The 60000-nt window shown below is 38.4% G+C and overlaps 3 protein-coding genes and 1 long non-coding RNA gene across 4 annotated transcripts in view; 3 read left to right on the top strand and 1 right to left on the bottom strand.

The window, feature by feature from the left end:
- Window positions 1-8404, top strand: part of LOC140945669 (uncharacterized) — a 19125-nt gene extending 10721 nt beyond the window's left edge. Inside the window, exons 13-19 of the mRNA XM_073394692.1 lie at window positions 500-622; window positions 1040-1162; window positions 1678-1800; window positions 2316-2438; window positions 2954-3076; window positions 4185-4319; window positions 7417-8404. Coding sequence (XP_073250793.1) covers window positions 500-622; window positions 1040-1162; window positions 1678-1800; window positions 2316-2438; window positions 2954-3076; window positions 4185-4319; window positions 7417-7775 — 1109 coding nt within the window. The 3' untranslated portion in view covers window positions 7776-8404. The remainder of the gene's footprint in view (window positions 1-499; window positions 623-1039; window positions 1163-1677; window positions 1801-2315; window positions 2439-2953; window positions 3077-4184; window positions 4320-7416) is intronic.
- A 15598-nt stretch (window positions 8405-24002) lies between these two features.
- On the top strand, window positions 24003-24377 carry LOC140945059 (uncharacterized). The gene is made up of 2 exons (XR_012166721.1): window positions 24003-24065; window positions 24151-24377. It is a non-coding gene; the product is annotated as an uncharacterized lncRNA (long non-coding RNA).
- Window positions 24378-25636: 1259 nt separating this feature from the next.
- Window positions 25637-34355, top strand: LOC140945343 (uncharacterized). The gene is made up of 4 exons (XM_073394378.1): window positions 25637-26241; window positions 27006-27165; window positions 27729-27919; window positions 28876-34355. Exons 1-4 carry the CDS (start codon window positions 25675-25677, stop codon window positions 30832-30834), a joined length of 2877 nt encoding a protein of 958 aa, XP_073250479.1. The 5' UTR covers window positions 25637-25674; the 3' UTR covers window positions 30835-34355.
- Window positions 34356-40510: 6155 nt separating this feature from the next.
- On the bottom strand, window positions 40511-58851 carry LOC140946038 (uncharacterized). The gene is made up of 13 exons (XM_073395108.1): window positions 58647-58851; window positions 58419-58475; window positions 55441-56211; window positions 53018-53279; window positions 52043-52138; window positions 50893-50946; window positions 49573-49627; window positions 48180-48222; window positions 47121-47222; window positions 45726-45804; window positions 44265-44450; window positions 43751-43799; window positions 40511-42743 (listed from the first exon to the last, which is right to left on the bottom strand). The coding sequence occupies exons 1-13, from the start codon at window positions 58716-58718 to the stop codon at window positions 42710-42712; spliced, it is 1860 nt and encodes a 619-aa protein (XP_073251209.1). The 5' UTR covers window positions 58719-58851; the 3' UTR covers window positions 40511-42709.
- Between the last annotated feature and the right edge of the window lie 1149 nt (window positions 58852-60000).

Raw genomic sequence — 60000 nt, 5'->3', positions numbered from 1 at the left:
CTACATTCAAAAAGGTCGATACACAATTACAGCATGTTAGGCAGATGGTTAAACAGATTGCATGAAAAGAAAGAGAGGGTAACACAAATCAGTTTCATTATTAGAAACATAGGAAAACAAGTCGTATACATTTGCATTAAAAAATGTCCATTGACCTAAAAATGGCCGCAAAAGTCTGAAATCGGCGTAATCAACAGAAGAACGAGAAAGCGTTCATACGTTGGAACCACGGGAAAAGTCGCGCTAACCTCCGCCTACTTTTGAACCCGGTTATCTAAACACCTCTTTGCAAATTATTAACGAACATAAGTAGGTACGTTAACTCAGGGCACGCTTACGAGCCTTTTTGCAAGTTCCTTTTTTCAAATTTTTTTTTTTTGCCTTGCCAGTGTACGTCAGTTATCCAACTACACCACAGTATATTCTTTTTAAACAAGCTACATTAACTTTAAAAAAGTCATGTTGTTTGACAAGAAGCCTCTGTGTGCTTACTTTTTAGACTTGGATGAATGTACCACTGGTTCTCATTCCTGTGACGTCAATTCCGTTTGCCAGAATACCGTGGGTTCATACAAATGCTCGTGTAATGCTGGGTACACAGGAGATGGAAAACCTTGCAATGGTATTTGAGATACAGTTTATCCTCCATGTGCGATCACCTCTCCTAAGCGACCCATAAGTCGAAATGGAGCTACACATATCGTAACTTTGAAATTGCACACGATAAATTGTTTTTCAAAAAGTTGACCTGTTAATGTTCGATTTTTGTAAACGACACTATCCCGTAAGCGACTTTAATCTGAAGGTTCTTAAACAAGACGACGAAACCTTTGAAGGTGCAATGTTTGTGTGCAAAAGCTCAACATTGTCGTGTCATTTTGGAAAAAAAGCCGAAAATCATATTTGTTAAAACATCAAAACAACAAACAAACAAGAACAAAAAAAAAATGAATACATCACCTTAGCAACCAGATGTAAATCATCAGGTAGATTAAATATTAGTTATTCTAACCCTTCGTAACTTACAATTCTCATGCAGATATCGACGAGTGTTATACCAACTCTCACAGCTGTGACGTTAATGCGGTTTGCAGCAATACTGTTGGATCGTACGCATGCGCATGTAAAGCAGGATTCACAGGCGATGGAAAAACATGCTCTGGTAAGCTGTGGTGTTGTAAAAAACGCTTCCAAAACGATGTGTGTGCCTCTATTTTCTATATTCGATCTTTACATTTAAACAATGTAGAAAATGATGGACATGTAACCTCAATGGTTTGAAATAATACAGCTGCAATTAAAGTAAAACTAGAAATAAGTATCTCGCAAAATTTCACTAAACTCGGTCTTGCAAAATTGTCAAGCCCAGCCGGTTACAAACTGATTGGAAGACTATAGGCTCTAATCTGTCGTTAGACCTGTGAATCCTTTCTCTCGTGTCTTCTTCTTTGTTTCATTGTCATATTTGATTTTTAAATGCCTTGAATCAACCCCTTATGAGTTTCTGATGTAATTTAATGTCTTTTTCCCTTCGTTTATATGTGAAAAAGGCAAAAATATCGATTACCTATTGTACTTAAGCAGGATTAACGCATAGAGACTTGAGAGTAAATGACCTTATTGATCCAGGGTTTGCTGCATTACTAAACAAGAAGCCTTCCTCACTTTTTTCGCCAGATATCGACGAGTGTTATACCAACTCTCACAGCTGTGACGTTAATGCGGTGTGTAGTAATACTGTTGGATCGTACGCATGCGCATGTAAAGCAGGATTCACAGGCGATGGAAAAACATGCTCTGGTAAGCTGTGGTGTTGTAAAAAACGCTTCCAAAACGATGTGTGTGCCTCTATTTTCTATATTCGATCCTTACATTTAAACAATGTAGAAAATGATGGACATGTAACCTCAATGGTTTGAAATAATACAGCTGCAATTAAAGTAAAACTAGAAATAAGTATCTCGCAAAATTTCACTAAACTCGGTCTTGCAAAATTGTCAAGCCCAGCCGGTTACAAACTGATTGGAAGACTATAGGCTCTAATCTGTCGTTAGACCTGTGAATCCTTTCTCTCGTGTCTTCTTCTTTGTTTCATTGTCATATTTGATTTTTAAATGCCTTGAATCAACCCCTTATGAGTTTCTGATGTAATTTAATGTCTTTTTCCCTTCGTTTATATGTGAAAAAGGCAAAAATATCGATTACCTATTGTACTTAAGCAGGATTAACGCATAGAGACTTGAGAGTAAATGACCTTATTGATCCAGGGTTTGCTGCATTACTAAACAAGAAGCCTTCCTCACTTTTTTCGCCAGATATCGACGAGTGTTATACCAACTCTCACAGCTGTGACGTTAATGCGGTGTGTAGTAATACTGTTGGATCGTACGCATGCGCATGTAAAGCAGGATTCACAGGCGATGGAAAAACATGCTCTGGTAAGCTGTGGTGTTGTAAAAAACGCTTCCAAAACGATGTGTGTGCCTCTATTTTCTATATTCGATCCTTACATTTAAACAATGTAGAAAATGATGGACATGTAACCTCAATGGTTTGAAATAATACAGCTGCAATTAAAGTAAAACTAGAAATAAGTATCTCGCAAAATTTCACTAAACTCGGTCTTGCAAAATTGTCAAGCCCAGCCGGTTACAAACTGATTGGAAGACTATAGGCTCTAATCTGTCGTTAGACCTGTGAATCCTTTCTCTCGTGTCTTCTTCTTTGTTTCATTGTCATATTTGATTTTTAAATGCCTTGAATCAACCCCTTATGAGTTTCTGATGTAATTTAATGTCTTTTTCCCTTCGTTTATATGTAAAAAAGGCAAAAATATCGATTACCTATTGTACTTAAGCAGGATTAACGCATAGAGACTTGAGAGTAAATGACCTTATTGATCCAGGGTTTGCTGCATTACTAAACAAGAAGCCTTCCTCACTTTTTTCGCCAGATATCGACGAGTGTTATACCAACTCTCACAGCTGTGACGTTAATGCGGTGTGTAGTAATACTGTTGGATCGTACGCATGCGCATGTAAAGCAGGATTCACAGGCGATGGAAAAACATGCTCTGGTAAGCTGTGGTGTTGTAAAAAACGCTTCCAAAACGATGTGTGTGCCTCTATTTTCTATATTCGATCCTTACATTTAAACAATGTAGAAAATGATGGACATGTAACCTCAATGGTTTGAAATAATACAGCTGCAATTAAAGTAAAACTAGAAATAAGTATCTCGCAAAATTTCACTAAACTCGGTCTTGCAAAATTGTCAAGCCCAGCCGGTTACAAACTGATTGGAAGACTATAGGCTCTAATCTGTCGTTAGACCTGTGAATCCTTTCTCTCGTGTCTTCTTCTTTGTTTCATTGTCATATTTGATTTTTAAATGCCTTGAATCAACCCCTTATGAGTTTCTGATGTAATTTAATGTCTTTTTCCCTTCGTTTATATGTAAAAAAGGCAAAAATATCGATTACCTATTGTACTTAAGCAGGATTAACGCATAGAGACTTGAGAGTAAATGACCTTATTGATCCAGGGTTTGCTGCATTACTAAACAAGAAGCCTTCCTCACTTTTTTCGCCAGATATCGACGAGTGTTATACCAACTCTCATGGCTGTGACGTTAATGCGGTGTGTAGTAATACTGTTGGATTTTACGCATGCGCATGTAAAGCAGGATTCACAGGAGATGGATTCACATGCACTGGTGAGCCGTTTGAGTACAATTTTGTTTGTTGGATATGTTTGTTTTTTGAGTGAACAGCAGCGACAGCAATACAAAAGTATTTGTGCTCTTCTCGCCTTTTACAGTTAATAAGTTTTGGTTAGGCTGGAATTTATATTAATTTTAGTATTGACTGAATGTAGTAAACAAAAAGAAAAGCGGATCCAAGCAGCAAGTTTATATGATAAGTGCAACGATGGTGATTGTTCAAACCTGCGATCATATTTTTAGGCCTAAAAGTCGATTGGTTCGATACCCTAACCGTAAAACAATGGAAAATAATGATGATAAACAATGATGTGTTATAATTGTTTTTGCGACCAATGAGGAAACACCTTACGAGCAGCTCTTACATTACTGTTTTTTTTTTCTCATTCCGTTTTTCTCGTTCTGTTTTCTCTTAGCAATAAGAAACGTTTTGATAATACATTTTGGCATTCTTCGTGTTGTAGATATTGACGAGTGCGCCAGCGGTACTCACAACTGCCACAGCTCACTTGCTTCATGCACAAACACAGCAGGGTCCTTCAGTTGTTCATGTAACAATCCTTATACTGGAAATGGAAGAACTTGCAATCTAGCATCAGGTAATCAACTCGCCGAATATTACGAAGATGTCCATTTACTAGACTTCTAGTACGCCGGAGTAGGGATCGTCGTTACTTCCGGTAGGATTGTCCTAATACTCATTTCGAACCTACGTGACTAAACCTTCAACTAAACGGATGTTTACCGGTTTCTGGGTAATCGGGTCCGAGTTTTTTTTAATCCGACCCGAATATCAACTCGAACCCGATTTCGTTTAATCGAACACGATAACAAATCGGGTCCGAATTGTAGTCGGGTCCGATATTTCGGATCGGATCCCAAAACTAATCGGGCTCGAATTGTTGTTAAATCGGGCCCGACAAAGTAATCGGACTCGATTTAAACTCATCGGGTTCGACTTGTTTTAAATCGGACCCAATTTCTGAATGTCTTGTCCTGTCAGAGGGAAACTCAATCGGGTCCGATTTCTCGGTAAATCGGACTCGATCGTTGGATAGTCAAAATGGCGCCAGAGGGTAGGTGGAGAACATCTTCAAAGGGCAAAATGGTATATTTTTCAACGGAAAAAGAAACCGAAATGTTTCTTCATAAAAAGAAAGGCGGTAGTTATTATCTCGTCGCTTCTCGTCCCTAGGGAAAAAAACAAAACAAAACAAACGAAAAAAGACAGGTGGTAAGGTAACATAGCCACAGATAATTCTCATGACGGAGAGGCTTCCTATGGGGGTCTTGGGCAACGAAAATGTTTAATGTCCAGTTCCGCCAACCCGAAGACTTTGTGTATGCCTCAGTTACATGGGTTTCCCTACATCCCGGAAAAAACTGCCGCATGAATCTGAAGTTTAGTTATTAGGCTGAGGAATACATGAGTGTATCAGGTTTCACTTACGCTCAGCAAGCTTACCTGAAACTTGATTCACTTAGTTTCCAAACTCATATCAGTAAACGTCAGAATTCGGGGTGAGTTTTTTGGATTCCGCGATTTACGCAAACCCCTTTCATGGCCATCTAGGCCATTCTCCCTAAAACTTCGCGAGTTTCTGCGATACAATAAAAGCATGGGATACTAATAGCTTCGCTAAATTTATGACTGACCTCAATCAATGAAAAAGAAAAAGGGAAAAAGGATTTTGAAACTTAGTTTGGTTTTTAATCAAAGGACAAATTTTGAATTTTATTTATTTACTTTTTGAAGGGGTTGGTGGGGGGCAGGATTTGTGTAATTGTATCCTGGCTCAACTCTGCTTAACGTATATATCGATTTACTTCCCACTAAAGAAGGTGTCTTCTTCATTGATTGTTTGTTCCTTTTGTCAAAAGGGAAAAAATATTCCTTTATTTTTCTCCCATTTCAACAGACGCTTTATCTGATCTAACCGTGAGGAGAAATAGGAAGGGGAAGGGGACTAATGTTCTAGTCCCCAGATTCTCTCGTCCCTCCCCCGCCGCCATAACTTGTGACAACCAAGTGGCAACCTTCAACCAGCTGGTGTGAAATTTTATTTCTAAAATCTGTACTCGCACTCTCTATCTATGCATTAATCCATTTGTCAAGCGGTTGAAACGCCCGGTTTGATATATTAATGGTGGCTTCCTTCAACAAACCTTCACTTTGTTATAGTCCCACGCCTCTTTGGGGTCTGAGTCGAAATTCTGCTGTTGCCGGCATTTTTTCGCGAAAATCTCTCGGCTACCTATAGTACGCATTAGTGCCTTGCGTCAACCAGAGTTTCATAAAAATCGCAAAGACCCAATGCGAGAAATTCATTGGTTTCCAAATTAAGGTCATAATTTATGTGAAAATGATAAGCAAACTTTACACCATTATATCTAATAAAATATGAGATTTATCCCTTTATTTTGGGGATCTTTATAACAGATGAGTCCTTGCAAGTCAGGAAAAAGTTTTAGGGCGTTATAAATGCACACGATTTCGAGCAATGCAAACATATAGAAATTAAAAATTAAGCTATTTGTTGACATTTGTAAGAGTCCTTCTCGCGAAAAAAGCATTTTCTTAAAAACTCGTAGTTTTTTTTCCTTTAACTTTTTTCAGGACCACAATTTAACTACCCGGATTCTGAATTTCATGGTCATTGAAAAACTGTGACATTATCTTCTATAAGCCCAAAGTTGAGTAAAATAGTAGTATGAGAGATTTCTTTGGGTTTAAGTAGCAGAATCGCGTGATATCAGGTTTGATTTTAAGTCAGTCTTTCTTTCCTTGTTTGACCCTTGTACTATATAAAGCCATTTAATATTTCTTTCTCCCTCCCACTACACAAGTTTCACTTCGTTTGGCTTTTCGCCGCAGTCATTGTTCCTACCCTTCTTCCACTTTGTTGGCCTTAGTCTTTATATCAATACAACATGTGTCTTGGGACGTTTTTTCGGAGAGCCCGGTTAATACGGCCATCCGGATATCGATTATAAGGACATCATGGCATGTCCCCTAAATGTCCGTATTCACCTGGTTCTACAGGAGTTTCGTTTTGAAAAGTAAAATGTGTTTTACCCATTCTTTTTTCCAAGCTTTTGTTAAAGTAAAAATCAAATTGACGCCAGGTCATAACATTGTCAAATTTTCTAGTAGATTCACTCGCCTGGGGTTCGTGCTCGTGGATCCACAACACTTAAACAATGCTATGATGCGATTTTATGATCAATAAGAGGACAGGCGATAAAGAAACTAGCGTCAATATGATGAATTGAACCAGTTTTAGCACATAAAATTATTATTCAACGTACTATTTCCCTACTTCATGGTATGTAGCAGAGATCACTCTTCCATTTGCAGGTGCAGATCGAGGCAGCTTAAGAATGCCTACAGATACATTTGTCTCCCTTTCCTATGTTATTGCTTAACCTCGGTCTGTATGTCTACCAGTGTGTGAAAGTCAGTAACCAATCGTCAATTACTCGTATGCAGACAGAGATCGCGACAGTGGGGCAGGTGCTAGGGGATCTTAGAGGACGTGAAAATTACCGTTATTGAACCTGTTTATGTACAGTAGATAAAACTTTAAGGAACCAGTTAAACTACAAAAAATATTAAAATATCTAATAATTTTCCAGCTTTTTAAAAGTTAAATTAATTCTTATAATTACTATTATTTTATTTTTTTTCTATACCAGAATGTCAGAATTACGGAAGTCTTAACAGCGGTGACAGAAAGATTACGTACACTTCAAGCAGCTATTATTGTGACAATAGAATCGGACGTGGTTGGTTTCGTTTTGAGGGTTCCGCCGGTACAAGAATGCCAACTTCATGTCCACCGTATTACAGATGTAACACTGCTGCAACCGGCTGGTTGAATGGTGGACACCCCACAGCAGCAGACGGTCAGGTCAGCAGGACGGTGTGTTTTCACTGGACATCAAGCTGCTGTGAATGGTCAATAAACATCAAAGTGAGAAATTGTGGTTCATATTATGTGTACTATCTTAGTGGTACACCTTATTGTGATCTCCGTTACTGTGGCACTAACTAAAAACAAGGTGTAAGTAAAGTAATACATATTCTATCATTTCAATTAAATAGGCTTCATTGTTGTAAAGAATTGAAAGAAAAAAAAAAAGAAGAAAAAAGGTATACTACACTTAACTTCCATATCTGAATTTCTAAAACTTAAGCAAAGGGAGAAAAAAAAACTATATAGCACTATATATATAACACAATATAGCACTATACAGAACAACGTACTACTCGCGTTAGCAAGCAAGAACAGTTTTCTTTAAACTTAAAATGAACATAAATTTTCTGTTAAGTTGTTTTGAAGATCAAGTAAAAAATACAATAACAGTAATAGAACTTACCAGGAAGTCAAACTAGGTAAAATAATACATTCAATTAGCAATGCAGGTTTCTGTGTTACTTGTCACGGTGATCAGAAATATACACTGAGTCCAAGAAAGCCATGCATTTGCTAAATAAACTACGATGGACAGATGTTTTAACTTAGAAGATGTGCCTGGAAGAACGGGGGTATGAATCTACTTACTTGTTTTAATGTAGGCATAGGCATACATTCTGTAAAATCGGAAACGAAATACAAAAAGACTATAGGAACAGTCAACTCTTGTCTTGCGCACACGCTGGCAATACGAACAGCAGCTTAATCCCCTTCTACTACAGACTGCTAACCAGGACACTGGCAGGGGACCGCTCTATGTTGAGGTAATTTTTGGATTAGGGTTAAATTTTCTTTGAGAAATAAACGTACAGTTTATAGTGAAACACCTGTCAAAGGCGTTTGTTTTTATTGAGTAAGACAATAGGCTATTTGCACATTAGCGTCATTTTGCTCACTACCAGAATCTTCTAAACCCCGGTGGAGTTTTACTGTGTGAGTCAAGTGTGCAAGTTGCGTCAAATGTCAATCGTATACTTGCGCGTGAAAAACGCAACGACGACTCGACGACTCTAGAAAGAAAATTGACATTAACTAGGAACCGAAGACAAATTTTTTTTACCCTGGCGAGATTTAAACAGGCTGTCATGTAGCCTGCCTTGCCGGCCGTATTGTCTCGGTGAGCGATTAAAGTCTTGCCGGCGGAGCCGTGATCCAAAAAAGGGCAGTGGGGACGAGGCACAAAAAAATACCGCCAGATACGCGGGTTAGCTGTCATGCTAAGAAGAGGGTCCCCAGAAGGTTTCAAGGGATACGGGATTTCCCTTATTTGAAGCTCAGGATTCGGGATTTTAAAGCAAAATTAGAGCGAGATTCGGGATTAATGGTATACGCGGGACGGAGTTGGGGCTGGGTTGCCAAAAAACCCTCGGGATTACGGGATTGAAGAACCCTTTTGGGGACCCTTTAAGAATGACAGCCTGCTTCAGTCTCTGGATCTCCATTACAGATCCCTCGTCGTTATGCGTTTTGGGAAGCTTCATCTTGACTCAAATTTTATTTGGCCACTTTCTAATACTCCTGCCGTATAAAGGCACCGAGCTTGTTCACACGTACAGCTGTTATACAGTTGGATTTTAGTCGACTCGCTGTGTTATTACTAAATACCCTTTAGACCTTTCCCGGCCTTACCTTATTATTGTCTCTCCGAGAACCATCGTCATTGCTAATAACGCTGCCCAAATAAATAAAGTCATCAATGAATTCCAGTTTCGCCGAGCATCTTTGGTGAGAGCATCACCTTATCGCCCCATATAAGGGAATTCAAGGCAGTCCCGGATTCTGGATTCCACGCCGTGGATTCCGGATTCCAAAGCCCAGGATCCCGAATTCCTCCATCAAAATTTCCAAGATTCCAGATTCAACAGGCAAAACAATTTCCGGGATTCCGGATTTGGATTCCCTTGCATGGCGCGAGCCTTGGGCTTCAGGCAAATCCATTTACTGTCTCTTTCCTCTTAAAGATCGAGGACGATTACTCGAGAGTATAGCCAAATCATCAGCACTTCAAGATGGGTAAAGAAGGTCGAACTGTATACCTCTATATATGTTGACCTGTATCTCTCAGGATGGCAATAACCTATTAACACTAGAGACAGAGGATTCAACCATTCAACCTGCCTTACTTGCCTTACTTCTACTCCGGAGTTAACAGCAAATGACTCTAAGAGCGTATTGTGAAGAAAGATTTCGGATTACAGTTAGCCTGGGACCAGGCTCCGCATTGGGGAAAAAGGCAAAAAACGGGGTCAAATAAGAAAAATATTGGCGAGCGGAGCAAGCCGAGCGCGATTTTTTTTTTCGCCAACGCCGATTTTTTCCCCTTTTCCCCACAATGCGGAGCCTGGTCCCACGCTAGATTACAGTCAAACCGAGAAAACCATGAACACCAGAAATATTTCTGGAATGTTACTGTGTTGCGAGAAAAAAACCAATCAGGCCCGGGTTGCTCGAAGCATGGTTAGTGCTAACCAGCGTTAAATACCATGGAAACCTATACATTTTGATACCTCTTAACCAACGGTTAGCGCTAACCAGGCTTCGAGCAGCCGGCCCCAGGAGTGAGAAAACTAAACGGCAAGCAAGAACGTTAATTACAGTTTGCGGTTTTGTGGCTAGTTCGCGTGTCCTGATCTTTGCTGTAATTAGTCATAACACAATAAACATTCCTGAAATTATTTCAAGTGTTCACAATGATCCCGGTCCCTCTGTAAAAGTGATCATAGAAAAGGCCTATGTCACATGCACAAATTGAATATGTGATCGGCGCAGCCTCTTCCTCCGTGGAAACCTGCCTTTTCTTCTCTTCGTCTGCTCTAAATCGCTTTTTTAATTTTTGATTCGCCCCAGTAAGACCCTACAGACACTTACAGATTATCTTACATTGGATCAAAAATGTGTTCCCTCTCACAGTTGGGTGGGAATTCTAGTCATATGAAATGTGTAGATCCGAGCTGATACAACAACAACAATACGAAATGAAAATCCGCAGGATGCAATGCTGAATTCATTGCATTTGCTATTATTCTGGGAAGTGCATGAATCAAGGCATTTGGAAAAGGAAACAACAGTCGAACAAAATAACACGGGTTAATTAGAGGCAGGATGTGGATTGCCAAGTGAAGCCCGACACTCAAAAAATACTTCAGGGTTGAACCCCTGCTTCCCAAATAAATGAGGCCAAATAAGAGAGAGGGGGAGAAAGAGACCATTCAAAAGCAGACTTAATGAAGTGTGTTCATGTCAGTTTAAACGTTTTACATTTTTAGGCCGCTATAATGTGATTTGAAAAAAGGGTTTAAAGGTTTGAAAAAGGTTAAGGCTTGTTTATGGTGAAAAGTGCACTTAACGCATCCAGCTAGTTTACAGGCACTCACTCAAATACTTAGAAACAAATAATTCAAATACTATATGCTTTACTTCTGATGCGGATTACTTCTCTGTGCTTTACTTATCCCTTTAAGAGAACACAAAGGAAATATTTTTATCAAGAAAGGAAACATTACTTTTTAGTTAAAGCAAGATGTCGAGAGAGCAACACGTTCTGCTTGTCCAGGTGCGCTATTTCTATGGACGCTACAGTGTATATGCTTCTTGCTCAAGGAAGTCTAGGTATACCTACCTTTTAAGATTAATATGTGCTTACGCACTGCTCTTAACCAACACATTTTTCTACGCTGAATTGCAAGTGTCGTTGTAAGGAAAAAAGAAGGATATCGGGTGGGGTGCATGTGGAAGAACCTACTTTAAAAGGACATTACGCTCCCCGGTTTAACAGTATGCATATTGAATCCACCAAAGATCAGATATGGTTCAGAGGTAACGCTTCCCAAATATATAAAAGGTCCTCAGTGGAATCCAGTTCCGTTTCGTCTAGGGTGAAAGCATCGCCTTAGTCTTTATCTTGTTGCTGGGGATCAAACATAAGAGGAATTCCTTTGTGGGCAAGGGCAAACGGAGAGGTGGAGCGACAAAACAAGTCTACACGCATGAGAACCGATCGAGCCAAGCTGCAGGCTTGTTAAGAATATGTTAAGAGACTAGTTGATTTTGATATAAGGACTTTTCTAAGTTTTTGACCAAGAGAAATTTTGTTGAGAAGAAACTATTCGTTGAAATCTTCAAACAGTTTTATTAACTCTCCTTACGGGATTGTTACAGTTCTAGCTCAGAGTTTTATTTGTTTCATCCTCTATTGCTTCATTTCAAAAAAGGGGGAGATGTAGTGATCGTATATTGGGTTTCCTGTACCTGTGCTTATAAGGCATTGTGGAAAGTGTGTGAATATATGGCGGACCGAAAATGTGCGTTATTTTTTCTGAGGCGTAATCCGTAATCATCGAGGACCAGTCTGGCGTGCAGTCACTACGCCCCTTTATTTAACAACGCTGACAGAAAGGTTACGTACACTTCTTACCACGGTTATTGTGATAGTGGAATTGGACCTGGATGGTTTCGTTTTGAGGGCTCAGCAGGCAGAAGAATACCACCTTTATGTCAACCAACTAACAGATGTGGGACTCACTTCAAAAACTGGATAAATGGTGGACACCCCTCAGTAGCAGATGGTCAGGTCAGCAGGACGGTATGTTTCCACTGAACTGCAGGTCACTTTTTGAATTTTCAACAAACATCAAAGTGAGAAATTGTGGTTCTTATTATGTGTACTATCTTAATGGCATACCTACTTGTTATGGCCGTTATTTTGGAACAAGGCGCAAAGAGAGTATTACATGTTCACTTTAGTTTCACTCAAAGTGGCTTTTTTCTCTTCTTGTATTAAAAATAAAAGAATGGAGAACAAAATTAAGATAAGATAACTTATAGTCCTGTTTAAAAGTTTTATAAGGTGTGTTGCAAATCAATATGAGGATAAATATTCCTACTCTTAGGCTGCTTTAAAATAATCGAAATTAAGCAAACAGTAGTAATGGAACTTACTAGGAAGTCAACAATGCCTTTGATTTACAGATCAATTAGGATGGACAACAATGACATACCGTTAAGAAATGGACAGGGAGAAAAATGTTCATTTGTTAACTTAAAATTTCATGTTGATCGCTATAAGGGCATTGACACAGCTCACACTCTTATTGTGAATAAATTAAATCAGGACATAAATTAAGACATTTTGGCCAACGATAATTTTCTTAGTGAAATGACTGTACTACAACCTAGTTTACGCTTTACAGCTGCTAGGTAATTAACTAACAAAACCTCAAAATATTGAAATACTGATCAGCAACAGGCAAACGGTCACTTATATTGTATGACGCACTGTTAAACAAATTAGGTGTTAAACGGTTACTGTAGTACAGCTGGCATGCTCCAAACGACAAAATCGAGCGAACAACAACAGAAGAGTTACCAAGAACAGCATAATGGAGGGCAGTATTGCCATCTTTGTCTTGAACATCCAAGCTAGCTCCCTGTTCAACAAGAAAGTTTACTATTTCTATGTGACCATATTCGCTTGCTATCATTAGGGGGGTGCAGCCACACCTGTCTTGAAAATCTTTTGTAGCTCCATGTTCAATAAGATAGGCTACTATATCAGCATGACCAGTCTTGCATACTTTCATAAGTGGAGTGTGGCCATCTTTGTCCTGAAGGTCTATGTTTGCCCCATGCTCAACAAGAAAGGCAACCATTTCAACATGATTATTTTCACTTGCTCTCATCAGAGGGGTGCAACTTGAAAATCAAGGTTGGCACCATGTTCAACAAGAGAAGTTGCTACTTTAACATGTCCGTTTTCGCTTGCTGACATCAAGGCGCATGCGTTAACTGCAGCTCCATTTTCAAGCAAACAACTCACAACATCAGCATGTCCGAGTGCTGCAGAAATACCCAGGGGAGTGAATCCTTCGAAAATTAAGCCATCTTTGCATCTGCTTTCCACGTTTGGTTTGTGCTTTAGAAGAACTTTCACAAAATCAAGATCTCCATTTATAACAGCAACTATTAATGGTATGGATTTGATTGAGTCACCTTTAAAACGACTGGGTTTTAAAACATGAACTGTTTCTGTTTCTAACGCGGAATTTATTTCGCTCGCGTTCATTTGTTGAAGGATCTCGCCAAGGAAAACAGCATCTCCAGACTCAAAAGCGTCATGCACTCTTTCTACTGGATCATCGTTCAATAACCGAGCAGACAGCCCCTCTGCGGCCATGTTAATGTTGATCAGCTGTGTTGATCCTGGATGATCGACGGACAAATTTCAAGCACTTCAGCTACCCCAAATTTTGTAACTTCATCCCTGTCATCCCCGAAAGAAAAGACGGATAAACAATGAATTGTTTTCTTTAGGAATCTATCAACCGTTTAACAGGTAGATTAAAAAACCCTGCTTGTGCGTTCAGGAACCACTACAAGGGAAACTGCAGTAAAAAAGCGGAAACACGCAAATACATGCGCGGAAGCGGACGTTACGCTGACGTATTTCCGGTTAAAGAACACAGACCACGCAGACTGCAGACTGCAGACCGTGAACAGACCGTGCAGAGTGTGCAGACTAAGTGTTATTTTCATTTACTTGTACCTTAATTTTTCTCGTTGGACATTGATTGAAGTAATAAATACTAGTTTCCCGCTTCTTCTCGTTACACCTCCGTGCATCATATATGTAACTCAGGGAAGAGGGGTTTGGCCTGGGTTGTCAATCGTTCCTGTTTCTTGGTTTGCAACCACATGACAAGGCCACCATGTTGGGGGGTCAATTCTCGAAGAATTTACATGAATCCCAGAGGAGAGAAATGATTTTGTTCTTCTTAAAGTCTTAAAGTCTTTATTGAATATACAAGTAAAAATACATACCTATATTTACATGTTTAAAATTATTAGTTAGAAATTTAAAAAGTAAAAGTATATTTACAGTCTATTAATAAAACTAGCTTTAAAACGTTCCGGGTTCAAGGAAGCAGGCTTGTTTGAGTTCTCAGACGTTTTAAAGATTCTTTAACTTTGGGCAACAAATTATAAAGCGGATGAGTAGGTAGGCAACTAATCCTCTTGGAGATTGACCTGTCTGTTTTTTCAAGCAAATCATATATATCTATAGCATAGGATATAAAACGGCGTTTATGACATCTACGAAGGAACTGCTGCACAGTATTAAGTTCAGGCACGGAGGCTGCATACACCGGTAAACCATACGAAATTTACGTAAAAGTAAAGACTGAAACAAATGATCAATTTCCACTTGGTTATATCCTTCCTTCCTTAACCTCCTTAACCTCCTTAACACATAGAGGCACTTATTCGCTTCGAAGGGTTTTCGTTTAATGTGTTCTGTAAATCTGCCATTGGCCTGGAAAGTCACTCCGAGTAGCACTAGAAATTCGGCCTGCTCTATATTACCGGCAATAGGACTAGGATTTGCTTGTCCTTTCTTCTTCAAAACTAGTTCTTTACACTTGGATAGATTGCAAGGCATATAGTTAGTACTTGACCAGCTAAGGTATTGCGAAATTACATCACTAGCACAATCAGTGACCTCTCTTTAACCGGAAATACGTCAGCGTAACGTCCGCTTCCGCGCATGTATTTGCATGTTTCCGCTTATCTTGACCACCAACATGGCCACCGTGACGTCACCTGCAAACCAGCCGAAGAATTTACATAGCTTGGTTACCAGAGGAGAAAAATGCTTTTGTTCTTGACCACTAACATGGCCGCTGTGACGTCACGTGCAGAGCTTGGCCATCGTGACGTCACGAGCAATTCTTGCGTGAAGTTTAGGTTTTCGTCGGGGAAAATTGTTTTGATGCTGTTGACAGAGAAAATCCGTATCAAAACAATAAAAAAGCTCAAGGAAGATGGCTATCAATGTATATTGCCTCTGAAATTGGCATTATTCTCTAGAAAATAACATTTCCACTTTCATGAAACAAGCATTTCTTGTGATGGATCGTTGCAAACGTGATGAGATAGTGACAGCCTGCGCATCTCCCGTGACGGATATCAAAAGAATGCAAAACAGTTGAAAAACGATAGAAACACATGAAATCTAAATGGCTTGGGTCTTTAAGCATAAGAAATGAAACGTTTCGTAAAGTAACACAAATGATCCTCACTCTTAAGTTAGTGTAAGTTACCACCCACTTAGTCCAAATAATACAAACACCCCATACTAAGAGCAGTTTCTCCTTTTTGCCACGCGCGTGACTGAAGGCGCGAGGCGGGAGAGGCCACTGGACAGATCAGAAGAGAAAGAGAAACTGCTCGCAGTCTGTAAGAACTCTGGAGATCTCATTTAAAGCACAAAGTATTTATGTGGTATTCACAGAAGAAAATTGAAAGTAGCTCCATTCTCGGTTGCTGCTGTATGATTGTAAGCCATAGTGTGTAATGCTGTATTTATTTTATGGGCTTGCATTTGCTTTAAAATGTTCCGAAGTTTGTCTACATCTCCAGTCTGAGAAGCTTCGAAGACTTGTGTAACGCCAGGGTTTAGGGAATATGAACAGAGACGTACCGCGTTACGCTGCAATTTCCAATTTTCTTGGCTTAGTCTTCGAATCACACGCTCGTGAAATAAACTACTGCTCCAATAACTTGATGTAAACGCTTTCTCATGACCGTTTTGTTCCCCACGAAACCTAATATTCTGGCTGTGGTCGAATTAGCCGGTTTTACGTCACATTTTCGTGTTCTGAGCCTTATTAGAATATTAATGGGCATAACTGATGATACGATGATACGATTTATATAAGTAACAGCTGCGCAGTTTCACGCCTTACAGCAATAGACCTATTTAGCTTGTATGTTTCTTTTCCTCTTTCAAACCACGTGATAGTATTCCAGAAAACTGTTTCTTTCAAATTTCGTCTTATCCACGTGCATACATAATTGATGAATTTTCTAGAGAACATTACATGGTCTGAATTGGGAAAACAAAACATACAAACTAAAAAAGTCTACCTTATTAGAGGAAATTAACGCGAATCGTTAAAATTCGCGTTAATTTAAGTCGCGTTAATTAAGTGCAGCGTTAATTTCCGCGCTCTTAATTTCCAATATTTTAACCCCCAATTTTGGAACCTGTCCAGACATTCTTTACACCTAAAAAACATTAACTACAAGCTTTCCTTCTTTCCATTTACCCTTTATTTTTCATCTCTCACAAAAGCTAAGGCAAAGGTTTACAATATTTCGAATTCATCTTCATCGTTGTCGCTGTCAGAAGTGATGTCAGCTCAGTTTTGTTCAGTTTTGAATTTTTTTACATCCAGTGTTGAAATAAATTTGTTCCAGTTGTCACCACCAACTGTGTCTTAATCGCGTTATTTTCCTTTATTATGAAATTCTACCTACTCTTTCGCGTTAATTTTCTTTATTCGAGAGTCGTTTTCCATTAAATTCGGGTTAATTTCCAATACCTTAATTTTATGGAGCGTTCATTTCCTATAATAAGGTATTCCAAAAGGCTTTTTGTTGCTGTCAATAAAATAGCTTACGAAAATGGGCGCAAAATTCGGCTATTCGGAGGAAGGGTAGGATAGGAACCTGGGAACGAGGTTGCTGTATTCGCAGGCCATCGATAACAATCGATAACGAACGAAAGGGAAGGGGAGGTAATTTGGTCGCGAGACTGCGCGCAAAGAATAGTAAAAGGGGATTCTTAATGGCAAATACAAAATACGATCGACCTTAAGGAGGTTTTGTGAGCCCGCGAGACAGCAACCCCCCACACACCTTTGTTTTCACTAAAACCGCTGGACACAAAACGTCCCTTGGGTCGATGATGCATTGCAGGGCTGTCAACCCCCCACTTCTTCAAATATTGAGAATTGATAGGGAAGGGGTGACAGATGACGTCATAACGCATGGTACATGACGTCATTTGTGCAAAACATACTCGTTGGCTCCGATCGTCACAAATTTGTGATGACACAAAATAGTCAGGTGGCTAAAGGCTCAGATCTATACAGAGTGGACAAAAGCACCAAACTTTGCATGGTTGTAGCTTAGGGCATGTTAGTCAATATTAGGATCGGTGCTCACAACTACCTCTTCAGGATTTGCAGCAACAGCTCGCTGAAGTTCTTCAACAACCTTCCATGATGGGTGCCCTGTGCTAAAAATTGCAATCACTTGTTTTTTGCCATTTTTTGATGAAAATCACATGAAAAGGGAAGTAGATGGAAAACGAAAGTGTATTAATGCTATTGTTATTGAAACCAATGACTAAAACAAGTCAACTTAACGATACAGCAATTATGATGTACCATGGTGGGTATCCTGTGCTAAAAATATGAATTCCTTGATTTTTGCAATTTTTTTGATGAAAATCACATGAAAGACAAGAAAATAAAAGAAGAAATTGTATTATTATTGAAACCAATGATAAAAACAAGTCAACTAAATGGAAAATCCAAGGAAGATGTTTTCAGACGCGTACTTAGTCCCAAATAGCCTTTCAAGATGGCGGCTTGAAGGTGTCTTTTCATGGACTGTAAGTATCTGCTAGAAGAAATTGCCGTTTTTTAGGGGAAATTGTGCACAATTTGAATCACGACAGGTTTAAGTGAAGTTTTCAGCTCTTCTTGGTGATAAATTTGTTATCGAAAGCCACATTTTCGCTTCATGTTTTGTGCCGATTATGAATGACTATACTGAGTTTATTAACTTACTGGTTAGTTGAAGGTTTCTGAAGCTGAGATGTTTTCTACACACCAGGGTGGATATTAACTGGGATCGTTGTTATATTTGCCAAGAATCAACAAAAGAAGATTTGAGAAGCCCACTGGTTTAACGGTACAAGCATTAATTTATAGAACGCTCCTTGAAAATGTACTAAAAAGGCTGACGTGCGAAATAGGCATACATGTCAGAGAAACGCAAGAAGAAAAGTGGAGCAGCTTGGAAGGCCGAGGAAGACGAGAAATTAAATAAATCAAGAGCATTTGTTGAACTCACTGAGTACACAGCGAATGCAGTGGACAATGATACACATTTCTTTATACTTGCCGAACTTCATATTAAGCTGTATTCGTTACAAACAAAGGCACACACTTTGCAGTCCCACTATAGTGTCAGCCTTACAGGCTCGTTTGGTGCCACAATCTCCAACTTGCTGTTTCTGATATGCTTCAACACGCTTTTTTCTCTGTTCTAGTTTGCTTTTTCTAACTTGGACGTAAGGTGACAGGTTTGATGCCATTTTGCACTTCAGTAACCTGTTTACTACTGTAGTGATTTCAATATGAAACATAATTGCAACAAGACGGCACAGTCCTCTTTCTTGAATTCTAGTAAATTGTCAAGGAACGTTCTATAAATAATTGTTCCGTTAAATTAATGGGTTTCTCAGATCCTCTCTTTTCGATTCTCTCCCTAGGTAAATATGACAACGATCCCAACTGATTTCCATCTTAGTGTGTAGAAACGAGTTTAAACTCAATCATAAGACTGAAATCATGCTTATCTTGTCGATGTACCGTCCACCCTTTAGCGACGTCATTATGGGTAATGCAAGGCTAAGAACCACCACCAACAAAGCCTGGGAGTAGTATTTGATGACAACGTGCTGTTTGACCCACGTCTCAGCATTCTTTTGCAGATTATCGTTTCACCAACTCAGGAACTTATCAAAGATAAGATTGTGCCTCACACAGGAGTCTAGCGAAATTGCAGTGCATGCTTTTATTACATCTAAAACGGACTATTAATTGCAATTCCTTGCTCTATGGTTGTAAAAAAATGCACTTGAAGGAACTTTTAATAATATGTTCAGAACACTGCCCCCAGGATCGTTACTCGGACTCGTAAATTTTGCGAACACATCATTTATTTGACCTTCACTGGCTTCCTGTTAGTTATCATGTTGTTTTTAAACTTATTTTGTCAGTTTTCAAATCACTAAATAACCTTCCACCTAGCTATCTAGCGGACAGTTATTGAAGGCCTTCCAGGAACTTGTGGTCCGCATCTCAGCAGCTCTTAGAACAACCTCGAAAACTCACGGGGAAAAGACTTTTTCAGTGTGCCCCCCTAAACTGTGGAACTCACTACCTTTAGCTAGATTTTCACAAGTCACCATCTTTAGCCAGTTGAAAGAAAGGACTGAGAACATATCTGGGTAAGTCAATACTTTTATAAGAGTAAGTCAATACTTTTGTAAAACGTCTTTAATATCTGCAGATCATATACCTATACTAATGTAATGTATATTTAGTTTTTTTGTATGACTTATTATCATTATATATAAACTTTAAAGGCAAAATAATTTTAAAACAGATGAATTCTTGTTTCCTTCTCTTGTTCTTTGTGAATTGCTAATAGATTTTAATATATGTTATTTCATGCTCGAGATATAATTTTTTGTGCTCTTTAACATTGTAAAGCACCAGTGCTCAGGATATGAGCGCTATAGAAAGAAGCTATTTTTACTATTATTAACTTTAACCAGTACGAAAGTAAACTCAGTATACAGTCAACTCTCTCCAAGACGGACACCTTTGCAGGGGCGGATCCAGGATTTTTTTTAGGAGGGGGTGCACTCGTCTCTTGCTCTACTTCAACTCCAATACACCACATAGTTTTTTTTTTTGGCAGAATACCAGTTGTATTAGAAAACAGCAGGTCATCTCAAGGGGGGGGGGGTGCGCACCCACTGCATCCTCCCCCTAGATCCGCCTCTGCTTTGGGACCGGCGCTAAGTGTCCGTCTTAGAGAGATGTCCGTCTTATGAAGAGTCAAATAAAGGGAATAAGCAAAGACAGGGACCAACTCAAGGTGTCCGTTTTACAGAGGTGTCCGTCTTATAGAGGTGACCGTTAAGAGAGAGTCGACTGTAGTCATTCATAATCGGCACAAAATGTGAAGAGAAAATGTGGCTTTCGATGCCAAATTTATCACCAAGAAGAACTTAAAATTCACTTTAACCTGTCGTGATTCAAATTGTACACAATTTCCCCTTAAAAACGGCAATTTATTCTAGTAGATGCTTACAGTCCATGAAAAGACACAGCCGCCACCTTGACAGGCTATTTGGGACTGAGTACGCGTCTGAAAACATCTTCCTTAGATTTTCCATTTAGCTGGCATGTTTTTTTCATTGGTTTCAATAATAATACAACTCCTTTTTTTTTTTCATGTCCTTCATGTGATTTTCATCAAAATAATGGCAAAAAAAAAGGAATCGATATTTTTTTAGCACAGGGCACCCACCATGGTACATCATAATTGCTATATCATTAAGTTGACTTGTTTTAGTTATTGGTTTCAATAACAATAGCATTAATACAGTTTCTTTTTCCATATACTTCCCTTTTTATGTGATTTTCATCAAAAAATGACAAAAAACAAGTGATTGCAATTTTCAGCACAGGGCACCCATCATGGAAGGTTGTTGAAGAACTTCAGCGAGCTGTTGCTGCAAATCCTGAAGAGGCAGCTGTGGGCACCGATCCTAATATTGACTAACATACCCTAAGGTACAACCATGCAAAGTTTGGTGCTTTTGTCCGCTCTGTATAGATCTCGCCAAAATTTTGCACTAAGCCACCGGACTAAAACGTGCAAAAAGGATGTTGAAGGCAATGTATATTTGAGATGACTGGTTCATGATTATTACAATGGCATGCCAGAGGTTATGAGGAAACGCTCAATGTTAACTTCAAAATAGTTCAAACAATGCAATATATTCTAAATTTAGCCTGTGAACAGGCTCCCTGTTCACAGGGTACCAGTATTTGAAATTTTAAAGTCAGAAAGTCGAGTCTACTGAAGAAATAGAAAACTACTTCGATTGCGGTTATCCGGGAGATCTCATACTTTAATCTGGAGCCTGGAAGATATGGTCTAAAATCTGGAGTCTTAAACAGCCTGTACTCTTAAGTCGACCATCTGCTGACCAAAGAAACTGGATAGCAGACTGCCAACCTCGTTCCCAGGAAAAACCCTTTTTTCCCCTTAAATCCCAATGCACATGTGAGGATGGTGCCCATCCACTGGTGTAAAGTGAAACGTGGTCTCTGGGATTAAGATCTGCATACTTTGCGGCCATGTTTATCAGCTGTCTTGATCCTGGATGATGGACGGACAAATTTCAAGCGGCAGGTACAAAACGCAGGGCACAGGGCACAGGTCACAGGTCACAGGGCACAGGTTACAGGGCACAGGGCACAGGGCACAGGTTACAGGGCACAGGGCACAGGGCACAGGTCATAGGGCACAGAAAACGCAGTAAAAACAGTTAAGACACTCCATTAGGCTTTTTTGTTTTATTTCCGGTTACGCCACAATCAGGCATATGCTTGCCATCGACCATGCAAAGCCGTTTATTTTCGATAGCAAGCTTAAAAAGCTAAATGAAAACCTACCAAAGTATATCCCAGCAAAGATGAGGGAAATCTCCAAGAAGATCCTTGTGAGGCGAGCTCGGCTTCTTTGTAATCTGTTTCCTGTAGAATTAAAAAAAAGTAATGAAAACAGAAATGATCAAAGCCACATTGCATATCCTATACATCTTCTTTCATTCGCGTAATAAAATGGAACAAAGCTCGGTCCTGATGCATGGACTGCTAACAGCGATACCGAACAAGTACGTTAGGTTTTGAAGATTATAGTTATATAAAAAACTTTCAAATTATGCAAACGGTCTTGGTCTAAAAGGTGTCACTATTCGTAACTACGGCTAGAATCATACCATGTTTCCATTGCTCAACTTAATGACAACTTAAGTCCTAAACATCAATGTAAAGCAGCAACAAACCGAAATCGGCAATTCACGATTGCAGCACAGTCGATAGTTAGCGAAGTAGACGTGTGTTGATAATTCACTAAGTTATTTTTCAGTTCTTCAGTGGAACTGAGGCCAAAATAACTTGTCAGCAAGTGCTGTTTTCTTACCTCGAAACTCTGGTCTTCCGCCATGTTGCTTTCTGCACAGACGAGGCTATTTTCTGTTCCATTCTCCTCTCAGAGCCTCGTTCCAAGTCCGCTCGCGTGGAGCGAAGAAAAAGCCTCGTTTCGAGATCTCCAGAGAAGGAACTCCTCAAGTTCCAATACAATGTGTAACTTTAGGCATTTACTTGTTCAACCCTCAGTACAAAACCGGAAAGCATGGTCGATGGCAAGCATATGCCTGATTGTGGCGTAACCGGAAATAAAACAAAAAAGCCTAATGGAGTGTCTTAACTGTTTTTACTGCGTTTTCTGTGCCCTATGACCTGTGCCCTGTGCCCTGTGCCCTGTAACCTGTGCCCTGTAACCTGTGCCCTGTGCCCTGTGCCCTGTGACCTGTGACCTGTGACCTGTGCCCTGACCTGTGACCTGTGACCTGCGTTTTGTACCTGCCGAATTTCAAGCACTTCAGCTACCCCAAATTTTGTAACTTCATCCCTGTAATCCCCGAAAGAAAAGACGGATAAACAATGAATGCATTTCTTTAGGAATCTATCAACCGTTTAACAGGTAGATTAAAAAACCCTGCTTGTGCGTTCAGGAACCACTACAAGGGAAAAAGCAGTAAAAAAGCGGAAACACGCAAATACATGCGCGGAAGCGGACGTTACGCTGACGTATTTCCGGTTAAAGAACACAGACCACGCAGACTGCAAGACTGCAGACCGTGAACAGACTGTGCAGAGTGTGCAGACTAAGTGTTATTTTCATTTACTTGTACCTTAATTTTTCTCGTTGGACATTGATTGAAGTAGTAAATACAAGTTTCCCGCTTCTTCTTGTTACACCTCCGTGCATCATATATGTAACTCAGGACAGAGGGGTTTGGCCTGGGTCGTCAATCGTTCCTCTTTCTTGGTTTGCAACTACGTGACAAGGCCACCATGTTGGGGGGTCAATTCTCGAAGAATTTACATGAATCCCAGAGGAGAGAAATGATTTTGTTCTTCTTAAAGTCTTAAAGTCTTTATTGAATATACAAGTAAAAATACATACCTTTATTTACATGTTTAAAATTATTAGTTAGAAATTTAAAAAGTAAAAGTATATTTACAGTCTATTAATAAAACTAGCTTTAAAACGTTCCGAGTAAACACAAGGAAGTAGGCTTGTTTGAGTTCTCAGACGTTTTAAAGATTCTTTAACTTTGGGCAACAAATTATAAAGCGGATGAGTAGGTAGGCAACTAATCCTCTTGGAGATTGACCTGTCTGTTTTTTCAAGCAAATCATATATATCTATAGCAGGGGGGGGGGGGGGGTAAGCTACTTCCCATACATTCTCTTAAATGAAATCCAAACGATGTTCTCACAACTTGCAAAGCGATCAGCAAAGGTCTTGCCAGCGGATTTGTGTAGTGATCATGCGCATTACGTCAAAATCTATAGATCAACGGTCTTGAGAAGAAACAAAAACATGGCGATCGAAGGCGGGACTGTTTCTCACGATTATATTTTGGTAATTCGCAAATTTATTGATTATATGTCGCTTTTCAGACATAGTGTGTAGTTTTCTTTTTCTGTTAAACAATTTCCCTCTGCAGAGTTTGGAATATGCAACATATAGCTCGATCCGTACAGCTGATAAGAACCGCCGAAGAGCTAGAGTTGAGCTATCAAGCAGTGTTTTGCTGCAAACCTTAGGAAAGTTAAAGTCGCTTCAAGGTACAGAGCTTTCAGTAGTAGTTGTGATTTGTTTATTAGGATCGTTTTGAATTTTAACTTTGGATTCAAGGTGTTGACTGATCGTAATAAACGAAGTGAAATGTTATGAAGTGTGAATGTTTATTCAGTTATGATTGTAGAGCTGTAAGCTCATATTTATAAAGCTCTCTGAATTACTTGCTTCCGATAAATTTGACACTTTCTCCAGTAATTTTTATCAGCATCAAGTTATCCTTACCCGGCAAAAACGATGTAACCTATAAATCGATCGAGCGCATTGTTGTTGGTTAAGATCTAACACGGTTTCCCCCACAATTTCAGTACCGAAAGACAAATACGATATGAAAGAAAAACAAAGATGCATGATATAATTTTTTTCAATTTTTATTTTTTCAGTAAGCATTTCTGATTTCCTCTGCCGGTCGCTTCTTGCTTCTAAAAAGTCTAAAAATATTTACTGTGGGAAAAGTACTGCAATTTTCCGCTGACCATCACGCGGGGTGACCGCTTTGCAAGTTGTGAGAACATCGTTTCTCGGTCCCAGACCTCGTCTCTTCCCCCCCCCCCCGATCTATAGCATAGGATATAAAACGGCGTTTATGACATCTACGAAGGAACTGCTGCACAGTATTAAGTTCAGGCACGGAGGCTGCATACACCGGTAAACCATACGAAATTTACGTAAAAGTAAAGACTGAAACAAATGATCAATTTCCACTTGGTTATATCCTTCCTTCCTTAACCTCCTTAACCTCCTTAACACATAGAGGCACTTATTCGCTTCGAAGGGTTAATGTGTTCTTGTAAATCTGCCATCGGCCTGGAAAGTCACTCCGAGTAGCACTAGAAATTCGGCCTGCTCTATATTACCGGCAATAGGACTAGGATTTGCTTGTCCTTTCTTCTTCAAAACTAGTTCTTTACACTTGGATAGATTGCAAGGCATATAGTTAGTACTTGACCAGCTAAGGTATTGCGAAATTACATCACTAGCACAATCAGTGACCTCTCTTTAACCGGAAATACGTCAGCGTAACGTCCGCTTCCGCGCATGTATTTGCGTGTTTCCGCTTATCTTGACCACCAACATGGCCACCGTGACGTCACCTGCAAACCAGCCGAAGAATTTACATAGCTTGGTTCCCTGAGGAGAGAAATGCTTTTGTTCTTGACCACTAACATGGTCGCTGTGACGTCACGTGCAGAGCTTGGCCATTGTGACGTCACGAGCAATTCCTCCGTGAAGTTTAGGTTTGTGTCGGTGAAAATTGTTTTGATGCTGTTGACAGAGAAAATCCCAGCCTCGTTCCCAGTCGTCCTCGGCGATTTCGGATGTGACGTCACCTGTCAAGCTTGTCGGGAAAATTCGCCCAGGACGCCTGGCAAATAATGGCAAATCCAAAATGGCGCCGCCGAGTCACGGTTTTAGCCAAATTCTTGAAGAAATGCAAAAAGCAACGGAAACAGGTTGGGATAGTTTAGTTAACGTTTGCTATGAAATCCGTAAAGTTGTTGGGGAATTTTCGTTCAAGGAATCTATGGTTGATGAAATAAACGTGGATTTTTATGCTCAACAAATCGTCCCATCTCAGGAGCTCGAGGAGTACGTTCCGTTGAATTCAACTGGTGATGGAAGCTGCCTTTATAGATCCTTTTCTTTGTTGGTTGCTGGGAATGAGTTAAAGCACGTTGAGCTCCGTGCAAGATGTGTAATCGAGCTAGCCCTTCACTCAACATATTATTTAGCTGACGAAGAACTCGTTGAGCGAATCGCAGCACAAGAGAGACTTCTAGGTGTCGAAGGAAATGATAGTGGACTCGTAGATGCTGATTTTGTCCACGAAATTTACAAGACGGAGGTAATGAAGACCTGTCAGCTTTTTGAGTACGCGTCAATGTTCCAGATCCAAGCTTTAGGGGCTGTTTTAAGGAGGAAGATCAGGAGCGTTTATCCTGAAACGACACCAAAGGTAAATTTAATTTTAAATTTTTTGATCATGTTTTTATAGAACGAACACGAGTAAAATTGAAATCCATATCAAACTTGCCTTCCACCAATGTATATGTATATGTCCAGCCAAGCTATCTTTGTAATTCTATCTTTGTCTGACAACAAGTAAGTCAGATTGGCTATCCCAAGGTACAAAGGCAAAGGTTGGAATTATCTACAGTCCTCTGTGTCTTAAATGGATTTCTTGCTACTAGTACTACTATCTTATTTAACCATGGGATCACTTGCATAGCAGTGGCCTTTCAGAAACAACAAGTTTAACAAGAATATTACATGAGTGTTTGGTACTATTCTTACAAAAGATGATTAGAATGTTTTGCATGATCTTTAAAAGCAAACAGTTACAATAAACTTATTACATACTTAAATACTAAGTTCTAAATTTAACACACTAAAAACTCTATGACTTTGCAACTAAAGAGCATGTTTGTCTATGAGGAATGATTTGAAATGGTCTTTTCTTTTGCCTCTCTTGGGATGTTCTTCCAGAGGACAGATCCTCTGTGGTGAAGGCTATGTTTTCCTATCTCTTACTTAGGTTTAAGAATAATATTATATAAGTTAACAGCTGAGTTTCTTAGGTTATAAGACAGAACGTCAGAGACATACTTATTGTTTCTCGCTAGTGGTTTGATAGCTTTACATTGGTATGTAAATATGTGATTCTTCCAAATGTACTTTTTTCATTCTGAATGTTATGTTAAGGTTATTTAAATCTTACAGGTACGACAGTATTTTCATATTACAATAACACCACGTGTCTTTGAGGAGAAACCCCCCCTGGCTGTACTGTGGAGCAGAGTGGGACCCGTGGAAAATTTGAGGGATTTTGTTCCTAATCATTTTGTTCCACTACTCTCTAGAAATATGATATACTTATCAGGTACTGTTAACATTAAGATAAATTTTAAAGATAAAATCTTCTTTTCCTTACACATGACAGGCTCAAATTGTCTGTTATGTATAAAAGAAAATCTGTACCTTGTAATGCTTAAGGAATTTAAGATTTCTAGATGGTTTGAAATTTAGAAAATTTACAAGGCTTTGCATGGAGAACCACATGTGACTCGATGACAAGAGTTCATTTTTCCATACTAATCCTTCAACTTTTTGGAAGCCATTGCAATAATTGCTACTTTTGAGATACAGGGCTGAAAATTTGCAGGTTAACAAATATGCTCTTTCAGTTCCTGCAAACATTTTTTTCTGAAAGCGAACTAGTTTTTGGTTTAAAGAAAGTTGATCATGTGACCAACAATTTCAAAAGGCCTATTGTTATCAGATACCCCAAAATTTTGTAAGAATTTTAAACACAGGAAGGTCTGATGGGTTATGATGATGGTTCATCTCAATCTCAAATTTCTGTTATCCACTATGCCTCTTCGTTTTAGCCCGAATCATTTTACACATTAGTAACTTTTAATATTTGATTTAAATTTTTTGCAGCACTACAAGAAAACAAATTCCCCTGTCCTCACCCAACATGCCAACATACAAAAGAATGGTTCGTGGACATTGGTACCCATTACAGTAGAACCCATAGATGTGAGGTCAATATGGATGAAGTAAGAGAGGAGAGGAGGATAAGGAATGAGAATGCTGCCTTTCTCAAAGTGCTCCTCAACTCAAGTAAAGTGGTAAGATGAAATTAATTTTATATCTCGCTGTTATAAGCCAGTTATGTTGCACCTCAGTCCAGTGTGATCATCTTGCAGTAAGGAATTGCTAGAAACAGTCTTATGGACACAGAAGATAGCTGTACACGTTATATTAGACACTGAAAGAACAACATGCATATTATTTATGTTTAATGAACTGGATTCCAATTGTTATGGTGGCATATATAAGCAGATGTTCTAAAGCTGATAAGAGACTAGACGGTACAACTCCAGATTGCATTAATTCTATATTAAAGACAACTTCTCAGGTTCATAACATATCCATTTGTTTTTCAAATCTTAATCTCATTGTCCTTTTTAAAGAAAAATACAGTAGGATGCCACACTTTTAGCGTGAGGAGGATTTTACATTGGAACAAACTATCTGCTGATGTTAAGAAAGTTAAAAATGTTAAATTTTTTAAAAAGAAATTAATTGTTTATGACTTAAATTACTAAGCAAAGAGCAACAGGTAATTCTGAACATCGCTATGAAAAATGGTTAAGTAGCCTTTTATATTAAGTCCGTAAAATAGTACACTAAGTATATTTTTATTTTACTTTTACTTGTTTTAAATAATTAATATTGATTTTAAATAGTTACAATTTTTAAATTGAGACTGTAGATAGTTTTTAAATTCTTTTTTGGCTTGTTTTTAATTGTGTCTATTACAGATTTTGTGTATGAAAATTTTGATCTTTTTATAATGACATTGTAGAATGATTTTATGATTTTATTGATTTTATGTTTATAGAGGGCCAAAAGTTTATCATTAATTTTTAGATAATAACTATCAAGTGTTTATCCTCTTTAAATAAAGACGTCACTTCACATTTTTGCATAAGCTTCACTCCCCATGTATGTTATCCCTTGCAATGACTGTTGTACATGTAGTTGTCTTAAATTGTTTTGAATTTGTTCTTTATCTATTTAGATTGGTGGGCAGTTGTTTGCAGTAAAATACTCATTGGGAAATGTGACATTTAGAGACATTTCTTTCTTCAATGCTGCCCTGAAGGTGGCATTTGTGTTGCTGGCTGGGGAAAAATTAACAAACTTCTCAAGTGAACGGTACCAGAATATTACTGTGTCATCCAGTAATACAACCAAAGTGTATCAAGCTTGGAAAGTGAAGTCACCTTCTGGTCGTGACTTACCAGAAATTGAATGTCTAAGATCCACTGTTGAACCTGTGGAGGAAGTTACATCAAGTTCTCTAAATAATGTATCCACATATACAACTTCAGTCTTACCTGATTTAGAAGGACTACATTTGTCAAACACACTGACATCACAGCATGATACATGTGATATTGACTCCATCATTGAACAGCTTGAGGTAATTTTAGAGAAGGAATGGGGTTACACTGAACTCCGAACTGAGCAAAGAGAAGCAATAACTTATCTACTTCAAGGTAGAGACTGCTTTGTCACCCTTCCAACAGGGGGAGGGAAATCACTTATTTACATGCTTCCTGCTCATAAATTTCATGGTATGACAATAGTTGTGTCACCCTTGAAATCACTTATAGATGATCAGTTGAAGGTGTGTATGACTCACAACATTGGTGCGTCAGCCTTACATGGCGATTTGTCTGAATCGGAAAGGCAAGGAATTTACATGTGCCTTAAACAACAAGTTTGTCCATTTAAAATTCTCTATGTACTTCCAGAGATAATTGAGAAGGACAAAACATTCTTCAATATTCTGACCACCCTTTACTCAAGGAACAAACTTAGTCTCTTTGTTGTTGATGAGGCGCATTGTGTAAGCCTGTGGGGACATGAGTTCAGAGATTCGTACGTGAAATTGTCAGAGCTGAGAAAGAGCTTTCCAAACGTTTCCCTTCTGATGTTGACTGCTACAGCTAGCAAGATCACTAGGGATGATATTATTTCTATGTTAGGAGCTAGGAACACACAGTTAGTTTTGTCACCAATGGACAGGGAGAACATCTTTTATGAAGTGAGACAAAAGAATGCCAACTCGGTGGATGATTTGGCAGCCCTAGTAAAAGCTGAAGGTAGCTCTTTAGTCTTCTGTTCGACAAGAAAAGAATGTGAAGATCTTTCCCCAAAGCTTGAGGCCAAAGGAATAAAGAGCAAGTGTTACCATGGGGGCATGGAAGATGGCATTCGAAAACACAGACAAACCTTATGGATGAAAAATGATTTACAATGTCTCGTATGTACTTGTGCATTTGGCATGGGCATTGACAAGAAAGATGTGCGCCTTGTAGTTCATTATGATATACCACAGTCTATGGAGGACTTCTACCAGGAATCTGGTAGAGCAGGGAGAGATCGGCAACCTTCCAAATCTGTTGTTTATTTTGTTCCGCATAATCAAGTTTTCCACGTAAGAAATATATTTGGAAAGATGAATGTTAATCGAGCTTATGCCACTCAGAGACTTGCCAGTTTTCAGAAGGTCATGTACTACTGCTTTCAAAGAGGCGATTGTCGGAGGAAAGTAATGCTGGAATACTTCAAGGAGCAATGTGATTGCCAGAGTAAGTGTGACGTATGCTCATCAGAAAAAAGGTACCTTACAAAAAATGTTGGGGAGTTTGCAAGAAATGCAATAACATGTGTACAGAGAGTTTCAGATTGCCCAGGAAGAGCTAAATATCCACTAACTTACTTTGCCCGGATATTGACAGGGAAGAAAGTGAAGGAGGAGCACCAGAGGCTACAAGAGTATGGCTGTTTGAAGACAACAACTGATGAAGGGGAGTATTTACTTCGTGTTTTAGTTGCTTCTGATGTTCTCCGAGAAATTCCCCCAGAAGAAACAGCACGGAACAAAAACGCGGTTTACCTAACACTGGGAACAAAGTTTGCAGATTGCTTGAATGGTTCCTGTATTCTTACATATAGAAAAAGCATCTAACTTTTATACAGAGACCTGGGTGAATTAAAAACTACATCAGTGTAAGTAAGTTGTTGACTTTTCCACGAACCTTGTTCCATTACCCATCTGCACTTTCTTCCAACCATCTTACACGTTTTTGCAAACTTACTTCATACACAGCAAAAGAAAAGAAAGGCAAGCAAAGTACGGCTGAGGGATGGCGAGGGAAAAAGTTGAGGGGCAATGTCACTCTTAACCCTAAAAAGATTTGTTATAGGTTTAAGCCTGGTCGTCTGACAGTGCTGCCTCTTTGTATCCTATCATTTACCAGAAAACCGCCCAAATACACAGTAGCCTTAAACGGGGTGTTTATTTAGAACCATTTTCAATGAAAAATAGGTTATACTGAAACAAAAACATCGAAGGCAGCGGTGTTCTATGCATTGATGAAGGGGCATTTTACTTTTTAGTGAAAATTCCCTGGAATGACGTTTCATGTATCACATAGCTCACTTGAATTTGTGCCTGTTAATTACTAAGTTAACCCTTTTTGTTTAAACTGTATGTAGACATGCTTATAACCCAACTTATTTTAACATGTTAAATGAACGTAGATTTGATAGTAGCCTTTGATCAATGGCAGAAATTTGTACGAGAATAACATGCTTGCAAAAATCTATGCAAGATGCGAAGCAAGCATATTTCTTCCGCTTTTTTATCCACAGACCTACCAAAAATTAGACATCCTACAGTCCGTGATATTTACAAAGATATGTAGTCTGAGTTAGGAAAAAGACGACATCTCATTTCAGTAAAACTTTTCACGATCATTTCCTTTCCCCTCTTAATTGGGTCCAAAAGTTTCTTTGGAATTGGTTCTTTGTGCTTTGGCAGAACTTTGTTTCCATAAGGGTAGCTGTAAATGTTGTCTCTTCCTTTATCTTCAAACCATTTCTGTGTAGTTGCAAACCAGGCGACCTTTACTATGTCAGGAGTGGAGTCTTGCTTTGTATGTTTGCTTGTGGGGTGAATATCAAATGATTTCTTGAACACTCTCTGTACATGTTGTAGTAACTCTAAGTTCATGTTAATCTTTTGTAACATTGATACCGTTGTTTGTTTTCTGGCATACACTTTAAGGGGTCTTACTAGCATTGTCTCCACAAACTCATCAAGAGCCAAATTATGATGTGATCTTTTAAGCTTGATTGAACAATTTCTTCTTAGAAGTTTCCTAAGAGCAATTGGCCAGTTGCAAGTGAAATTGAGTACATGAACAAAGGCCTCGTCTCTGTAATTCTTCTTATTTAGTACCGTGAAAAGGGGTAACAATTTCATCCAACAAGCCTCTCGCACAATTCCCTGCCCATTACGTATGGCACTTTGATAAATAAGCAAAAGGGGACCAAATTCTAGGACAAATTCAGAAAAAAACTGAAATGTCTTATCATTTTTACTATTTTCAGAGGCCCAGTCTTTAAATCTGTTCAGCAATCGTGTACTGAAATCTTCCCTTTCTTTACCGATCCTTTGCCTTGCTATGTCGCTATTAGGAAAATACACAGAATCCTCAAATGACTGTACCATGGCCAATGCAAGACCCCAGAAAAAATCGTTTAGTGATTCAAAGCATCGTTCATAGTGTTCCTCTTTGAAGATTTTATCAAACGCCTCTGTTGTTATCTTGCTCCTGTTCAAGATATGTCTAATAACATAAAAGAAACCACCTGATCCATATAGACGTGAGATAATTTCCATGCAATAACCGATAGTGTGGAAGTCTCCGGGTGTCTCACTGAAACTTCCAAACTCATCAGGACATCTATTTCTAAGGCCACGCGTTGTTGTTGTGGTTTTCACATCTCCCACAGCAATAACTCTGTCTCTTGCACCCACCAAATTGCGGACACTGTGATTAGTTTCTTGATTGGGGTTGCCAATTACAGAGTTGTGATTTAATGTATTATTTGTATCAGCATTCATGCCTTCAGTTCCTGTAAGGATTTCATGGGCAAGAAGTGCAGTTTGCGACTTAATTTCGGTTGACTTGTCTTGTAGAAGCTTGACAATTTCCCAAGGCGTGTCTTGTTGTAGGGCAGCTTGTAAAGGTGATGGTATATTTCCAGGAAATGTTCCTGAAGGTTTTGCATCATATCGAAGTAAAGTCCTCACTACTTCAATATGCCCGTGAAAAACTGCCAAATGTAAGGGTGTAACTCCACACCCTTCTCTACTATTCACCTCTGCACCACATGCCAGTAGACATTCAACCAATGTTCCCAGGTTTCTTTCAACAGCAACATGCAACACAGTTGAGAGACAGTCATCCTTGAAGCCATACCATATTCCACTTTTTGATTTAATGAAATCAATAGCTTCCTTTAAGGGCATGCCTTCAATCCCTGTTACTAATTCTTTGATGATCTCAGCCATTTTGTGTGATTTTTGTTTCATAACTGTCTTGAAATTACTTGCAGTTAAATGGTCTGGGGTAATAATTACCGGTTCAGTTTCACTATATTGTACTTCATGGTCTGCAAAAGCCTTTCTCATTGATTCTAAATGTTCAAAGTGAATGTCTAGTTCTCTATAGACCTTGTATCGTTCTCTGGCAGAGGCAACATCGTACTTCTTATTTGAAAGATGAAAGGGTATGTAGTCATCACTTTTCTTAATGCCTAGGCCTAGCTCACTTGCATACTCACGGTAAATCACTGCTTCACCACAGGTGAATGCTTCATCTGCCAATGAGAAAGGCAAAATCATAACATTTGACGCAGTTGGGGTGTCCTCTTCTGCCTTTGCTACAGGAACATTGATTAAGTATTTTCCCTTTGATTTTGAGAGGAATGTATCACTTTTCAGAGTATCCATTAAGTCTGTCTCAGCCATTTTAAGCAGTTCCTTTCTCTTTACTGAAACGGTGTTTAGACCAAAGTCCAATACTTTCAGCAGTAAGGTATCTACCTCATTTGAGTATCCCTTTTCAACTTCTGGTGATGACTCTACAATGAAAAAAAATTGATCACACTAAAAATGCAGCAATAACTTTAAGGTTCATCATTATAATTCTAAAACTTGATATGCAACTACTATTCTACTTAATCCTTTACTTTCTTAAAAAATAAAAACCGATTATCATTTTCAGCTTGTTTCTACTTTTAAGCAGATGCTTACAATTACCATATTTGGAAAGTACGGTATAATGGCTCATATACCATGATGGCTAAGCCAACCAAAGCTCTAGAACTGCATTATCCAATGATTCAGTTTTTAATAATATTTATTATCATTCATTCAAAATATTTTCCCGATTCTGATTGGCTAAAAGCACTTGTTCAATTCACCATAACCAGTTACTGATGACCAAATTTGGAAGAATTTTGTGTTTAATGAGGAAATGACGTCAAAAATGCAACGTTTTCGCAGGTTAAGGCACCGTTAACCGAGAAGACCTGGGGACGAGGTTGAGTTGTTTTGATTGTGAACTTGAAAAATGGTGGACATTAAACTTGTTTCAAGAGTAAGAACTAGGCGAAAGCATAGCTAAAAACATGGCAAGAACAGCAAAAAGACAACATCTGCTATTTGGAGAATATTTGCAGAGCAGGACAAACCTAAACGTGCACTATCGAAGATGAACTTACCATCGATGGATCGATGGAGGTTACCATGTTTTAGCCATGTTTTTAAAGTAGGACTTATTTCGAATGAATAATAAAACAATTATTGAATTCGGCTTTTGTATCATATGAAGAATTATGGAGATCTCGTAGGGTGTTATCCATCCCGGCCTACAGCATCGACGGATAACACCCTCTGTGATCTCCATAATAATTCTTCATAAGATACTCAGCCCCATTCATTAATTGTTAATTATACTAACCAATAAACAGCTGTTCGCTCTTAACTTCTTTCAGCTTTCCTTGGGGTTTGGTTGCTGTGTCAGGGTCTCTCCAAAGGTATTCCATTCCACATATATTTGGTTTCAAAACTGCTCTTACTGTGAAGTTCCACATGGATGGTGCTGTACTCTTCTTTAATCTAATGTGACGTGAATGTCCCTTGTAGATGTTAATGTTGTCAAAGATCAACATAACTGGCCACTCTAAAGGAATTTTCTTTCTAAGTAGTTCAGCATAATTGTTGAGGCGAGCATCAAGCAATCCACGACTGCAATAAAAAAAGAAGCCTTAATAAATGAAACAGGCAGTAATAGGCCATTTTCAAGTTACTCCAACCCTCTGTCCTAAAGCAAGGCTATGTACTACAAAGCTATTGAAATGAAATATTTTTTTTATTCTCATGTAAATATAATTTATAATTTTTCTTACAAGAAAGGTTTTGCACCTAGCCTTGTTTTGAAAGTGAGAGTTTTTGGAAATGGCCTATTTAATTTATTATTAAGTAACAATTTCTTTTTTCTCCAGTAAGTTTTAAAATTTAAAGCCTGTTTGGGTTAATCTTGGGTTCATGTAAGGGTAAAAAATGCAAGAAGAATCTATAGATCAAGCTAGGAGACAAGACATGTTCTTTCAGTTTTTTTATTAAATTACTTGTTTACTTATAAAGTAAAAAGTCTGGTCCAGGGACACTAGTTTGTCAGTCTAGCTGTAAAATGTTTAATCACTAGATATAAAATTACAGTTAATGAGTTTAGACAATGATGGCATGCATGTTATTATATATGTCCCTGAATTCAAGAAAAATCGTTTATTTTTGAAAATACATGATAAAGTAAAGTAGTACTTACAAGAAGTTGTAGGACTTGCACAATCCAAATGGTTCAAGTGCATCCAGCATCGTTTTTCCAGCACCATGGGACATCAAGAGTAAGCCAAACAAAGTAGAAAAGTCACTTTTTGTTTTCTGTGATCTTATGTCATCAAGAGCAAGAAGCACCTGCACTGCTGACTTGAATTTAAACTCTGGTGCCTTTTTTCCAGTGTTTCTCTCATCTCGCTTACCAGTAACAAGAAGTTTTACAATTTCTGTTATCATTGGACATTGCCTTTCAACATCTGTTGCCAAATTATCAAAGTACATTTCTCCAATCATTAGTTCCAGGTCATCCTCATCTTTTAAATTACATATTCCAATTTTTTGAAGCTGCTGTAAAGTAGTTAGCTCTTTTTGGAGTTGGAGTCTTTGTTCTTCCTTTAAGCTGACTCTACCCCTTACAGAATCCAGATCATTTAAGGCACCACATATGACACGAGATCTCTCTGCTTCATTGCTATTGTCCTTCAAAGCCTTTTCCAGCAACTCTATTTTCTTCTCCGCAGATATAAGTTTCTTTTTTAGGACTTCATTTTCGGATGTAAGTATCCCAAAACACTCTGCAATGCAATTTTTCACATTTGAAACCACGTTGCTTTTTCCATCAGAACAAATGCTCTTGTCAAGTTGGTCACATAATTTGTTCAACAGGGTATCCAATGTATCTTCTTTCTTTTGTTCCATATGGACATAAAATATCCTAATAAAAATTAATTCGTCAAGGAAAACAATTTTATTGAAATAAATTGATTTGAAATAAAAATATAGAGTGTTTTGGGATACTTACATCCGAAAATGAAGTCCTAAAAAAGAAACTTATATCTTCGGAGAAGAAAATAGAGTTGCTGGAAAAGGCTTTGAAAGACAATAGCAATGAAGCAGAGAGATCTCGTGTCATATGTGGTGCCTTAAATGATCTGGCTTCTGTAAAGGGTAGCGTAAAGGAAGAACAAAGACTCAAACTCCAAAAAGAGCTAACTACTTTACAGCAGCTTCAAAACATTGGAATATGTAATTTAAAAGATGAGGATGACCTGGAGCTAATGATTGGAGAAATGTACTTTGATGATTTGGCAACAGATGTTGAAAGGCAATGTCCAATGATAACAGAAATTGTAAAACTTCTTGTGACTGGAAAGCGGCGAGATGAGAGAAACATGAGTCTTCAAGTTAATATCAATAACATGTGTAAAGCAGCCTATTACTACATTATAAATGTAAGACGAATAAGAAAGTATTTAAGTAATCAAGCAACCCAGACACTTGTTCATGCCCTAATAATTGAGCACATTGACTATTGTAATAGTATTCTGTATGGGTTACCAGCTAAACAAATAGCAAAGTTACAATGGCTCCAGAATTCCGCAGCAAGACTAATTTTTAAGATTCCTAGGTTTTATCACATCTCACCAATTCTGTGTACGCTTCATTGGCTTCCAGTAGAATTTAGGATTCATTTTAAGATTATTATAATTACTTTTAAAGCGACCCATGGACAAGCTCCGGTATATCTACAAGAAGTCATTAACAAAAGGGAGGAAAAGAGTTGCAATTTAAGATCGTGTGCAATGGGAATCATGCTTCAAATGCCAAAAACTTTAACTAAAAAGACAATGGGTGACCATGCTTTTTTAGCTGCTGCGCCTAAACTGCGGAATGGGTTACCATCACAAATACGAAATGAGCCCAATTTTCATAGGTTGAAAGGTTTACTTAAGACCCATTTTTGTAGATTAGCTTTTTATTAGGATTTTTTAGGATTATGTATATATTATATTTTTATAGATCCATTGTTGTTTTTTTTTAATATAATATTTTTAGTTATTTTGGTTAACTTATTAATGTCGATAATTTACTTTCATGTAATGCGCATTATTATTATTATTATAAATAAAAATGTTTATCTTTGCCACAGCTATTGGTTCACTACTGTTGAGTCACAAGGGTATACACAATAATACTATATTGTCTATATTGAAAATTGGCCTAATTTTAGCCTTAATTTACTTGTTAATATATTTCCTTGAAGGAGCACAATGTGCTGTGACAGTAGTAAAAGGTCTTGGAGCTGTAATGCTAGCGAAAGGATACCGCTTCTGTCTTTGATCTTTTTGTCCTCCATCTTTGTTCGGTTCATTTTTAGCAATTTTCATTGGTTTCTTCACCACACCAGGGAACAGTAACTTGATAACATGATCAATTTCTCTCCTGGAGTAAACACGACCAGATTTGTCTTTTATGATGTTAAAAACATCAGCCTGTTTCATTGCAGACCCTTCCTTAAATGTGAATGATAAGTCAACAACTTTGCTAAGAGATTCTGTTAAAAGGAAAAAAAAGTCCTTAGTCTTCAGTAAGAGGTTGATAATAAAGCATGGAACGGCTGTTAAGTATCTTTTACTTCAAATGCATTTAGATGAAATTTTCAACTGTGCATTGTAGTGCAGCTGTCCTAATGGACACTACCTCATATCTATTTAATAACGTAAAACAAATTGAAAAGAGGGTTCTCTCCCCACCACTATCGACTGACACTGGGATGTCTTTACACCCGGTTTGTTATAGATCTCATTTAATTACACAAATCAAGACCTTGAGTGATTTACTATACCTAATGTTCCTTTTTTTTCAAACTTTGTCCTCTTGCATGTCTTTTTCAGTGGACTTGGAGAAAATTTCATCTGCCTTTTTGCAGCACTTGATATAACCTTTCTGGGAGAGGTTTGCACTAAAATAATTTAATTTAAAATAATAGATATTATTCACAGTGTAATATGACAAAATATTATCTATCTGCTAGTTTTTTAGTAATGCAAAAGCTGGGCATGTGTGAATACACGTTCACTTTGTGTTACCTTACATATTTAAGATCTCTGTAAGTATATAGTCAAACAAGACAATAATATAATTCAAATTTTGGAGAGGATAAAATTTATCCACTAAATGTACCAATGCTTGGAGAAGTATGTAATAGTTTACATGGCTTTCATTTCACTTGGGATGGGCTTAAAAGTAAATAAAAGGTAAATCATCTGGAAAAATTTCTAGTGATCAGACCTGCTAATGGCTTCTGCAAACGTACATATTTAATGTGCTGTGTTAGGGTTTTTATGAATGCAAGTGACTGTCAAAGAGAACGACACAACTATACTTGTAGAATTAATGATATTTAAAACTGAGTTATACCTTGTTTAAATGGGGAACCCGAATACTTCTGTTTCTTTATGGAGCGAAAAACATCCTGTGACTTCCTCAAAGCTTCACCTAAATTGACAGCAAATGACACGTTTGAATGCTTACTTTGCAACTAAGGGAAATATACCAAATAATGCATATTGATACCTTGTAGACTAACGGAACCTGGACCACTACACAATGGATCTGTTAGCAATTCATACTCAGAATCTAAAAGTCAAGAGCAGCAAATTAATATAATATAATTATCTTAACTAAGCAATGAAAAAAAAAAGGTTAACATCAAGGTAAAGCATATTTTTCTCTACCTGAATTTGGACCAGGATTAGGGTGAATATCTCCTGCTAACACCAAGCATATTAACAGGATGATGCAATTACAAGCCAAGCTATAACAAATATAGATTAAGTGTAGGTTATTGAAAGGCGAACGAGAGGTGTAATTTACTCGAAGTCTGACAGAAAACAAAATTAGCCTTAAATCTGAAATAAACTATTTCATACAAACTTACATGCATCTAGGGATTTTTCTGGTTTTCCCGGGAAACCGTTCACTAGATTGTGATTTTATCCTCGTCGAGTAACAAAGGCAAAATAAGCCCACTCTAACTCTATACACTAAAAGATCCACGCCCATTTTGTTTTTATCTTCAATGAAAATGAAGCCTTGGAACTACTGTAGATACAGTGTATAGTGATAATAAACTCGTCCCATGCCCAGCTCCAAAGGAACTCTTTTCTAACTTCGTGTAGCAAGATCTGGACTGGGCCGATATAGACTGTAAATAATGAAATAATCTGCTTACTTACCAGGGTTTATGGGGAAAAAACGCCCGCCCCACTTCGTTGCTATCCGATAAAACGGTCCACAGATGCTCGGAAGAGATGTATTAATCTCATACGTCCAAAATATTCCATGACTGTCGCAGAAAACAGAGGATTTTCGTCGAGAAATTATCTGGGACTTTTTCTTGCTGATCTGGGACTTTTTTGCCATTTTTTGCCAGGCCTCGCGCTATCGCGCTCGGTTCCAAGCCTCCTCTGTTCACTCGGATAGCGCGAACAGGCCTGGGTACGAGGCTGAGAAAATCCGTATCAAAACAATAAAAAAGCTCAAGGAAGATGGCTATCAATGTATATTGCCTCTGAAATTGGCATTATTCTCTAGAAAATAACATTTCCACTTTCATGAAACAAGCATTTCTTGTGATGGATCGTTGCAAACGTGATGAGATAATGACAAGTTTGATGAAAAAACTGACTGTATATTATGTAGGGTGAGATAATAAGGAAAATGATTAAACCAAATGGATAGCAAATCAGGTAAGGTAAGAACGTATGCATGCAGAATGGAAATAATATCATATTTGCAGTGCACAGTAAATCGCAGCCATTTGCTGGGTATTTTTTTCCTGTTATGTTACTATAAACTTATCTCGGGAAAGTCGCGTCACACGCACCACGCCAATTTCCCGCGGTAAAAGGGTCATTTACCACGCTAAAAGTGTCCCGTGTAACCGCACCACTATAGTTGCCTGACAGGGACGTCTACAAATGGGGAAACAATAGAAAAAATTTTCAATAAGTTCCGAAAGTAAGTTCACCCATTTTGGCCAGTGAAATCAATCCTTTGCGGTAAATTTGTTTGTTTTTTCGCGTTTTCGGAAGGGGCGGAGGGGGGAGTTTTTTATTATGAAATTTTAAAGAATTGTTGGAAATAGATGGTTGCGAATTCAACAATACACTGTGTGTAAACTGTTTAATACTTTAAAAGAATTGTTCGACAAATATGGTTTTCAATACAATACTACTGTGGGTAAACTGTTTAATAATTACTGCAATGTGTTCAACACACTTTAATTACCGAATAAATTACAGATAAGACCAGCGTGTAAGAACCTAATGGTTTAAGAACCTGCTCGCAGATATTTGCCACTTGAATGACTAAAAATATAGCAATTGGTTAAGCCAAGAAGGATCAAGAAGGTTTATGTGGGTGACAGTTACACCATGGTAAATATAATAGTTTAACCGAGAAGTATTATATTACAAGATAATACTTTTAGTTTATAGTTCTGGTAGTTATCGACTATGTCTCCTCCCCAGAAATTTAAGAACCTACCTAGCCTAATAAAATCGCCTGTAACTACCCCAAAATACAAGCTTTCTCGTCAGACTTATTGGTTCTTACACGCGGCTTTTTACTGTACTATAAGTTACCACCCACTTAGTCCAAATAATACAAACACCCCATACTAAGAGCAGTTTCTCCTTTTTGCCACGCGCGTGACTGAAGGCGCGAGGCGGGAGAGGCCACTGGACGCTCGCGCGCGTGCACTCCCCTGACTAAATCAGAAGAAAAAGAGAAACTGCTCGCAGTCTGTAAGAACTCTGGAGATCTCATTTAAAGCACAAAGTATTTATGTGGTATTCACAGAAGAAAATTGAAAGTAGCTCCATTCTCGGTTGCTGCTGTATGATTGTAAGCTAGAATGTTAGGCATTTCCGGTTGTCTGTAATTTCCTGGATGATAATTTAGTAACACCAGGATGCTTTGCGCAATGTATGTAGTTTTCGAGTTCCGCCATATCACGGAACTTAACGGTATTGAAGCTAACGCGAAAGTTGCACCGGGGAAGAGGGCCACTCTCCCAGCCGAGTCAACTTTCGCGATCATTTGTATGAGGGCTGAACACATCGCTCAAGCATGCTCTGATTGCTTTGCCTTGTTCTTGACCTAGTCTGAAATGCCAGCCGTCTCTTCGCCCCACCAATCCCCCCGCCTCAGCCCGTTGGGGGCGGGGGGTGGGGAGTAGAGACGGCTGGCATTTTCGACTGCGTCGCAAACACCCTAAAGCTTCTGTATAAATGGTCTAGACGACGCTTGGGCCACTGCAACACAGGCTATTCAGACTACCTTTGACCAAGTTGTTGAGGCTGGGCGTGCGAGGCAGGCCTGGCTAGAAGGCTGACCCTACTATCGAAAAAGGCGAGTCAACCTTCTAGACCAACTAAGGTTTTGTTTGTAGTGTTAACGGTTCGCCAAGAAGAAAATGTGGAAAAAGTTAGCTCGCCCAGGGTAGCTCGAGCAGGCGAGTGACCCGTCATCCCACAACAAGTTGTCTCTATTTAGCCAGAGCCTAACGTAATGTCTCTAATGCTACCTGCAACGATAATAAACTACGTGATTTATCAAGGAAGTCAACCTCTTTTAAGCCTTTAAGCCCTAAGAGTGATCAACGTCAAATTTCTCCTTGTAATATCACTGCTTTATAAAACAGAGTGGTCATGAGGACTAAGGACATGATCAAACAAGATGAATCTAATTGATACTTCAACAAATTCTCCCCACTACTTCTATTGAAAACGCATAGGGATAACAAATGAGAATTTGAATTTTGATGTTAGGGTTTAAAGCAACGACGACGGCGACGGCAGCGAAAACGTCAAAAAAATAGGTTTAATTAGCAAAACAACAAATTTGCACGTTCATCACGCTTTTTTTGTTCATTTCTCTGCCGCCTCTGCAAGACTACGACGTAAAAATGCCTAATTTCACGTTTTATGGAGGACGTAAGCAAGCGACGTCGAATTTTTCTTTCTCTTTCTAAACTTCAGTGCGGTCCCCAAGAAATCAACTCCAGGGAAATTCGCCCACTTTTGATATTTCAAGCGAATTGGAATAAACGCGGGAAAGTTTGAAAAAACGAGAATTCATTTTTAAAGTGATGTTTTTGCTGCCGTCGCCGCCGTCGGTGCTAAAGCTCCCCAATTACTCTCCTTCCCCCACCTTCAAAAAAGGAGATAATTTAACAAATCCTATACTACTTACTTTAATTTGTGAAATGACCTAATACTTGGAAAAGGCTCTCTACAAAATAATTGTTTTCTAATAATATTTATTCTATAAGAAGCATTCATTGAATTAATCTCTTGAAGTGTCATGTCCGCCTGATACTTGTTGCGGCTCTGCTTCTGCAAGAACAAACCACACTGTTTTAAAGCTAGTGATACCCAAAGGTTAGGGAGTGCGCATGCGGGTGAGTTTCAGGCTTCCGATCAAAGGTCAAAACGCTCTTGCTGGTAAATCTGGTGCTTTGCAAGTGCTTTGCGTAAATACACGTGATAGAAGGTCAAAACGCGCGCGCGTGATCAGAATACAATTGATGGAAGTGGCACAAACGCGCAAACGCGCGTGATCAGATTTGCGTTTACGCTTTCCATTCATTCTTAGTGGGAGTCGAAACGAATGCTGGCTTCTGTACGTGCCAAACAAGCGTAATATCAACCTGGCCCCAAATGTTCAAAAGTTGGATAGTGCTATCCACCGGATGAATCACTATTAAGAGCAATTACGGCTCTTGTTACTATCCGGTGGGTAAGTGTTAGGGAAACTAATAGCGTTATCTTCTGGATAGTGATTTATCCGTTTTATACTACTAGATGAGAAATTTCTGCAATTTGATTGGCTTAGAGCAGTGGTATTTCAGCTTAATTTGAAATACCTACATGTGAAAATTACAAACCTTCTGTGGATAGTAGTATAAACAAATAATAGCATGATTTGTTCGTGATATTTGGCATAAATACCACTCGTGATATTTCAAAATTGTCTCAAATTTCACTCGCCTAGCGGCTTGTGAAATTACGTATAACAATTTCGAAATATCGCTCGTGGTATTCATGCCAAATATCACTACAAATCATGCTATTAACTATACAAATTAGAGTTATCGACCTTTCCAACAACTGAGGCATGGAGATTAGGAGCGCGGGCTCCTACTGACAGTGTAGGAGGACAAGGAAATAATCTTGGATTCTAAAAGATTTGTTTTTTGGGATGACCTAGAACATGACAGGGTTACCCTTGCGAAATAACTCTTGAAAATCCTAGGAATTACTAGGACATTCCTAGTAATATTTAATACGGATTTCACGAACCCAAACCTCCTAACTTAAATATAAAATCATCCTTCACTAACCTTTGGTTCTTAAACAATTTCATTGTTTTTTTCATCATTGGTGCGGGCACTGCAGATAAAACAAGAAATTAATAAATACATACACAACGGTTTACTGACAGCGTCTCCACAAAGGGGCCCTTCATTTGTTATACGTACATTATAAATTAACTTTTTCTTATTAAAGCTCAACATTACACGAATTGGGCGACTAGCACAGCACTTGTGCTACAGTTGTGAAAGCAGCAGCGGTGGATAAGAAGGGATGGAGAGGCTTTGTACAGGAACTGTGCCGCTAGTTGTGAGTATTACTAAGATAATTTGTGCGTGGCAATGGAATATTTAATTTATTCACAGAATCTCGAAAAGTATAAGGAGTTGTATCAGATCGACTTGTAAATTTGGAACTTTGATACTCAGGAACAAGACCATTAAGAGATTTGAAAACTATCAAGGCTTTTTGAATGTCATGCTAGGGACTAAGTACAACTCGGGTCAGGTTTACTCTCGGGTTTTTACTGTAGTTCAATCGTACCTGCTTGTTTCTTTGCTGGCGATGAACCCACATTCCTATGGTGTGCCTGTGACATAATTCGTGAGGGAGTTTCCACAGGACCACTATGATGAACTCCTGTACCAGTCCCAAATTTAGCCTGCTTTCTGCGAATCGCGGGAGGTGGTTTGGCTACTGTTTCGACATAAGCAAGTTTGACTTGACGTTCTTGACAAGAAAAGTAAAGACACAAAGAAAGATAAGGGAATATAGTCTCCTCGCAGACGTCCTTTGGGGTTCGTTTGTCACGCATTCATTTCTCCCAAATGAATGCGTGACAAACGAACCCCAAAGGACGTCTGCGGGGAGGCTAAAGGCAATACCGAAAACATTTTTTTCCAAAATAGCCCTACGCTTATATTTTACAAAGAACTGTTTGTAGGCGGCTTATGACAGGAGCAAGATTTGCATACTACTTCTTACGTAAAAAGCACTGAATGGCATGGCGCCAAAATATATAGCAGATCTCCTTCAGCCCTATACTCCGACGAGGCAATTACGATCTTCTTCAAAAAATCTGCTTGTAACACCAAAGTCTAATCTCAAGTTTTACGGTGACAGATCTTTTCAAGTTTTCAGGCTCTGGAACTCCCTAACCGATGACATAAGATCAACCCAGAACCTTGATGTTTTCAAGAATAAGATTAAAACACTACTTTTTAGAGAGGCTTTTATTAGTTAGTTGGCTACCCTTTTTTCTTTTTATTGTATATCTTATTTTCCTTAGTTAATCTAAACAAGTCGAACTGATGTATCTTATATTTTAGAAATTATTTTCTACAACTGTTATATATTTTCTTTAATAAATCAAATGTTTTTTATTTTTAAAATTACGATTATTGTAAAGCGCCATAGAGCTCACGGAAATGGCACTATATAAATTCGTGTATTGTTATAATCAGTTGGGCTTATACAGTGACCAGTCGTTTCGCTAACGTCTTATGTAGTTCCGCCAAGAATTCAAACGAGCGCTGCGCATGTTTATACTTCGTTCTCTTAGCCGTGATACAAAAAAAAGCGATACTTACGTATATACCTCGTTCTTTCAGCCACTGATCAGGCGAAGGCAGTTCGGGAACTGACCCAACACGTATGAAGCGAAACGACTTAAGAAGTTAGCGAACAGAACGTTGGCGAAACGACCCTAAACCGCTTATACACCTATTTCAATAAAAGTTACTTTGACAATTGAGAAAACGGAACTCATGCACTGGAATGATTTGCTTAAGTGACCTCCAAATTATAGCTTTCCACTGCGTAATTACATCCTTTATTGAATCGGGTATATTTCATAAGGCCTCAAGCGTTGACCACAGGGCGCCCACACAAATTGTGTAAAGGTTTCTTGTTCTTGCTTGGAGCTCGAGAAAATTATATAAAGAAGTGTCTGCATCAGAATTTTTAGTAGATTTTAAGCATGTGGAAATATAATTTAAGACTTACCAGGTTTTTTAGCTTTCTGACTAGCGGTAATTTTTTCATTTATTCTCTTCAGCCTGGCTTCTCTATCTTCTTCATTTTTCTAAAAAGACAAAAAAAATAAAATCGAATTAAAGCAAATAACCTGCTGTTAATGGCTAAAAACTTTGTAATTACCTTTGACTGATTAATTGACAACTTGATTTTAGTCCGGGATGTAATCATACGAGCAATTAAAGTGTCTCGCCTTGGTTTTCAGTAATTATTCTTCCTCTATTTGAACAGGAAGGAGACAGGAAATTGAATTGTGCCTATTAGTATAGTATAGATTAGGCTTTCCAAAAAAGTCATTTTCTTCGAGATCAACGTATCTATGGCAACGCATTAACACCATTGCCACCTTTATATTTCCTTATTTCTTGAGAACTCTATAAATTCGCTTCTAAAACTGTTTACTGGTCTTCCAGTTCATATAATTGTCTTCAGTTCTATCGATTTCAAAAAATTTATACGAGAGCGTTTTCGAGAAAACTCTGGTTGGAATTTTTGTTTCCTTCGCTGGGAATTAACTAGGCTTCATTCGAGAAAAATCATGAATACATTTTGGGGAAAATTTTTGTAGGATCGTAGAATTTGATGAAAGGAAGTGCAGGTTGTCAGTGGAAAAAGATTTTCAATGGAATTTTCCGGTTAACTAACATTTTTTCTTCGGCCTGCTTGATTGAATTATTCTTATTCATCGTTTGAAAGATCTCTCCTTCTGTTGTCAATGACCGTTAAAACTGATGACGTCACAATTGAGCGCTACCAGAGCGGTTAACCTTTGAGATTTTTCCTATAAGTGGAGAAAAAATATTCAAGTCCAACTGTCCTTTGGCTCGGTATTGTCCAATGGTTACGCATGACGCGTATTACAATCAGATTGGAACCGAGACACGACAAGCCCAAAGACTACTGCAAAGCGGATCATAATAACGTGTTTAGCCTGAGTAGCAGGCGCTTGGAAGTAGTGGGCACAAGAAAAAACGGGCGCGCGAGAAGGAGACACGCGTGTCTCCCTCGCGCGCGCCCGTTCTCTCTTTCCCCCACTACTTCCAAGCGCCTGCTACGCAGGCTACAACGTGTATTGCTTTTTCGTAACATCTGTAAACCTGAAGAAGGCTGGTATGGCCAGCTGAAATATTGTTATGAAAAAGCAATACACATTGTTTTGATCAGCTTTGCAGTAGTATTTTGACTTCTCGTGTTTTGGTTCTGAATATTTTAGCTGATTACGAATCCCTTTTCTAGAGATCCAACGATGAAAACCAGCAGGGTCTTCGTCCACGGTTTTCTTTTTGCAGTTAATTTCTTAATCAAGCAGATAAGAGACGTTTTTTGTAGTTATGATTATGGAGAAAGAAGCTGAAACTCATTTACCATATACAGCTCTCTCCAGGTCTGACCGCGATCAGGTTTTGTTCCTTTGAATTCCCTACAGCAGTGTTTTTCCCAAAGTGGTTCAGTATCATCAATGAAATACTGTAAAACAAATCCAGAACTTGTATTAATTCTTTCAAGGTCAAGATAAACTTGAAACAAAACAAAATTTAATTTGAAACTACTTACAGTATAAATGCTTAAAGCAGTATTCTTTTGAATACGTGTCCTTCACCCTACGTGTGTATTCCGGTATTTTCCAGATATTCAGCCCCTTCCTTTCCATCGCTTTTTTTCACCCCAGTTATGAAATATAACACAATTCCCCCCAGGCCCTTAGGGGTGTAATTTTTATACTCCCCAATCTTCATCAGTAGTAACATTAAAGCTTGACATGGTCATAGAATTATAACCACAAACAAGCAACTTTCGCTCACCCCCTCCCCCCCCCCCATCCCCCCAGAAAAAACGCCTGAATTGCAGGCTAGAAGAGGTTCATTTAAATGGTCACCTGACTCGTCCCCAGTCGTCTCTCAGTCTCCTGTCAATATTAACGAGAAAAGCGCGGACAAGTGCAGTCAAGCACCAGATGCCGTAATAGTCTCCCAAGACCGTGGTTCCTCGAAGGCTTACAAATAATAAAGCTAGATTTCCACAGTCGTGTAATTTTTCCGTGCGTACGCAGGTACATTTTACGCGCGTAAATAAAACAGAGACATTGTATGGAAGGTCACGCGTACACGTTAAAGTTGAACCTCGCTCAACTTTGACGTTTACGAGTAGCCTTTCATACATTGCCTCTAATCATTTACGCACGTTCGCACTGAAAAATTACGCGACAGTAGAAATCAACCCTAAGAGACGACTAGGGATGAGTCAGAATGGTCACAATCAGTGGCAATCTAAGATTTGCCAAAAGATCAGAAAATCTTGCAAACATTTTGTGCAGCTGGTCATCAAGCCCTCTACACTAATCTGAAGTTCTAAGCAACTTAGAAACAGCTGAAGTTGTCACAACAATTAATTATACACCATCTATAGAAGAAAAACATAACATACAGGATTGCATTCTTCGAGCTGAAAGAGCTGCTGTGGACTACACCTGGAATAAAGGAAAACAATCAACACAGTTCCAAGGGAGATCAACATCAATTTTCTCCTAACATTATAATTGAATAATCAAGGGAGAAGGCCATGAGAATGAATAGAATGTTAATGACTACTTGCCTGTAAAGCAGGCGTATTTCGCAGCGCGATCCATTTTTTTTTTTGGGGGGGGGGGGGTGGGGACAACGCTATCCCGCTATCCTGGACGTTATTACTACCAGAGAGTTGGGGCGAGTCAATAACTGATTTTAAGGGAGAGGTTGATGGGTTTAACATGGATGCGGGGGAGAGGGAGGGGAGGGAAAAAAAATCTCTCCTCCTCGCTCATCCCCCCATAGTCTTTTCCTTAGCTTTTCAAGATGGCGGCCGCTATCAATGTACCTCTGAGATTCCGTTTAAAAAAACGCCTGCTGTGCTGGCTAAATGACTACCGTACATAACAAAAATGCTTTCATCTTCTATCAAGTTTTCTCCACTAATTCTTCAAGGAAATACATGGAAATCAATCTGGAGAATTTGTATTAACGACTGGTCACCAGGGAAAAGCTAATTTGTCTCCCAAGATAGCAGAGTATTTTTTGAGTTTCACAGGAAGCAAAATTTAATTAAGTTTCCTTATGTAAGAAGGAAAACTTTTTAGTCAGGGACGCCAGGACACCAGTATGCACAGTACATGCATACTTGAAAAAATAAACTACAAAAACAAAATAGAAGAACGAAGCAAAGGAATACAAGGATAACAGTTTTTTCTCTGCTCGCATCTCTTCGCACCCTCCCCACGATCTGAACGCCTGAACTAGGCTCAATATCAGGTGGCTGCAAAACAACCCAATTGTGTTTAGACTCGTCATGCCAGTCTAGACATTTTTAACTTTTTTCAAATAATTATAAAATGCAGTGTTTTCACCAGTATTACTAAGTGAGAAAGCCACCACAGCTGCCTAAAAAACACAGTCCTAAGGACCATTAAGGGAGATCACAAAACTGTGAAAAAAATTTGGAAATAAGGCAAGGGGCAATTTGGAAAGCTATGCCTATAGCATGTACCTGTAGAAAAATCAAGCTACATCCCTGTAATTGTACAAAGTTTACAGCTGTAAGTGACAGTGAGTGGGCAATATTTGCAGCTAATAGCGTACTCTATTGTTAAAGCCCTCTGAAGTCACAGACTCTCTCAGCAGCTTTGGCAGGAAATCATTTTACTCTGAAATTTCATGCAAATCAGAGCACATACTGTTGGAAAAAATTCCAATTGAAAACTTCCGTAGGTACATGTATAAAAAAACTGGTATTGAACAGATTAGGTTAATGAAAGTACTGTTAAGTTTTTGGTGATAATACATACTTCTCAAGAACTGGCTGAAGAATATCATATGGCACTCCTCCAGTATCACCAAGAGCTATAAAACAATTAACACAAGACATGTATTAAACATTAATAATTATAATAAACTACTTCTAGCTAGTTTAGTGTTGGCTGGGCTGGCCACATATTCCCTGGACACCCTGGTCAAGCCAGGTCATTCTCTGACTTTTTGTACTGACCAGGCTAGAGGTGGGTTCCCCAATTTTTTATCCCTTGGCCACCCCGGTCAAAGCCCAGCTAGTGGCCAGACTGATCGAGACTTTTAGGCTACACTTTGACCCCAGTCAACCCCAGTCTAACCGGACACCATTGTAATACATTGACATTTTTATCAGTGACATCAAAACACAATCTATATTGTGATTTGTAACAGTCATAAGGACTTACAGTGTTAGTTATCAAACTAAATATTTGAGAAGGAATCCATCAGGAAATTGAGTAATTTAATTTTCAGTGGACAAAAACCTTGTACCAGAATAGTTTAAATAATAGCGCATTCTTTTTCATACTTTTGAAGGGTTATAGATGTAATCAGTTATCTGTAATAACACCAAACAAAATTTCTCAGGAGAGAGCAAGAAAATAAATGTCAAATTTCACAAAATTTTCAGAAACATCAGGAATATATTTTGACACAGCTATATGTACACCATGAAAACATACATTCACATCATTCACGGAAGGGAGATATGAACAATAACATTATTTATTATTCATTCAAAATATTTCCCCAATTCTGATCGGCTAAAAGCACACACATAATTCATCATAACCAGTTACTGATGACCAAATTTGGAAGAATTTTGTGTTTAACGAGGAAATGAGGTAAAAAATGCAGCCTTCTACAGGTTAATGCACCGTTAACTGAGAAGACCTGGGGACGAGATTGAATTGTTTTCCTTGTAAAAACTAAAATGGCGGACACTTCACTCGTTTCAAGAGTAAGAACTACAGCCGGAACTAGGTGAAATAATGACTGAAAATAAAGCAAAAACAGCAAGAAGACAATTCGGAGGGCGACATCTACTATTTGGAGAATATTTACGGAGCTGGACAAACCTAAACGTAAACTATCGAAGATAAACTTAACATCGATGCAGGTAAGCTTGTTTTAGCTGTTTTTAAACTAGGAATTATTTTAAATGAATAATAAAACAATTATTGAATTCAGCTTTCGTATCATATGAAGAATTATGGAGATCTCGGAGGGTGTTATCCGCCTCGGCCTCCTCGATCGCCATAATTCTTCATAAGATACTCAGCCTCATTCATTAATTGTTAAATAAAAGCTGAACTTACCATCAATATTTTCCATCAGCACTCTGATACACAATTCAAATAAAGACGTGACGACTACATTAGTGACAAGAAAGAAAAAATCAAAAGATCAGAGGGATTTCTCTAATGCTAAATGAGATTAATTTTTTTTCATCTCAAGTTGATCCTTGTGCAAAAAAAAGCAAAATTGTCACATATCGACAGTGCAAATGGTCACTTCAATTTATTCACCTTTATTGTTAAAGTACCAACAAGAAGGACTTTATGAGATAAGATAATAAGTGGATAATAAGAACTTTAATTATAATAATAATAATAATCTGTGGGACATGCCCATCTACACTGACAGGACCACTGCAGCTAATAGGCCGGACATTGTGCTGAAGAACAAGAAGGACAAAACCTGCCTTCTCATTGACATGACTATACCCCTCTACACCAACACCTCAATCAAAACCACAGAAAAACTCAACAAATACAAAGACTTTGAAATCGAGGTTGAGCGAATGTGGGGGCTCAAAACAACAACAGTTCCAGTGGTTATGCCAGCCCTTGGCACCATCAAGAAGGACATGGAAAACTACACCAACAAAATCCCTGGCAGCATCAACATTCATGAACTCGAGAAGATAACTCTCCTTTCTATGGTCCACCTTCTCAAGCAGGTCCTCTCCATCAAGTAAAAACCCTCTTTGCTTCCAAAGTCCATGGTTTGGACTCAAATATTGAGAGAGAAAATCACTAGCAATTACACTAGCATATCTTATATAATAATAAAAATAAGATAACAAGAACTTTAACAAGGTAAAAACTTATTTAAATGTCAGAGTCATTATTAAGAGTTAAAAAGAACCAATGATTGGGGACACTTAAAAAGCAACATTTTATCATGGACATATATCATAGACATATGATTAATTTATTGGTCCAAAGATACCAATGGTCAATTACTATTCCATTAACTTCTGTAATACAGACACCTCCTGCAATCTAGACATAGTTCTTTCGCCTTGAGGAGTTTAAAATAATAGGTGTGACAGTACATACAATAAAATTCTCTAGCCCTGAACTTCGCAGCGACTGGGGACAAGCACCTATACACTTGAAAACTTTTGCTAGTATTTATAATAACAGATGCATTAAAGTATAGCTAATTGATACCCGTTCTTACCTCCCCAAGAAGTTGCTACCTTTCTCCCAGAAAACACTTGTGTGCGAGATTTTCTGGACATCAAGGCATGCTCATCAAGTTCTCCACTGACCACACCTTAAAATCACACAAACATCAAATGAATTTCACTCTATATCACAATGATTGTGTGATAAATAATTGCAGTGTAAAAGTCTTTGTTAACACAATCAATTGCAGCAATAAAATTCAGTGATGTTACCATTGGTAAGGAGGCTAAATTAGTGTGACTTGCAGTCCAGTAAAAAGCATTAAATTAATTCAGATGTAGCAGTTCAAGTTTTATCTTCCCTGAGCCCCCAGGGCAAAGGAATGAAACTCCATTCAAAATGGTGTCCAAATATGGATGTGTGGGTGCACCCATAACCTATGTGAGTATGGTCCCCACCCCCTAGGCCAACACCCTTCAGTTTGATGACTGAATGTTTGCTACATTGTAACCTGGAATGAGACAATTCAATTTATTTACAGTCCTTTTTTTAATTTTGTATGCACATGTACACGTACATTGTAGGTGGGAGATCTAGGCAAACATTTCCTAAGGAACCCCCTGTTATATCATTAAATTACAATATAAATTTGAGGTGTGTTAGTGAGGAAAGGGCCATCATAATATCTGTCACTACCAGAAGACAGAGTCTGGTTTGGTTATACCCAACGGCATGGTGATCTTGTCTCATTAGTTATAGGGGAGAATAATAGGAAAAGGCCACCCGGAAGACCTCAAGCCGGATGGCTGGATAAAGAGAAGGACGGCGACCCTTGCATAGCAGCCAAGAGGTGTGCCTTCGCTCGAGAACAATATTAAGGGAATGAAGAACCTGTGTGTTTGCAGAACACACAAACATCGATACATTATAAGAATAATAAATTTCTCTAAAAATTTTCTTTACAAATACCCTAGCTTCATTTGTAATAATTGTAAGAGACCGATCCACTCATGTAAGAGCAGCTTACCTTTTTTCTTCTTTGGAGATATTTCCCCAAACCCTGACATCCTCAGTGGCCTATAGGTTGGCTGGATTTCTGGAAGCAATGAGTTTTTAACTGACAATGATGAAGGTAAAGGAGGAAGTTCCAAGTCAGGTCTAACACTGTCACTAAACGTCATTTTAGTTGCCATGGCAGCAGAGGCAGAGCTTGTGGGTCTTTTCTTCTGTTTAACATTTACTGGTTCACAGCCAAATGAAACATCACAGAGCTGTGGTGCTGATCGTGCCTAAATAAACAAAAATAAATACTAATGGAATAAGGTAAGTTAGAATAGGGAGCTTAAGCAACAGCGTTGTTGAACGACAGACGTCAACCGGAAGTCGACCTTTTGCATTATTGGGCAGTGGTTTGTTTGAAACTCTCGGATAAATCCTCGTCATAGGAGAAAAGGAACTTAGCAATACAAATTTTGTTAGCGTCAAGGCATATAAAAAGGGAGAAAGGCTCACTTCCGGTTGACGTGCGCCCCTCAAAAACGTCTTTGCTTAAGCTCCCTAATCACAGGATTCTCAATTAATCCTTTGATTCCTAGTCCTAAGTATCCATGATCATTTTAACCCATCTACCCCTGAGCAACCCATAACTGCCCACGCGGATCCACATCGCTTCTACCACTTGTGATGTCGTCAGCTTTAATGGCCAAGGACAACTTTGTCCACTAACTTGTGCAGAGTGAAAAAAATCTTTCAAACCATACCACAATGGGAACGATTCCGTCAAGGACACTGATCAGGAGAAAAAGGCAAAAAACCATGTAACACTGACCTGAAAACTTCCTTCTCAAACTCATTAATAATTCATAAAGAAAATTCAAAGGAAATTAATGTTTAATGAGTGTTTGGATATCAGATGAAAAACTGCTCATTTTTGCATCCTTAATTTCTCCTTCAAAAATGATTTTGTTTGAGAAGAAATATCAAACATTCGACACAGTGTTTCATCACCAGATGAAACACCTCGAAGTTCGTCAAAAATACTCCGCTGCGCGTCGTATTTTCAACTCTCTTCTCGGTGTTTCATCTGGTGATGAAACACTGCATCTCATGTTTGATATATTACATAAAAACCTTGTTCCACTACCCACCTACCTTTCCTATCATCTAATCCTAAAGATCCTAAAGCTTTCCCAAAAACTTTTCCCACCAAAATGAAGTCTACTAAATGCCCAGCAGAAAAAAAAGAAAAAAAAGAGGCAAGCAAAGTGAAAAAAGAGGGAAGAAGAGAAAGTGAAAAGTAAAAGTCAAGCCTCGTTTGTCACTTTTCAACCTAAAAACTATCTCAAAAATTTGCTTTCTGCCCTGATACCCAAACTTCAGAAGCTAATAGTTTGCATCTAGATCAGAAGGCCGCGAAGTGTAGACCCGTACATGTAAATGGCTTCATGGTAAGTGATAGCTCTTTATAGAACAACAGTGACCAGAAAACCGCTTGACTAGCTTCAAAACGTGTTTTTCTGCAAAATTTCTGGGGGCAAATGGGTTAACCTGAATTCCAATTTGGCCTACAACACATTCTAAGACTTTAAGTTTTCTACACTACAGTGTTTAAGCTCAAAAGCTAGCAGGACTGAGCAAACATCCAGCTACAATATGTAGTAGTACACGAAGTTAATTAATGTTATTCAACTGACAGATAGGGGCAAACTGGCTGATTATTTGCAATCACAGCTAAAGCCAATTCAAATGTAATGCTTTGCATGCCAATCCTACTTTAATCCACTCTCTCCGAGATGGACACAATGTTTAAGAGGCAGCCACCTTATTCCACCTCACACGGAGTCAAACAAAGAATGTCAACAGGGTGCAAAGAAAATCATTTTTACAGCTTGCCATTCGGGCAAGCTGAAGCTAGCATTTACTAGCCCAGACGTCATTTCAACTAGCCCCAAAAGCTTTTCATCGAGCAGAATTGATTTCACATTTCTTCTGTTATTCAAATTCCTAAAAGAACATCACTTGCCTGTCGGGCAAGTTAAAAACAGATTTCACTAGCCCGATAGCAAAATCCACTAGCCCCGGGCTATCGGACACTACTTTCTTTGCACGCTGGTGTCAACCCATTTAAGGTGTAGTCTTAAGAGAGGTGACCTTTAAAGAGAGAGCTGTATAATATGAAATTGATGAGCTGGGCTTAACACAGAGGAGTAAAGCTGTACTACTAAACTCAGTTTGGTTTGGCAGTATTTAAAGTTCAATGGTGCAAAAAACAAAGTTTGGTCAAGTTTTTCCAATTATCTGACATGGAGTTCACAGTTGATTCATGCACCATATGTTTTATAGCCACCTGCTGCTTCCTAAATAAAATTTAAACTAATGCACATGAACCTCAAAATATATTCAAAAGTAGGGAAACAATTACACTAAAAATGAAAATTTCACACTAATTACCTTTGATTTATTTTCACCAGTTTTGTTCTTGGATTTCACAACCGCATGATCCATTTCCACCTCACTCAATGAGGATGAATTTACATTCCGTTTCACATCAGCAATTCTTTCCTCCAGTTTTAAATGCTCACTGTTCACATGGTCCATTTTTAATTCATCACTTGCTGTTTGTCCTTTGATCTTAGCTTTCACTTCAGCAATTTTGTGCTTGAGTTCCACGTGCTTGTTATTTACATCAACTGTGTTTGCCTCCTCGTCACTTGCGCATTGTCCATTCGCCTTATTAGCTCTGACTTCACCTGTTTTGTGCTTGAGCTTTACATGCTTGTTGTTCACATCAATTTTCACCTCACTTGCTGATTGTCTATGTGTTTTAGCTTTTATTTTTCCCATTTTGTGCTGGAATTCCCTATGTTTGTTATCTACACAATCCATGTCTACATCATCACTTTCTGAGGGTCCATCTATCTTTGCTTTCAGTTCCTCTGTTCTGTACTCAGATTTGTTATGTCTGATTTTTAGTTGGCTGTGGTCAAATTTTACCTCACTTCCTGAAGACACGCTGACACTTTCTCTTTGTGAGTAGTCACTATGGCTGCTGCTCAAGTGAAATATGCCTTTACAACTGTCATTTGAGGAAGGGTATTTATGGCTGGGGCCAGGGTCTTTTTTCAACAACTCCTTCCATTTTGTCACCAGGCCTGATGCAAGATCTCCAATTTCACTACCATGTTTTCGATATCGATTGACAGCTCTACCGATTCCAGTTGCCTGTGGAAAACAATTGCAAATGAAAAGCATCACTACAAAGTAAATAAAGTCACAGATTCAATGATTAATATTATTTTTTAGTGTGAGACTATGATAAATTATCATGAGGAACTTCCTTAGGATGATCTTGTTAAAGTTACAGAATTGATAACAAATTAAACATCGTCCTCGTAAAATGTCTTCATATTGACAAAACATTTGTCCATGACATTTTTTATGGGAATCATTGCATGCTCTCCATTTCTTTCCCACCCCTTGCACTTGCATCTCCTTTTGCATGCTGCTCTTGCATGACTTCTTGTGACTCCTCCAAATGGAGAGCTTACACGCAAGCTAATACTTGTTCAGCTAAGTTATTATTCATTCAATGTATTGCATAATCAGCTAATCTTTATAACCAGCTAGCATTGACCACAAGGGGATGTACACAAAAACCAACCAGTTTAACCTTTTAAGTCCCAATGGTGACCAACAACAATTTTCTCCTAACGATGTCCATACATTGTCAACAGATAAAGTTACCAGAATTAATAAAATGATAACCAAAGAGAAAATGCCTTGATCCTTTATCAAATTCTCTCAACTAATTCTTAAAAAAAATGTATGGAGATCAGTTTGTAGAATTTGCATGTAGATATTGGGGCTTAAAGGGTTAATGGTTTATTGCCCCATTATATATAAAATATAGCAACTTTGTTTCCAGGCAGTGGTGTGGCAGCTAGCTGCTTAATATGCGTAAGTTAACTCAAACAAATTTTGAAAGAGTCCACGACTATCTGAATGTGAAATGGACAAATTTCTGACTAAAACCGAGAGGAAGAAATGCAAGAATATGCTTAAAATATGGCTCAATGGATGCCATCTAATATTTGAGGAACATCTGCAAGCAAAAACATCTGTTTCAACCCTGACACCCTAGTGACTAATAGAGCCAATATTTTTAGCCCCAATATCCACAAGCAAATTCTCCAAACTGATCTCTATACATTTCTCTAAAGAATAAGTTAAGAGAATTTGAGAAAAGAACAAAGCATTTTCTCTTTGGTGATCATTTTATTAATTCTCATAACCTAATCTCTTGACATTGTATGGATATAGTTAGGAGAAAATTGATGTTGGTCATTACTGTTGGGGAAACTGTTACAGTACTTAGCCCCTGCCTAGATCCAATTAACATGAACTCGGTTTTAGTCATATTTAGAGTGAGTCTCGTTAAAGAAAGTCTACAAGGAGATAAAGTTGTTGAGAACTTAGAATTATACTTTGAATGAATTTAATAAAACAATAATTGAATTTGGCTGTTGTAAAGGTATGGTGTGATGAGCCGTTATCTGCCTGAGCCTTTCGGCCTTGATGGATAATACTTCCTTCGATCTGTATCTAGTACTTCACATCATACTCAGCCCCATTCAAAAATTGTTTATTATTATTCATTCAAAATATTTTTCCGTTTGTGATTGGCTAAAATCTCACGCATAATATTCATCATGACAAGCTATTGTTGACCAAATTTGAAGAATTTTCCAATATGTGAAAAATGACGTGCCGCAAATTGCCCGATTATTGGACCGTTAACCGAGAAGACCTGGGGATGAGGTAGAGTTGTTTTGGTAGTAAGTAAAAAAATGGCGGAACAATTCACTCATTTCACGAGGAATAAATGGGCAAACTATTTGCTAAACACATAACAAGAACAGCAAGAAGACAACTTGATGGATGACATCTTCTATTTGGGAAATATTTGCCGTGCTGAACAACCTTTGAAGGTAAGCATGTTTTAGCTTGTTTTTAAACTAGGAATTATTTTGAATAAATAATAAAACAATTATCGAATTCGGCTCTCATATCACCTGAAGAATTATTGAGATCTCAGAGGGTGTTAACGTCCTCCATGGATAATACCCTCCTTGATCGCCATAATTCTTCAGGTGATACTCAGCCTCATTCAATAATTGTTTTAAATTATGCAACCGAATATATTATAACAATATTAAAAAACTGAAAAAAACTAAATTCCTTACCAGTATTTTTTGATACAATGTATATACGTTTTCATATATCATATAGCTTCTTTTTAAAGCTTTAATACTCATTTTCTTAAAGACGATGCTTTTTGCCTTATGCCAGGGTTTTTAATATCTATTTTTGGTTTTTTTTTTTTGTCCGACGAATCAAAATGGCGTCTTGTAATTTACATATCAACTTACTTTCAAGACATCCAATGTGATCTGAAGGCGATCAAGCTCTTGAAGATATTTCTTGACCTGCAAAAAGTTTTAAAGAACAGTACTCGATTATCAAAAGTAACCATGCATGACAACAACCAGGATGGAATCTACAATATGTCGAATCTAATTGTAAGCATATCCAAACTTATCTTAATTTAAGTCTAAGTGAAGTCACAACACGTAAGCAAAGCAAAAACCAAGTCATACCTTTCTTGTTTCGAGGCCTTCGTTGTTGAGTTTTTTGTGAATTTTCTGTACGTAATTCTCCAGCGAAGGCATTGGAAACAAAGGTATCACGTTAAGGCTACGAAATCACAGCAAAAACTGGTTACATATAAGGAAAACTTTGCTCCCGAATACAAGGAAATTCATTTTTGTTCGCGGAGAGAGTTGTTCATTGAACTGGAGCATTTTGAAGCCTCGATCGCACAACGAAATAACTTCCGGTGTATCCCCAGGTACTCCCCAGGCTCCACGCAATCAGGGTTAGGAAACCGGAAACCGCGCGTAAAAACGCGCGCATGTCCCGACTGCGATTTCCGGATATCATCACAAAAAAACCTCATGCAATAATTGTTTAAAATGGAACTTAGTCATCTCAGATAATCCCAACCTTCCAAATTTTTAGAAGCTTTTATTGCAGTAGAAAGTAATTTGAAATCTCCTTTATTACCGACGAGATTTAAAACTTTGAATTCAAGTCAGTTTTGATTTCCAAACATTTAAATTCAAGAAATTTGATTGCCAAATATATGACTACAAGACATAAAGAACTAGGAGTTTCAGTTATTTGAAATAACGAGTCTGGAATTCCAGAATTTAAATTCAAGAGTTTGTTTTTCCAAATTTTTCAAATGAAGAGATTGATAGCAAAAAAATCCACGACTCTTCTCGAGTGATGTTTGAATTCAAATGTCTGCCTTTCAAAGCTTTTAAATTCAAATGTTTTAAAGTCAAAACTCTATCTTCAATTCAAATGTTGAGAACTCCAAACTTGAATTCAAATGTCAATTCAGACTTTTCAATGGAGAGTTTTCACCCACGTGGCCAGCATCTATGCAAATTTATTGAAACAAAAGAAAACGTTTCCATAAGAAAAGAATTCAACTCCCACAGGATTGGTTTGGTGCACCAACATGGCTGCCGTTTCATTGTTTTGGAACACCACCACGCCGTGACGTCATGTGAAAACGCTCTATAGGCGACTCTATAGGCCATTTCCGAGTTGCCTGAAGCCTCTGTTTCAAAGCGAGGTTAGGGGCGAAGCTATTGATGTCATTGATATGAAAATGACTATTTATTCTCGTGCCCGGGGGGTACCCCTGGGAATTCTTGGTGGGGGTGTGTCGCCCGGTTCTCCAAATCCTGACCCTGTTTCGGACCAAAAAATAAAATTTTCCACACCCGTTTTCAGACTAGACGTCTAAAATCCATACCCGTTTTCAGACCTGGCCTCTAGGCAAAAATAATGTTATCATTACATAGATTATAACGCAAACAAAAAAAATTCTTCAAAGATATTTCGAATTCGCATATTTCTCTCCCGGGGGGGACTCCCCAT

Source organism: Porites lutea, chromosome 8 (assembly GCF_958299795.1).
Source record: "Porites lutea chromosome 8, jaPorLute2.1, whole genome shotgun sequence".
Taxonomy (NCBI): Eukaryota; Metazoa; Cnidaria; class Anthozoa; order Scleractinia; family Poritidae; genus Porites; species Porites lutea.
This window is presented reverse-complemented; position numbering and strand designations above follow the sequence as displayed.

Excerpts from the sequence above, each read along its gene's own strand:
- LOC140946038 (XM_073395108.1), bottom strand. The coding sequence starts at position 58,718 with ATGCCTTCGCTGGAGAATTACGTACAGAAAATTCACAAAAAACTCAAC. Across the intron at positions 45,805-47,120 it reads CCTGGAGAGAGCTGTATATG|AAAAATGAAGAAGATAGAGA; the intron begins GTAAATGAGTTT and ends TTGTCTTTTTAG. Across the intron at positions 44,451-45,725 it reads TCAGAAAGCTAAAAAACCTG|AACGTCAAGTCAAACTTGCT; the intron begins GTAAGTCTTAAA and ends TTTCTTGTCAAG.
- LOC140945343 (XM_073394378.1), top strand. The coding sequence starts at position 25,675 with ATGGCGCCGCCGAGTCACGGTTTTAGCCAAATTCTTGAAGAAATGCAA. Across the intron at positions 26,242-27,005 it reads ATCCTGAAACGACACCAAAG|GTACGACAGTATTTTCATAT; the intron begins GTAAATTTAATT and ends TAAATCTTACAG. Across the intron at positions 27,920-28,875 it reads TCCTCAACTCAAGTAAAGTG|ATTGGTGGGCAGTTGTTTGC; the intron begins GTAAGATGAAAT and ends TTATCTATTTAG.